The sequence below is a fragment of the Oncorhynchus clarkii genome, chromosome 18, assembly GCF_045791955.1.
Source record: "Oncorhynchus clarkii lewisi isolate Uvic-CL-2024 chromosome 18, UVic_Ocla_1.0, whole genome shotgun sequence".
Lineage (NCBI taxonomy): Eukaryota > Metazoa > Chordata > Actinopteri > Salmoniformes > Salmonidae > Oncorhynchus > Oncorhynchus clarkii.
Window position 1 is genome coordinate 42244300 of NC_092164.1, and position 69039 is coordinate 42313338.

The 69039-nt window shown below is 45.1% G+C and overlaps 4 protein-coding genes across 4 annotated transcripts; all 4 read right to left on the reverse strand.

Annotated features, from left to right (window-relative positions):
• Positions 1-13635: 13635 nt before the first annotated feature.
• LOC139372648 (uncharacterized) lies at positions 13636-18175 on the reverse strand. Its single transcript, XM_071112424.1, has 7 exons — positions 17301-18175; positions 16556-16713; positions 16233-16363; positions 16084-16145; positions 15830-15930; positions 15502-15677; positions 13636-15369 (listed from the first exon to the last, which is right to left on the reverse strand). Exons 1-7 carry the CDS (start codon positions 18095-18097, stop codon positions 15274-15276), a joined length of 1521 nt encoding a protein of 506 aa, XP_070968525.1. The 5' UTR covers positions 18098-18175; the 3' UTR covers positions 13636-15273.
• A 49-nt stretch (positions 18176-18224) lies between these two features.
• On the reverse strand, positions 18225-28819 carry LOC139372335 (mucin-2-like; the record flags this gene model as incomplete). Its single annotated transcript, XM_071112055.1, has 13 exons — positions 18225-18582; positions 18806-18867; positions 19130-20883; positions 21245-21482; positions 22194-22407; positions 22715-22734; positions 22958-25012; positions 25148-25821; positions 26246-26427; positions 26734-26925; positions 27066-27780; positions 27917-28098; positions 28239-28819. Coding segments are annotated over 13 exons (7227 nt in total), but the record flags the coding sequence as incomplete, so codon positions are not given.
• A 3355-nt stretch (positions 28820-32174) lies between these two features.
• On the reverse strand, positions 32175-41900 carry LOC139372336 (mucin-2-like; the record flags this gene model as incomplete). Its single annotated transcript, XM_071112056.1, has 19 exons — positions 32175-32412; positions 32460-33507; positions 33686-33824; positions 34445-34956; positions 35045-35226; positions 35567-35788; positions 35832-35959; positions 36012-36870; positions 36970-37144; positions 37185-37309; positions 37354-38202; positions 38302-38389; positions 38517-38746; positions 38957-39187; positions 39896-40315; positions 40526-40717; positions 40761-40867; positions 40977-41298; positions 41443-41900. Coding segments are annotated over 19 exons (6525 nt in total), but the record flags the coding sequence as incomplete, so codon positions are not given.
• A 270-nt stretch (positions 41901-42170) lies between these two features.
• On the reverse strand, positions 42171-45800 carry LOC139372338 (mucin-5AC-like; the record flags this gene model as incomplete). The annotated part of the gene is made up of 5 exons (XM_071112057.1): positions 44739-45800; positions 44373-44530; positions 43787-43978; positions 43488-43618; positions 42171-43036 (listed from the first exon to the last, which is right to left on the reverse strand). Coding segments are annotated over exons 1-5 (2409 nt in total), but the record flags the coding sequence as incomplete, so codon positions are not given.
• Positions 45801-69039: the final 23239 nt, after the last annotated feature.

Genomic DNA, 69039 nt, shown 5'->3' on the forward strand with positions numbered 1-69039 from the left:
GCTGTGTTGATCCAGCTAGAACCGTCACTGTACAACAGTCTCTGGGCTGCTTGAAGCCGGAAAGCCATTATCCTGGAAGAAATGTCCACCCTCGTGCAGTGGCAGGTACAGGGCTGCAGCTTTAATCCAGTGTCGTCCAGACCAGAAGAAATTGACAAGGGTCCTCTGAAGCTCTTGTAAAATCATTAGTCTGTGCCACAGGGTAGAGGCAGCAAGATTATTAGCTACCAGTACCCTTCCCTTAAAAGACAGCTGGGGTAGCACCCATTTCCACCTTGACAGTCTCGCACACACCTGTAACAACGTAACATTAACATACCAGTACGGTGATGACCTTTGTTTACAAGTGAATATCAACAGTAACAATATGGTGATCAGAGAAACACACAGGAGTAATATCACACCTTCCAACCCTACTACAGTAGTGCTCAGATACTGTACATACAACCTGTCTAACCTTGATGCACTGACACGACCTTCATTAACTTTTAGCCATGTGTGCTGCCTAACTTTTGCATTTCTTACTCTTCACACATCAGAAAGCTCAAACTCAGTTAATAGACCAGATAGGCAAGTGGCTGAACGCAGATGAGGTTCTTCAGCAGTGCAGTCAACAGTAAAATCTACTGTACAATTCCAGTCCCCCCCTAAAACCATACACCCCTCTTGGTCACACTGTTTTAAGGTTTCCTTTATTTGATCAAATACAGCAATACGCTCTGTACCCTCATTAGGAGCATAAACATTCAAAAAACCAAATTAAAAACCCTTAACATCCACCTTGACCAATAAAACCCGTCCCTTGACAATCTCTGTTGTAAATACCATAGTCACCCCTAACACGGAACCCAAACCGGCTGTGCGTGAGCGCCATCGTGCGCTATCGTGCATACATTTATTTTGTCCCCCTACACCAAACACGATCATGACACGCAGGTTAAAATATCAAAACAAACTCTGAACCAATGACATTAATTTGGGGACAGGTCGAAAAGCATTAAACATGTATGGCAATTTAGCTAGTTAGCTTGCTGTTGCTAGCTAATTTGTCCTGGGATATAAACATTGAGTTGTTATTTTACCTGAAATGCACAAGTTCCTCTACTCCTACAACTAATCCACACATAAAAAGGTCAACTGAATCGTTTTTAGTCATGTCTCCTCCTTCCAGGCTTTTTCATCTTTAAATTTATATGGTGATCACATCTACACTTTCATAGTATTACCACGACAACTGGCAAAAGAGTTCGTCTTTCAATCACCCACGTGGGTATAACCAATGAGGAGATGGCACGTGGGTACCTGCTTCTATAAACCAATGAGGAAATGGGAGAGGCAGGACTTTCAGCGCGATCTGCGTCAGAAATTGAAAGCAGTTCTATTTTAGCCCTTGGCAACGCAGGCGCTCGTTGGCGTGCACGAGCAGTGTGGGTGCAATAATTGAATAAAATGGATTTCTAAATTTATTTTGCGACGCTCGCGCACGTGAAGTGTCCAGTCTGGTCAGCATGTAAGCCTGAGGAAGACAAAATTGCCACCCCAGCACTGAAATTAGTACCATGACTGAGTATATGCTGCCCCTCCCACCACATACCCCAGTCAACCTCATTAGCCTCATCACTATGTGTCTCCTGCAGAAAAAACACATTAAGCCTTTTCTTACTTCTAATACCCAAGCCCTCTTATTCCTGTCCCTTCCTCCATTAATATTGAGAGAACCTACCCTTAGTACCTCCATATAGAAAAGAGAAAGGAAAAGCAGAAGAAACCAAAGAGAAAAAAGACACCCTATGAGGCATGATCATCATCATTATTTTAATGTTCTCTTAACCTGACCATGTTTCCCACTACCTTTTGCTGCTGTGACAGCAGTAAAACATTTCCTCAAGCAAAAACGCTTCTTCTCACTGAACTGGTCTAACCCCACCGTCTTCTGTAACATCACAGCTGACCTCACAAACTTATCAACAACAAAAAAATCTGCCAATTTGACAGATTTCCCAAAAGTCTGATCCAGGAAACAATTTAACTCCTCTCCTCTGTAAATTGAGCGGTCACCAGCTGCTATCTTATCAATAGAGATATCCATATCCTTCTCCTGATCCTCCTCAACGGAGGCCACAGAACCCTGACTCCCTTCTACCACATCCCTCTCAACATTCCCCACTTGCACCCCATCACTCGTACCAGGCATCTCCTCCACTACCTGGGAGACTAGCCCCACCTGAACCCCCTCCTGTACCCCATTACTCATAGTGGGCATCTCCTCCACTACCTGAGAGATTAGCTCCACATGAACCCCCTCCTGTACCCCAGCACTCGTACTGGGCACCTCCTCACCAGTCTGAGGAAATGGCTCTTCAGATCCAACCTTACCTTCTACAACAATATTTTTCTGCTGCTTAACATTTCCCTCTGGTACAAGTTGCAACTCCGTGCTCTCAACATGGACAACTTGTTCCTCAGCAACAGGTGCTTGTGGCTGCTCTACCGCTGTCGGCCCACCTCTCCCTACATCAGTGGGCCCAGGCATTACGAGGACCACCTGCGTCTCTCCCTCTGCCTTCACCCTTTTCGGGCAAGCATGTCGCTTATGGCCAACATCACCACACTCAAAACAGCGTTGACTATCATCAAATCAAATCAAATGTATTTATATAGCCCTTCGTACATCAGCTGATATCTCAAAGTGCTGTACAGAAACCCAGCCTAAAACCCCAAACAGCAAGCAATGCAGGTGTAGAAGCACGGTGGCTAGGAAAAACTCCCTAGAAAGGCCAAAACCTAGGAAGAAACCTAGAGAGGAACCAGGCTATGTGGGGTGGCCAGTCCTCTTCTGGCTGTGCCAGGTGGAGATTGTAACAGAACATGGCCAAGATGTTCAAATGTTCATAAATGACCAGCATGGTCAAATAATAATAATCACATGCAGAACAGTTGAAACTGGAGCAGCAGCACGGCCAGGTGGACTGGGGACAGCAAGGAGTCATCATGTCAGGTAGTCCTGAGGCATGGTCCTAGGGCTCAGGTCCTCCGAGAGAGAGAAAGAAAGAGAGAATTAGAGAGAACATACTTAAATTCACACAGGACACCGGATAGGAAATGAGAAGTACACCAGATATAACAAACTGACCCTAGCCCCCCGACACATAAACTACTGCAGCATAAATACTGGAGGCTGAGACAGGAGGGGTCAGGAGACACTGTGGCTCCATCCGAGGACACCCCCGGACAGGGCCAAACAGGAAGGATATAACCCCACCCACTTTGCCAAAGCACAGCCCCCACAACACTAGAGGGATATCTTCAACCACCAACTTACCATCCTGAGACAAGGCCGAGTATAGCCCACAAAGTTCTCCGCCACGGCACAACCCAAGGGGGGGGCGCCAACCCAGACAGGAAGATCACATCAGTGACTCAACCCACTCAAGTGACGCACCCCTCCTAGGGACGGTATGAAAGAGCCCTAGTAAGCCAGTGACTCAACCCCTGTAATAGGGTTAGAGGCAGAGAATCCCAGTGGAAAGAGGGGAACCGGCCAGGCAGAGATAGCAAGGATGGTTCGTTGCTCCAGAGCCTTTCCGTTCACCTTTACACTCCTGGGCCAGACTACACTCAATCATATGACCCACTGAAGAGATGAGTCTTCAGTAAAGACTTAAAGGTTGAGACCGAGTTTGCGTCTCTCACATGGGTAGGCAGACCATTCCATAAAAATGGAGAAAATAGGATAAAGCCCTGCCTCCAGCTGTTTGTCTAATCTAGAAGTGACAAAAGCATGGATTAATTTTTCTGCATCATTTTTGGACAGAAAGTTTCTGATTTTTGCAATGTTACGTAGTTGGAAAAAAGCTGTCCTTGAAACAGTCTTGATATGTTCTTCAAAAGAGAGATCAGGGTCCAGAGTAACGCCGAGGTCCTTCACAGTTTTATTTGAGACGACTGTACAACCATTAAGATTAATTGTCAGATTCAATCCATACTAGCATAAGCCATATACAGTCTGTTGTCATTCTTGACTTTAAATGATAACTCCAAAGTCTGCTCTGGTGAGTCCAAAAACATCAACACCTGACGCCGAAACGACTTAACCTGTTTCAAAGCCGGGTGTTTGCAACCCAACAGGACAATCTTAATTGAATTTGCAAACTTCCAAAACCGCAATAACTCCAATAGCTCATTGGGAATAAACGACAGTACATTCGAAATTGTTACCCTTGTTGACGGAGAACAAAGCGGCGTAACTTGAATAAACATTTCTTTAAGAAGTACGCCATGCTCAACCATTCGATCAACAAGGCGCTCTTCTTTTAGAAAAACCACCACCCCTTTATTCATGACGTATAAGCAAAATTCTCATTTCCTACCTTCTCTCCTATGGCGACCAGAAACTCCTCCACAGTGACAGTAGCTTCAGTAAAACACCTAAAACCGTGCCGAAGTGACAGGGACGGCGTCCCCATGTGGGTCGCCTTCCCCTCCAAAACCAGAGTAATTTTGACACAAAAAACAATATACTTAATTCTACCACAACAACTAAATAAAAATAATGATAAAAAAAAGATTGCACCAAGAAAAGGAAATGTAAAAGAAAAACCAAGATATCTAACTCTACACAACACTTGTACTCACTCACACAATTCCCAGCATGCACCAAACACAGCATGCAGAGAGAGAGAGAGAGAGAGAGGTATGTTGGTTGTTGCTCAGAGACAGGTTTTTGTTACGGATTTTGTAGCCGCTGACCTGAGGTATGTGTGTGCCAATAGGACGTAGTGTTTGTATTATTCTGTTTCATTTGTTCCCTGGGGGGAAGGGGAAGGCACCAAGGGAGTACTTAGACAAGAGGACTGTGAGCATACATAACCCATAGTATTTACTGTCTATGCACACTAGGTAAGACCTGGGCGGACCACACCCTGTATTTTGGTTAGCGCACCAGGTGGTGCTAAGTTAGGTAAGTAGTGGGTAGGCAGGTAAGGTAGGGAGGGTAGGTTAGGTAAGTAGTGGATAGGCAGGTAAGGTAGGAGAGGGTAGGTTAGGTAAGTAGTGGGTAGGCTAGTAAGGTAGGAGAGGGTAGGTTAGGTGAGTAGTGGGTAGGCTGGTAAGGTAGGAGAGGGTAAGTTAGGTAAGTAGTGGGTAGGCAGCTAAGGTAGGAGAGGGTAAGTAGTGGGTAGGCAGGTAAGGTAGGAGAGGGTAAGTTAGGTAAGTAGTGGGTAGGCAGGTAAGGTAGGAGAGGGTAAGTTAGGTAAGTAGTGGGTAGGCAGGTAAGGTAGGAGAGGGTAAGTTAGGTAAGTAGTGGGGAGGCAGGTAAGGTAGGAGAGGGTAAGTTAGGTAAGTAGTGGGTAGGCAGGTAAGGTAGGAGAGGGTAAGTTAGATAAGTAGTGGGAAGGCAGGTAAGGTAGGAGAGGGTAGGTTAGGTAAGTAGTGGGAAGGCAGGTAAGGTAGGAGAGGGTAAATTAGGTAAGTAGTGGGTAGGCAGGTAAGGTAGGAGAGGGTAAGTTAGGTAAGTAGTGGGAAGGCAGGTAAGGTAGGAGAGGGTAAGTTAGGTAAGTAGTGGGTAGGCAGGTAAGGTAGGAGAGGGTAGGTTAGGTAAGTAGTGGGTAGGCAGGTTAGATAGGAGAGGGTAGGTTAGATAGGTAGTGGGTAGGCAGGTTAGGTAGGAGAGGGTAGGTTAGGTAAATAGTGGGTAGGCAGGTTAGATAGGAGAGGGTAGGTTAGGTAAGTAGTGAGTAGGCAGGTTAGGTAGGAGAGGGGGCTTTGACATTTGCTTTCTTTGCTTTGGTTCCGTCCATCCCCTTTTCCCCAAATTTACTGTGTGTAGGAATAAATAAATTCCCAGTAAACGGGCAATTCTCTGCCTTTGTCATCCTTAATCGCACCTAAAATCACATACCTCTTTCACTCCACATGGAGTTGAGTTGTAGCAGGGTGTTGTGTTCCCTCTCCAAGAGGCGTAGGTAACACCTCAGCATTGTGGCACTTGCTTGTAGAAGCCTATGGCTGTGAAATGTCATAGACTTGTTTTGTTAATTTAGCTCTTATTTACGGAGCCCTTATCACAGTCAAGACATATATTGTATAGTTAAAACATGATGTAATGTAAGGGAATAAAATAGAACAGAACAGTGTGAATAACCTAGGCTAACTTTAAATGCCACTAAAGTATGGTCGTCAATAACTTTAGTTGCCACAGACACAGTCATAAATCCTGCCTGTTTCTCAATTTTGCTTCTTAAAATCTGATTATAAACCTAACCCTTATTAAAGTGGAACCGACAGCGTTTAACTACTTTGCAGATATGAAACAAACAGAAAAATCATAATATCAGTCAAAAAAATACAATTACCAGTTTATGCTACAAAACCAACTTCATAGGATGTTTAAAAAATAGGTGCCATTTGACTCAACATTCTAGGCAAAAATAGATGGGTGCAGTTCAATGAATGATTCATAAAATTCACCAATACATTTCTTGTTAGTCCCAAAAATATTGTTATCAGGTTGTTAAATCACAGCTGGTTTGGTACATTGTTTGCTGACTCCATTTGGGATGCACTGTTTCAGTGTCAATGACTAAATATTTTTTTACAAAAATGGATTAATGCACCTAAGGCTGGGAATGTCAAAACAATCAAAACTAGCAAGGGCAATTATCACAAGTCAGTCATAATGTGGCTAATAGACTAGCGTATCTAATTATGTAGCGAGCTAAAAACACGGATCCTAACGTTAGCTACATAAGTGCTAGGAGGATGTCATGTCATGTCATTGGAGGAGTGGGTGAGTGAGTGACTTCCCAATATCGTTTTTCGGTGGCTGTACACAGCTAGAGATGCAGGTGTCATTTGGTTAGCTAGAAAGAACTTGAATGACTGTGTAATACAGTTAGCATATCTCTTTCTTTCGCAAATTCACTCTGGCTATCTACTCCAATTTTAGAGCACTCTGTGTGCCAGAGTGCAGAATAATGGAGGAATTTACAAACGCACAACATCCGCTGAATATGACCGGTGTCAATAAACGTAGGCAAAAAAGGAATAGTTTGTCACGAACACTCTAGATAACATGTAAACAGCTCGGCTAGGGCGAGTAAAATGGTCAGTGAGGTGTTCTCTCATTTGTGTCTGGAAGTAGCTAGATAGCCAACTTTAGCCAGTTGGCTTTGGTGCTTAGTTTGGACAAGGCAAGCTGCAGAAGGATGAGTTGGCTACAATTTCCCATCATTTATTAGTGCAATTTTGACAGCCAACTAGCTGAAAAAGTTTAAGAAGGTTTATATAATGTTCCTAAGTTAGATTTTAGCTCATCTTGCTCTGGCTAGCATTAGTTGTTGATCTTGTTGTTGTTGATGTGCATAATTGAGGGAGAGAGAGCCTAGCTTTTCATGGTTGTCTGATCAATAGGACTGTAAAGTTCAAATGTAACAGGACTCCCATGGTATTGACATATTTGCAGGAATCCATTCTGGTGTATTTTGTGGCTTTTGGCAAATGCGTTCTAATGACCTGAAGTTGCGCTGTTGCAACTGCCTGTAAACACACAGTCCAGTTCAAAGTGAGTGATGGCAGGCCTGTGTGGCAAATGGATTGTTTGCATGAATGCTTACTGTACCTCTGATTGGCTATGGTGCACCGGTCTGCATAGACTCTGGTCCTGGAAAAGACAGATGTTTTTATTAGGTTTTATTTACTGCAGGGTCTATTGATTGTCCAAATGCATGGCTGCTTTCCCACTCTATATTGCAATAGATTTTTCCCAAATGCCTAGTATACAGAATTCCCAAAAACATGAACATTACCATATCTAAGTGCTTGCTTGTCAGCAATAGTAAAAAAAAAAGTGCAATTCTTCCTGGGGATGGGTATATTTTAAGTTTTAAGAACAAATTATTATGACGGCCTAGGAACAGTGGGGTTAATTGCCTCGTTCAGGGGCAGAATGACAGATTTTTACCTTGTCAGTTTAGGGATTCAAACTAGCAACCTTCAGGTTACTGGCACCACTAGCCTACCTGCCACCCCAAATATGAACAGATTTGAATAAGATTTCATTTTGCTAAAATGCTGTCAGTTCCACTTTTACCACAACCTTAACCACACTGTTAAGCTTAAGCCTAACCTTAAATTAAGACCAAAAATACAATTTTATGTTTACAATATAGCCAATATGTGGCTGTGGTAACTTCTGACATCTGCAAAGTAGCCTATGCGGAAAATTACTTAATCATTCCAAAACTACAGCTCATTGTTGGAACACATATTTCCATACTTCAGTCAACCAGTCCATTTATAATTTGTGATGAAACTGTCATTATTTTGCAAGGAATGTAGCTTGCTGGAATGCAATTGAGTGAGTGGGACACTGAGGGGAAAGGGAAATTAGGCAGCAGAATAGTGTGATTCTTGGCTTGGTGAATTGTTTGTTGTGTCCCGCAAATGCACATGTACAAATGGAACACTACAGTCAAAGCAAATTTAGACCAAATAGTTTTATAGTATTTTAAGAAAATATGATCTCTGGTTAAAGATGGAGTTTTAACTTCAGTTTGAGTACTCCAGTACTCGATTACTCATCTCTGTCCCACAGCACTTATTAAATCCAGCCTCACTCTTCTCAGTCCAACTATAACCAAAATCATAATTTACTATCTTGATTCAGGTACTGTGCCTAATTCCCTGTAAACTGCCTACATTACACCAACCGTGAAAAAACCTGGACTTGACCCCGACACCCAACGCAATTACAGACTAATTTCCAACCTGCTTTTTCTATCAAAGATCATTGAATGTGTGGTCCCAATACAGCTACAGAACTACCTTTCAACCAACAGTCTCCTTGATCCCTTCCAGTCTGGCTTCTGTGCATGGCACATCATAGAGACAGCACAGGTAAGAGTACGAAATGACTTGTTGATGGCAGCTTATGATTGAGACAATAGCTTCCTTTTACTTCTGGACATGACATCAGCCTTTGACACAGTGAATCAGCATCGGACTGAGCTTGTTGTCATTGCAGGCAATCTCAACGCTGTGCGTTACAGGGGAGACCTCCACCTCCCTCATGTGGTAACCTTCCTGCAGGCTCATCCTGACATGACCCTCCAGCATGACAATGCCACCAGCCATACTGCTCGTTATGTGAGTGATTTCCTGCAAGACAAGAATGTCAGTGTTCTGCCATGGCCAGCGAAGAGCCCGGATCTCAATCCCATTGAGCACGTCTGGGACCTGTTGGATCGGAGGGTAAGGGCTAGGGCCATTCCCCCCAGAAATGTCCGGGAACTTGGGGAAGACTGGGGTAACATCTCACAGCAAGAACTGGCAAATTTGGTGCAGTCCATGAGGAGGAGATGCACTGCAGTACTCAATGCAGCTGGTGGGCACACGAGATACTGGCTGTTACTTTTGATTTTGACCCCCCCCCTTTGTTCAGGGACATATTATTCAATTTCTGTTAGTCACATGTCTGTGGAAATTGTTCAGTTTGTCTCAGTTGTTGAATCTTGTTATGTTCATACAAATATTTAGACATGTTAAGTTTTCTGAAAATAAACGCAGTTGACAATGAGATTACATCTCTTTTATTGCTGAGTTTATATATGCCAACTTCTATAGAACTACTCACCAGCACCCACCCTACGATCATCAGGCTCAAACAGCCTGGTAATACCAGCCACAACCCTGCACAGCATGAGTGACAGGAACTCTTCACATGTGGCCCATCAGCTCTAGAACACTCTAGCTGTACATATCAAGGAGGCAGCTTACATTTCCCCATAAAAAAAACAACTAAAGTCACACCCATTTTGGCTAGCTTTTAATGTTTGATTGCTTATGTTGCTGTCTTAAGGGTCAAAAATGACTAGCCACTATGTTTAACAGCAGAGAAAACCCCCTAAATTATATTTTTTCAACTTGAAAGTTGATGACTTTTCCTAGAGTGACCGCACCATTTGAAAAAGGGAAACATCGCATTTGTTCTTATTTTCATGAAAGCTGTACACCACCAGGGTACAAAGATTGTCTATGGGTCATTTTTGACCTGGTAGTTATAAAATAATTTGCACACCACAAAAACCACAAAGACACACACACACACACAATGAGAAATTTAGATTATGTGTGCTACTGATTGACCTCAGCCAGCAGCTCCTGAAGAGGAAGATCACCATGGTTGGCACAGTTAGAAAGAACAAGTCTGAGCTCCCCCCTGCACTCCTCGCATCAAGGGGGAGAGAGACCTTCTCATCAAAGTTTGCCTTCACCCCTACTGCAACTCTAGTTTCTTACCTCCCAAAGAGGAACAATAATGTGTGAGCACACTGCACGAAACGGCTGAGATCGGTGATCATGAGGACAGGAAGCCAGCCATCATCCTGGACTACAACCACAACAAAGGAGGCATGGACAACCTAGACAAGGTGATTGGAACTTACAGCTGCAGAAGGATGACTGCCCGCTGGTCCCTGGTCATCTTCCATAACATAATTGATGTGTCCTTATAGAATGTCTTCGTGATATGGAACAAGATCAACCCTACCTGGATGCCCGATAAGCGGAACAAGAGGAGGGTGTTCCTGGAGCAGCTGGGAAAGGCACTTGTAACCCCACACATTCAAAGAAGGGAGCGCCTCCCCCGCACAGCAGCCTCTGCAGCACTTGTGAAAGCTGTTCAGGGGGCTGAATCTTGTCCTGATCCACCTGAAGTTGCAGCTGGGGCAGGCAAGAGGAGGAGATGCCTATTCTGACCCCCAAAGAAGGACTGTAAAACAAATACTATGTGCTCCACATGTAAGAAATACATCTGCAAAGTCCATGCACACACACTTGCATACTGTCCTACATGTGATAATTAGAATTGTTTGATTTATGTTCTTCAGGTTTTTGTTTTGTATCTATTATCTTATTTAATTCTTATTTATTGTTGTTGTGTATACACCTTGTGGGTGGGGGCAATGGATATACAAATGCGAGAAGATTCGTGTTTTGTAATTGAATTCCTCATTGTACAGTATATAAGAATATATTACTCTGGTGCCAAAAACGTTTGACTGTTATTGTTTCCACTTTCTTAGGCTATACAAGTGCTATCTCTTGCTAAATATGGCATGTTTACACCTATGCAGTACCTTTAGCAATAATAATAATAAACCTATAGTAAAGAAAATAATTATGACAGGTGTGTTGTAATAAAAATGAGTTGTGTCCACTGATTAAATGCAGTCTTTCTGCATTGTGAAGAGGGAAAACCCAGATATTCCCAAAGTTTGTGATGAGTGACAGGTTGTTTCTTCATGCAAAATAGATTTGGGGTTTAAAATTCAATTAAGCTGCTTTATTTTAGGGGTTTAGTGAAGGCAGGTCAATACTAAATGTATTGCACTCAGAGGTCAAGACAGCAGGTGTGGTAGAGAGGGAGTGCGGTAGAGAGAAAGTGCAGGTCCAGGACAAGGTAGCACATCCGGTGAACAGGTCAGGGTTCCATAGCTGCAGACAAAACAGTTGAATCTGGAGCAGCAGCACGACCAGGTGGACTGGGGACATCCAGAAGTGATCAGGCCAGTAGTCCTGAGGCATGGCCCTAGGGCTCAGGTCCTCTGGGAGGGGAGGGAGGGAGAGAGAATTAGAGGGAGCATATTTAAATTCATACAGCACACCAGATAATACAGGAGAATTACACCAGATTTAACAGACTAACACTAGCCCCCGACTATATATAGACACTGTGGCCCCGTCCGAACAAAGGGGCCAACTAGCCAGGATATAACCCCACCCACTTTGCCAAAGCACAGCCCCCACACCACTAGAGGGATATGAACAGACCACCAACTTACTACCCTGATACAATGCTGAGTATAGCCCACAAAGATCTCCTCCATCGCACTAGCCAGAGGGGGGCTGAAAACAGGACAGGAAGATCATGTCATGAACTCAACGTTCTCAAGTGATGCACCCCTCCTAGCAACAGCATGGAAGAGCACGAGTAAGCCAGTGACTCAGCCCCCATAATAGGGTCAGAGAATCCCAGTGGGGACAGGGGAGCCGGCCAGGCAGAGATAGCAACGGCGGTTCATCGCTCCATTCAATCATAGGACCTACTGAAGAGATGAGTCTTCAGCAAAGACTTTAAGATCGAGAATAAGTCTGAGTCTCTCACATAGATATGCATACCATTATATAAAAATTGAGCTCTATAGGAGAAGGCACTGCCTTCAGCTTTTTTCTTAGAAATTGTAGAGACAATAAGGAGGTCTGTGTCTTGTGACCATAGCATACGTGTAGGTATGTATGGCAGGACCAAATCGGAGAGATAGATATGAGCAAGTCCATTTAATGCTTTTGCAGGTTAGAAGTAAAACCTTGAACTCAGCCATAGCCTTAACAGGAAACCAGTAGCAACAAACAGCACAGCAGCATGGAGACAGCCGGACGCCACGGTGCGGTCATATAACAAAAATCCCCATCAATATGTGTCAGTTTAAGCTAGAGATATCTGTTTTTTTGCATTCCGACCTCATAGTGTGAAAATATACAGTGCCTTCAGAAAGTATTATTAACACCCCTTGACTTTCCCCACATTTTGTTGTGTTACGTGTTGGGATTAAAATTGATTTAATTGTAATTTTTTTGTCAACAATCTACCAAAATACTCTATATGGTCATAAATACTCTATATGGTCATACATAAGAAATGTATGAAAAGTAAAACAGTAATATACTGTAACTTGATTACATAAGTATTCAACCGTCTGAGTGAATACATTAGAATCGTCTTTGGCAGAGGCGATTAAAGCTGTGAGTCTTGGGTAAGTCTAGCAGCTTTCCACATCTGGATTGTGCAACATTTGGCCATGATTATTTGGAAAATTCTTCAAACTCTGTCAAATTGGTTGTTGATCCTTTTCATGTCTTGCAATAGATTGTCAAACGGATTTAAGTCAGAACTGTAACTGGGCAACTGAGGAACATTCACTGTCTTCTTGGTTTAGTTTATACGGATCCCCATTAGCTACTGCACAAGCAGAAGCTACACTCCCTGGGGTCTACATAAACATACAAATACATGACAAAGTACAGAACAGTAAGACAAGAATAGCATAAGATATTACATTAAATAACAAATGAAATCTTTAAAAAAGTTCTATATAGAAAAGACACCAAAAGACAGTGTAGATTTGGCCTTGTAGTTTAGGTTATTGTGTCTGGTGGACAGCAGACTGAATCAGGTTTTCCTCTAGGATTTTATCTGTGCTTTATCTGTGCTCCATTCAGTTTATTTTTTGTCCTGAAAAACTCTCCAGTCCTTAACTGTTACAAGCATACCGAGAAGGTGATGCAGACACCACTATGCTTGAAAATATGGAGAGAGGTACTGTAACGGTTTTCTTCATCTGAAGGAGAGGCGGACCAAAATGCAGCGTGGTGGTTATTCATGTTTTAATTTATAAAGACACTATACATGAATAAACTAAGAAAACAATAAACGTGAGAAAACCTAAAACAGTCCTATCTGGTGCAAACACAGAGACAGGAACAATCACCCACAAACACACAGTGAAACCCAGGCTTCTCAATCAGAGACAACTAATGACACCTGCCTCTGATTGAGAACCATACTAGGCCGAAACATAGAAATACCCCAAAACATAGAAAAACAAACATAGACTGCCCACCCAACTCACGCCCTGACCATACTAAATAAATACAAAACAAAGGAAATAAAGGTCAGAACGTGACAGGTACTCAGTAATGTGTTGTATTTGATTTGCCCCGAACATAACACCTTGTATTCAGGACAAGAAGTGAATTCATTTGCCACCATTTTGCAAACAGGATGTATGTTTTTGGAATATTTGGATTCTATACAGGCTTCCTTCTTTTCACTCTGTCAGTTCGGTCAGTATTTTGGAGTAACTACAATGTTGTTGGTCCATCCTAAATGGTCTCCTATCACAGCCATTAAACTCTAACTGTTTTAAAGTCATCACTGGCCCCATGGTGAAACTCCTGAGCAGATTCCTTCCATTCCGGCAACTGAGTTAGGAAGGACGGCAGTATCTTTGTAGTGACTGGTCGAATTGATACACCATCCAATGTGTAGTTAATAACTTAATTAAGCACGCTCAAAGGGAGATTCAGCCTGCTTTTTTTTACCCATCTACCAATAGGTGCCCTACTTTGGAAAGCGTCCCTGGTCTGTGTGGTTGAATCTGTGTTTGAAATTCACTGCTCGACTGAGGGACCTTTCATATAATTGTATGTGTGGGGTACAGAGATGAGATAATCATTCCAAAATCATGTTAAATACTATTTATGCACACAGTGACTCCATTCAACTTGTTCTGTGACTTGGTAAGCACATCTTTACTCCTGAACTTATTGCCATAACAAAATGGTTGAATACTTATTGACTCAAGACATTAGTAAACATTTCTAAAAACATAATTTAACTATGAAATTATGGGCTATTGTGTGTAGGCCAGTGTCACACAATCTCAATCTAATCCATTTTAAATTCAGGCTGTAACACAACAAAATATGGAAAAAGTCAAGCGATGTGAACACGTTCTGAAGGCACTGTACACAAAACACAGGTAAATCTAGTTTTTGACTGCACTTGGCCTTTAAGGTTTGCATTGAAAAAAAAAAAACATAATTCAGGTGCCAGGTCAGACAATTTGGACAATTTTTGATGTGTAGCTGTTTTGTCTATAATCACCCTGCAGTCAAACCTATTCATAAAATGTTAACGTAAAACTGGTTTGTAAAGACTTTTTATTACATTTGTCAAACTTTCAAACTGTAAGTTGAAGAAACAAGTACTGTATTGCAGTTTAAAATAAAATAGTTCATAGTTAATCAAGAGAGTTAATAACAAAACTCAAATAAATATTGTAATCTAGCTTATTACACATTAAATAAATAAGTGATAAATGTTTTAGTAAGTGGATAGCACAGCTTGAAACCACAAATGACATAGCTAATAAATATATAAACATTCCATGTTCAGCTCAGCTGTAACTTTGATTAACAATCATATATCTATAATATAACACGTAGTACATTGCACAAAAAACATGTGGCCTATTAAGCCCATTATCAATTTTCTTTTTATGATAAAAATATATGCAACTCCCCACTTGATCTTTTCAGATGCAATTGTATGTAGTATCAAGGAATTTTCCATGCATTAAAGTCCCGTGATTAGCAGATATAGATGATTGGTTCTTGTGATGACAGTTGCCCACAGATGTTAGCGTTGTCACCTCAGAAGAAACCGTTTCTGGTGGTGTACTGTACATTGTAAGATCTACGTCTGTGCCAGCGTCTCCTTACAGCTGCACAACAGCCACATAGCATGCACTGCAAAACAAAGATGGTGAAGTATGATTCACATGCTAAATCAATATCATTGCAGACATCGAACAGCTTATTTGATCATATACTTTGTAGAGTATTTTCACAGTACACAAGTGAACATAAGCCTATACGTACACATAGCAGGATCCACAGGGGTACCAGAATGATAGCGATGCCACAGGGGATGATAATGGCCAGAGCCCAGCCAGGAAAACCTTCATTACTTGTGGTATTGAAAGTAGTGGTCAGCAAAAGGGTTGGAAGTGGTGAGGTGCTGGTAGTTGTTGGGGCAACCGTGGTTGTTAGGAGACCTAGAATACACATTTAAATACATTTTAGGGGGATTATAAACTAGAACATAGATATGAAAGTGGTTTCGAGATTGAGTATTACACATACTGTACACAGTGTTTTATAACTTGCCATAATAAAAAAAAATGAAATGGCAACAAAAGCAGCATACCTGAGACTTTTAAGACTTCCTCTAGAAAAGCACTAGGGAGCTTGATGTCTTCCTCTTTGTATACATACATGATGTCTGCCCTGATTTGAGTGCCAACAATACTGTGGACGTAAACATTGGTTTTGTGTGAGAGTTGAACATCTTCCCTCCATCCTGTTTAGCTGTACAAACAGCAGCTGTATGAAATCTGCAGACATTCTAAAGAGTGCAGTTGAGAAAGATGGGTTGGTTCACAGACATGGCATTGTACTTACGTGAAGTTGGCATTGGGAAAGACAAATTGTTTGCCATCTGGTTTACTAAGAATTTCATGGAGCTAAAAGGGGACAAAACAACAAGTTGTCAATTACTATCATGACCTGAACATGACCATGGATGTATCTTATGTATAGAAGTATCTTACTAGGCTGTTAATTGAATCCTGTATCTTGTTGTAGGTCTCGCTGGTGAATGCGAGTCTATCTCTTTGAGACTCCATGGTTACATTGGTTATTTTGAAACCAAGATCGACGGCAAATGAAGTATGTGTAAGTTCTGTGAGCACACAAAAAAAAGTGTTATGATAGACAACAGACCAAATGAACTGCTACAATATAGGAGGTCCAACATTAAAAAACATTCAATAAGTATTTAGATAGCGGGAGCAGTTGAATGTTTACCTATGAAAAAATATATAGAGAGAGTGGAAATAAATGTCATGATAGAAGTCTAATATGTTGAACTCACTGATATAAGTTGCATTCTGGAAGGTGGTTTGAGTGCTTCTCTGAATGTTGAATTGACGAGACAGTTGCTTGTTGATGACACCAAGGACATCATCCTCAGTGGGGACTAGTGTGTTGAGCTGGAACACCAGTCTAACAAAAACCACCACTGTGCCAAATCTAAGAGAAAATGGTAATAAATGAACATGTAATTTCCTAAAGAAAATATGTGTGCTTGCTAGCTTGTCTTATAATTTTTTATGGCTGTGAAATAAGATATATTAGTGGTAGTGACTGCAGTAGTAATGGTAGGTAGATGGGAAAACGTTGGTTTTTGGTTTGGTTTGGTGTCTCTAGCTTGAACGGATCAAGAGTTACCATTATTGTTGGTAGGTTATTACATGCTAGTTTCTACTTGTTTAAATGTGTATAGTTTATAACGTTTTGAATTGTTGTAGTACAAAAAGTATAAATGCTATAAAATATATATTTAAGTTGATTCCGTGTTTAACTTAAAGCATTTAAGTGCTAAAGTGGGCTAAATGAAATGTAAAAAAAAATATGGTGGTTTTATCTTCAGCAAGCATATTAATGGGATTGAAATAGCGCCTATACACAAACTGAGGTACACAAAGAGCTTTTCTAAAGAATGGCTGACATTTTGAATGCTTTTGCTTCAAAGTTGGTTCTTCGCTTCAAAGTTTCCTTGATTGACAAAGTGTTTATTCAATTGAATAAAATAATTATACAAAACATGTCTTGCTTACCTGGTTGTTGATGTCCCTGAAGCCATAGAAGTTGTTGATGTCCCTGAAACCATAGAAGTTGAAGTAAAAGTTGGAAGTACAATTGTGGTTGTACTTGTAGGTGCTGCAGTTGTAGTCATTGTTGGAGCAACAGTTGTGGTCGTTGTTGTAGGACCTGCAGGTTGAATTGCCATGCTAGAAGCTACAGTGGTGGTGGTGGCTGTAAGAGCTGGAGTTGCCATTGTTGGAGCTAAATTTGTAGTTTTCATTATGGCAGCTGAAGTTGTGGTTGTCATAGTAGAAGATACAGTTGTGGTGGTTATAGAAGCTTCAGTTATGGTTGTGGAAGTAGGAGCTTCTATGGTGCTGTTGATAGTAGGAGCAGTGGTAGTTCTTGTAAAAGCTGCAGTTGTGGTTGTCGTAGGAGCTGCAGTTGTCGTAGAAGCTGCAGTTGTCGTAGGTGCTGCAGTTGTCGTAGTACGTGCTGCACTTGTGGTTGTCGTAGTAGGTGTAATTGTAGTTTCTGTAGCAAGTGCTCTAGTTGTAGTTGTTGTAATATCTACAAATGTTGTAGTAAGAGCTGCAGTGGTTGTTGTAGGCGCTGCTGATGTAGTTGTAGTAGGAGCTACAGTTGTAGTAGGAGCAGTAGCAGGTACCTCAGTTGTAATGTTCAGAAGAGATACAGTTGTTGTCATACGAGCTGCAGTTGTCCTAGTAGCTGCAGTTGTCGTACGAGATGCAGTTGTCGTAGGAGCTACAGTTGGTGTTGCAGGTGTTGCTGTTGAAGTGATCGTAGGAGCTTCAGTTGTAGCTGTCATAGTAGGTGTGGTTGTTGTCGGAGCTTCAGTTGTAGTAGTTGCTGCAGTTTTAGTGGTTGTAGAAGCTACAGATATTATTGTTGTAGGAGCTACAGTTGTTGCTGTAGCTACAGTTGCGGTTGTCATATTAGGTGCTGAAGTTGTCATTGTCATAGGAGTTGCAGTTGTCGTTGTTGTCGTAGGAGCTAAGGTGGTGTTCGTCGTAGAAGCTGAAGTTCTGGTTGTCGTAGGAGCTGCATTGGTCAGAGGAGCTGCAGTTATCATAGAAGTTGCAGTAGTGGTTGTCGTAGTAGGTGCAATTGTAGTTTCTGTAGCAGGTGCTCCAGTTGTATTTGTAGGTGTTGCTGTTGTGGCTGTAGTAGGCGCTACAGTTGTAGTGGTAAAAAGAGATACAGTTATTGTCGTATGAGCTGTAGTTGTATGAGCTGCAGTTGTCATAGGAGCTGCAGTTGTCGTAGGAGCGGCAATTGTCGTTGCAGGTGTTGCTGTTGTGGAGGTCGTAGGAGCATTAGTTGTAGCTGTCGTAGTAGGTTTGGTTGTGTTTGCAGCTTCAGTTGTAGTAGTTGCTGCAGTTGTAGCAGTTTTAGGATCTACAGTTGTTGCAGGTTCAGCTGGGGTAGTGCTCATAAGCGCAACTAATGTTGTAGTAGGATCTGCAGTTGTGGTTGTAGCAGTAGGTGAAGTTGTGGTTGTCGTAGTAGTTGTTGCAATCGTAGTGGTTGTAGGAGCTGCAGTTGTAGAAGGTGATGCAGCAGACGTTGTCGTAAGAGCTGCAGAAGTAGTTGTTGTGGGAGCTACAGTTTTCGTAATAGGTGCTGCAGTGGTCGTAATAGGTGCTGCAGTTGTCGTAATAGAAGCTGCAGTTGTCGTTGGTGCTGCAGTTGTCGTTGGTGCTGCAGTTGTCGTGGGTGCTGCAGTTGTCGTAGGTGCTGCAGTTGTCGTAGGAACTGCAGTTGTCGTAGGAGCTGCAGTTGTCGCAGGAGCTGCAGTTGTCGCAGGAGCTGCAGTTGTCGTAGGAGCTGCAGAAGTAGTTGTTGTGGGAGCTACAGTTGTCGTAGTAGGCGCTGCAGTAGTCGTAGTAGGTGCTGCAGTTGTCGTAGTAGGTGCTCCAGTTGTCGTAGGTACTGCAGTTGTTGTAGATGCTGCAGTTGTCGTAGTAGCTGCAGTTGTCGTAGGAACTGCAGTTGTCGCAGGAGCTGCAGTTGTCGTAGGAGCTGCAGAAGTAGTTGTTGTGGGAGCTACAGTTGTCGTAGTAGACGCTGCAGTGGTCGTAGTAGGTGCTGCAGTTGTCGCAGGAGCTGTAGTTGTTGTTGTAGTGGTCGTAGGAGCTTCAGTTGTAGCTGGTGTAGTAGGTGTGGTTGTTGTCGGACCGTCAGTTGTAGCTGTAGAGGAAGGTGTGGTTGTTGTCGTAGCTTCAGTTGTAGTAGTTGCTGCAGTTGTAGCTGTTTTAGGAGCTACAGTTGTTGTAGTAGGACCTACAGTTGTTGCAGGTTCAGCTGCTGCACTGCTTGAAACTACAACTAATGTTGTAGTAGGATCTGCAGTTGTGGTTGTAGCAGTAGGTGCAGTTGTGGTTGTCGTAGTAGTTGCAGCAGTCATAGTGGTTGTAGGAGCTGCAGTTGTAGAAGGTGTTGCAGTTGAGGTTGTCGTATGAGCTGCAGAAGTAGTTGTTGTGGGAGCTACAGTTGTCGTAGTAGGCGCTGCAGTGGTCGTAGTAGGTGCTGCAGTTGTCGTAGTAGGTGCTCCAGTTGTCGTAGTAGGTGCTCCAGTTGTCGTAGGTGCTGCAGTTGTCGTAGGTGCTGCAGTTGTCGTAGGTGCTGCAGTTGTCGTAGGAACTGCAGTTGACGTAGGAACTGCAGTTGTCGTAGGAGCTATAGTTGTCGTAGGAGCTGCAGAAGTAGTTGTTGTGGGAGCTACAGTTGTCGTAGTAGGCGCTGCAGTGGTCGTAGTAGGTGCTGCAGTTGTCGTAGTAGGTGCTCCAGTTGTCGCAGGAGCTGCAGTTGTCGTTGTAGTGGTCGTAGGAGCTTCAGTTGTAGCTGTCGTAGTAGGTGTGGTTGTTGTCGGACCGTCAGTTGTAGCTGTAGTGGAAGGTGTGGTTGTTGTCGTAGCTTCAGTTGTAGTAGTTGCTGCAGTTGTAGCTGTTTTAGGACCTACAGTTGTTGCAGGTTCAGCTGCTGCAGTGCTTGAAACTACAACTGATTTTGTAGTAGGATCTGCAGTTGTGGTTGTCGTAGTAGGTGCAGTTGTGGTTGTCGTAGTAGTTGCAGCAGTCATAGTGGTTGTAGGAGCTGCAGTTGTAGAAGGTGTTGCAGTTGAGGTTGTCGTATGAGCTGCAGAAGTAGTTGTTGTGGGACCTACAGTTGTCGTAGTAGGCGCTGCAGTGGTCGTAGTAGGTGCTGCAGTTGTCGTAGTAGGTGCTCCAGTTGTCGTAGGTGCTGTAGTTGTCGTAGGTGCTGCAGTTGTCGTAGTAGCTGCAGTTGTCGTAGGAACTGCAGTTGTCGCAGGGGCTGCAGTTGTCGTAGGAGCTGCAGAAGTAGTTGTTGTGGGAGCTACAGTTGTCGTAGTAGGCGCTGCAGTGGTCGTAGTAGGTGCTGCAGTTGTCGTAGTAGGTGCTCCAGTTGTCGCAGGAGCTGCAGTTGTCATTGTAGTGGTCGTAGGAGCTTCAGTTGTAGCTGTCGTAGTAGGTGTGGTTGTTGTCGGACCGTCAGTTGTAGCTGTAGTGGAAGGTGTGGTTCTTGTCGTAGCTTCAGTTGTAGTAGTTGCTGCAGTTGTAGCTGTTTTAGGAGCTACAGTTGTTGTAGTAGGACCTACAGTTGTTGCAGGTTCAGCTGCTGCAGTGCTTGAAACTACAACTAATGTTGTAGTAGGATCTGCAGTTGTGGTTGTAGCAGTAGGTGCAGTTGTGGTTGTCGTAATAGTTGCTGAAGTCATAGTGGTTGTAGGAGCTGCAGTTGTAGAAGGTGTTGCAGTTGAGGTTGTCGTAGGAGCTGCAGAAGTAGTTGTTGTGGGAGCTAAAGTTGTCGTAGTAGGCGCTGCAGTGGTCGTAGTAGGTGCTGCAGTTGTCGTAGTAGGTGCTCCAGTTGTCGTAGGTGCTGCAGTTGTCATAGGTGCTGCAGTTGTCGTAGTAGCTGCAGTTGTTGTAGGAACTGCAGTTGTCGCAGGAGCTGCAGTTGTCGTAGGAGCTGCAGAAGTAGTTGTAGTGGGAGCTACAGTTGTCGTAGGAGGCGCTGCAGTGGTCGTAGTAGGTGCTGCAGTTGTCGTAGTAGGTGCTCCAGTTGTCGTAGGTGATGCAGTTGTCGTGTGTGCTGCAGTTGTCGTAGTAGCTGCAGTTGTTGTAGGAACTGCAATTGTCGCAGGAGCTGCAGTTGTCGTAGGAGCTGTAGAACTAGTTGTTGTGGGAGCTACAGTTGTCGTAGTAGGCACTGCAGTGGTCGTAGTAGGTGCTGCAGTTGTCGTAGTAGGTGCTCCAGTTGTCGCAGGAGCTGCAGTTGTCGTAGGTGCTGCAGTTGTCGTAGTAGCTGCAGTTGTCGTAGGAACTGCAGTTGTCGCAGGAGCTGCAGTTGTCGTAGGAGCTGCAGAAATAGTTGTTGTGGGAGCTACAGTTGTCGTAGTAGGCGCTGCAGTGGTCGTAGTAGGTGCTGCAGTTGTCGTAGTAGGTGCTCCAGTTGTCGCAGGAGCTGCAGTTGTCGTAGGTGCTGCAGTTGTCGTAGTAGCTGCAGTTGTCGTAGTAGCTGCAGTTGTCGTTGTAGTGGTCGTAGGAGCTTCAGTTGTAGCTGTCGTTGTAGGTGTGGTTGTTGTCGGACCGTCAGTTGTAGCTGTAGTGGAAGGTGTGTTTTTTGTCGTAGCTTCAGTTGTAGTAGTTGCTGCAGTTGTAGCTGTTGTAGGAGCTGCAGTTGTAGAAGGTGTTGCAGTTGAGGTTGTCGTAGGAGCTGCAGAAGTAGTTGTTGTGGGAGCTACAGTTGTCGTAGTAGGCGCTGCAGTGGTCGTAGTAGGTACTGCAGTTGTCGTAGGTGCTCCAGTTGTCGTAGGTGCTGCAGTTATCGTAGGTGCTGCAGTTGTCGTAGGAGCTGCAGTTGTCGTAGGAACTGCAGTTGACGTAGGAACTGCAGTTGACGTAGGAACTGCAGTTGACGTAGGAACTGCAGTTGTCGCAGGTGCTGCAGTTGTCGTAGGAGCTGCAGAAGTAGTTGTTGTGGGAGCTACAGTTGTCGTAGTAGGCGCTGCAGTGGTCGTAGTAGGTGCTGCAGTTGTTGTAGTAGGTGCTCCAGTTGTCGCAGGAGCTGCAGTTGTCGTTGTAGTGGTCGTAGGAGCTTCAGTTGTAGCTGTCGTAGTAGGTGTGGTTGTTGTCGGACCGTCAGTTGTAGCTGTAGTGGAAGGTGTGGTTCTTGTCATAGCTTCAGTTGTAGTAGTTGCTGCAGTTGTAGCTGTTTTAGGAGCTACAGTTGTTGTAGTAGGACCTACAGTTGTTGCAGGTTCAGCTGCTGCAGTGCTTGAAACTACAACTAATGTTGTAGTAGGATCTGCAGTTGTGGTTGTAGCAGTAGGTGCAGTTGTGGTTGTCGTAATAGTTGCTGAAGTCATAGTGGTTGTAGGAGCTGCAGTTGTAGAAGGTGTTGCAGTTGAGGTTGTCGTAGGAGCTGCAGAAGTAGTTGTTGTGGGAGCTAAAGTTGTCGTAGTAGGCGCTGCAGTGGTCGTAGTAGGTGCTGCAGTTGTCGTAGTAGGTGCTCCAGTTGTCGTAGGTGCTGCAGTTGTCATAGGTGCTGCAGTTGTCGTAGTAGCTGCAGTTGTTGTAGGAACTGCAGTTGTCGCAGGAGCTGCAGTTGTCGTAGGAGCTGCAGAAGTAGTTGTTGTGGGAGCTACAGTTGTCGTAGTAGGCTCTGCAGTGGTCGTAGTAGGTGCTGCAGTTGTCGTAGTAAGTGCTCCAGTTGTCGTAGGTGATGCAGTTGTCGTGTGTACTGCAGTTGTCGCAGGAGCTGCAGTTGTCGTAGGAGCTGTAGAACTAGTTGTTGTGGGAGCTACAGTTGTCGTAGTAGGCACTGCAGTGGTCGTAGTAGGTGCTGCAGTTGTCGTAGTAGGTGCTCCAGTTGTCGCAGGAGCTGCAGTTGTCGTAGGTGCTGCAGTTGTCGTAGTAGCTGCAGTTGTCGCAGGAGCTGCAGTTGTCGCAGGAGCTGCAGTTGTCGTAGGAGCTGCAGAAATAGTTGTTGTGGGAGCTACAGTTGTCGTAGTAGGCGCTGCAGTGGTCGTAGTAGGTGCTGCAGTTGTCGTAGTAGGTGCTCCAGTTGTCGCAGGAGCTGCAGTTGTCGTAGGTGCTGCAGTTGTCGTAGTAGCTGCAGTTGTCGTTGTAGTGGTCGTAGGAGCTTCAGTTGTAGCTGTCGTTGTAGGTGTGGTTGTTGTCGCACCGTCAGTTGTAGCTGTAGTGGAAGGTGTGTTTTTTGTCGTAGCTTCAGTTGTAGTAGTTGCTGCAGTTGTAGCTGTTGTAGGAGCTACAGTTGTTGTAGTAGGACCTACAGTTGTTGCAGGTTCAGCTGCTGCAGTGCTTGAAACTACAACTAATGTTGTAGTAGGTTCTGCAGTTGTGGTTGTAGCAGTAGGTGCAGTTGTGGTTGTCGTAGCAGTTGCTGCAGTCATAGTGGTTGTAGGAGCTGCAGTTGTAGAAGGTGTTGCAGTTGAGGTTGTCGTAGGAGCTGCAGAAGTAGTTGTTGTGGGAGCTACAGTTGTCGTAGTAGGCGCTGCAGTGGTCGTAGTAGGTACTGCAGTTGTCGTAGGTGCTCCAGTTGTCGTAGGTGCTGCAGTTATCGTAGGTGCTGCAGTTATCGTAGGTGCTGCAGTTGTCGTAGGAGCTACAGTTGTCGTAGGAACTGCAGTTGACGTAGGAACTGCAGTTGTCGCAGGAGCTGCAGTTGTTGTAGGAGCTGCAGAAGTAGTTGTTGTGGGAGCTGCAGTTGTCGTAGTAGGCGCTGCAGTGGTCGTAGTAGGTGCTGCAGTTGTCGTAGTAGGTGCTCCAGTTGTCGCAGGAGCTGCAGTTGTCGTTGTAGTGGTCGTAGGAGCTTCAGTTGTAGCTGTCGTAGTAGGTGTGGTTGTTGTCGGACCGTCAGTTGTAGCTGTAGTGGAAGGTGTGGTTGTTGTCGGGGCTTCAGTTGTTGTAGTTGCTGCAGTTGTAGCTGTTGTAGGAGCTACAGTTGTTGTAGTAGGACCTACAGTTGTTGCAGGTTCAGCTGCTGCAGTGCTTGAAACTACAACTAATGTTGTAGTAGGATCTGCAGTTGTGGTTGTAGCAGTAGGTGCAGTTGTGGTTGTCGTAGTAGTTGCTGCAGTCATAGTGGTTGTAGGAGCTGCAGTTGTAGAAGGTGTTGCAGTTGAGGTTGTCGTAGGAGCTGCAGTTGTAGTTGTTGTGGGAGCTACAGTTGTCGTAGTAGGCGCTGCAGTGGTCGTAGTAGGTGCTGCAGTTGTCGTAGTAGGTGCTCCAGTTGTCGCAGGAGCTGCAGTTGTCGTAGGTGCTGCAGTTGTCGTAGTAGCTGCAGTTGTCGTTGTAGTGGTCCTAGGAGCTTCAGTTGTAGCTGTCGTTGTAGGTGTGGTTGTTGTCGGACCGTCAGTTGTAGCTGTAGTGGAAGGTGTGGTTTTTGTCGTAGCTTCAGTTGTAGTAGTTGCTGCAGTTGTAGCTGTTGTAGGAGCTACAGTTGTTGTAGTAGGACCTACAGTTGTTGCAGGTTCAGCTGCTGCAGTGCTTGAAACTACAACTAATGTTGTAGTAGGTTCTGCAGTTGTGGTTGTAGCAGTAGGTGCAGTTGTGGTTGTCGTAGCAGTTGCTGCAGTCATAGTGGTTGTAGGAGCTGCAGTTGTAGAAGGTGTTGCAGTTGAGGTTGTCGTAGGAGCTGCAGAAGTAGTTGTTGTGGGAGCTACAGTTGTCGTAGTAGGCTCTGCAGTGGTCGTAGTAGGTACTGCAGTTGTCGTAGGTGCTCCAGTTGTCGTAGGTGCTGCAGTTATCGTAGGTGCTGCAGTTGTCGTAGGAGCTGCAGTTGTCGTAGGAACTGCAGTTGACGTAGGAACTGCAGTTGTCGCAGGAGCTGCAGTTGTCGTAGGAGCTGCAGAAGTAGTTGTTGTGGGAGCTACAGTTGTCGTAGTAGGCGCTGCAGTGGTCGTAGTAGGTGCTGCAGTTGTCGTAGTAGGTGCTCCAGTTGTCGCAGGAGCTGCAGTTGTCGTTGTAGTGGTCGTAGGAGCTTCAGTTGTAGCTGTCGTAGTAGGTGTGGTTGTTGTCGGACCGTCAGTTGTAGCTGTAGTGGAAGGTGTGGTTGTTGTCGTAGCTTCAGTTGTAGTAGTTGCTGCAGTTGTAGCTGTTGTAGGAGCTACAGTTGTTGTAGTAGGACCTACAGTTGTTGCAGGTTCAGCTGCTGCAGTGCTTGAAACTACAACTAATGTTGTAGTAGGATCTGCAGTTGTGGTTGTAGCAGTAGGTCCAGTTGTGGTTGTCGTAGTAGTTGCTGCAGTCATAGTGGTTGTAGGAGCTGCAGTTGTAGAAGGTGTTGCAGTTGAGGTTGTCGTAGGTCCTGCAGAAGTAGTTGTTGTGGGAGCTACAGTTGTCGTAGTAGGCGCTGCAGTGGTCGTAGTAGGTGCTGCAGTTGTCGTAGTAGGTGCTCCAGTTGTCGTAGGTGCTGCAGTTGTCGTAGTAGGTGCTGCAGTTGTCGTAGGAACTGCAGTTGACGTAGGAACTGCAGTTGTCGCAGGAGCTGCAGTTGTCGCAGGAGCTGCAGTTGTCGTAGGAGCTGCAGAACTAGTTGTTGTGGGAGCTACAGTTGTCGTAGTAGGTGCTGCAGTGGTCGTAGTAGGTGCTGCAGTTGTCGTAGTAGGTGCTCCAGTTGTCGTAGTAGGTGCTCCAGTTGTCGTAGTAGGTGCTCCAGTTGTCGTAGTAGGTGCTCCAGTTGTCGCAGGAGCTGCAGTTGTCGTTGTAGTGGTCGTAGGAGCTTCAGTTGTAGCTGTCGTAGTATTTGTGGTTGTTGTCGGACCGTCAGTTGTAGCTGTAGTGGAAGGTGTGGTTGTTGTCGTAGCTTCTGTTGTAGTAGTTGCTGCAGTTGTAGCTGTTGTAGGAGCTACAGTTGTTGTAGTAGGACCTACAGTTGTTGCAGGTTCAGCTGCTGCAGTGCTTGAAACTACAACTAATGTTGTAGTAGGATCTGCAGTTGTGGTTGTAGCAGTAGGTGCAGTTGTGGTTGTCGTAGTAGTTGCTGCAGTCATAGTGGTTGTAGGAGCTGCAGTTGTAGAAGGTGTTGCAGTTGAGGTTGTCGTAGGAGCTGCAGAAGTAGTTGTTGTGGGAGCTACAGTTGTCGTAGTAGGCGCTGCAGTGGTCGTAGTAGGTGCTGCAGTTGTCGTAGTAGGTGCTCCAGTTGTCGCAGGAGCTGCAGTTGTCGTAGGTGCTGCAGTTGTCGAAGTAGCTGCAGTTGTCGTTGTAGTGGTCGTAGGAGCTTCAGTTGTAGCTGTCGTTGTAGGTGTGGTTGTTGTCGGACCGTCAGTTGTAGCTGTAGTGGAAGGTGTGGTTTTTGTCGTAGCTTCAGTTGTAGTAGTTGCTGCAGTTGTAGCTGTTGTAGGAGCTACAGTTGTTGTAGTAGGACCTACAGTTGTTGCAGGTTCAGCTGCTGCAGTGCTTGAAACTACAACTAATGTTGTAGTAGGTTCTGCAGTTGTGGTTGTAGCAGTAGGTGCAGTTGTGGTTGTCGTAGCAGTTGCTGCAGTCATAGTGGTTGTAGGAGCTGCAGTTGTAGAAGGTGTTGCAGTTGAGGTTGTCGTAGGAGCTGCAGAAGTAGTTGTTGTGGGAGCTACAGTTGTCGTAGTAGGCGCTGCAGTGGTCGTAGTAGGTACTGCAGTTGTCGTAGGTGCTCCAGTTGTCGTAGGTGCTGCAGTTATCGTAGGTGCTGCAGTTGTCGTAGGAGCTGCAGTTGTCGTAGGAGCTGCAGTTGACGTAGGAACTGCAGTTGACGTAGGAACTGCAGTTGTCGTAGTAGGTGCTGCAGTGGTCTTAGTAGGTGCTGCAGTTGTCGTAGTAGGTGCTCCAGTTGTCGTAGTAGGTGCTCCAGTTGTCGTAGTAGGTGCTCCAGTTGTCGCAGGAGCTGCAGTTGTCGTTGTAGTGGTCGTAGGAGCTTCAGTTGTAGCTGTCGTAGTATTTGTGGTTGTTGTCGGACCGTCAGTTGTAGCTGTAGTGGAAGGTGTGGTTGTTGTCGTAGCTTCTGTTGTAGTAGTTGCTGCAGTTGTAGCTGTTGTAGGAGCTACAGTTGTTGTAGTAGGACCTACAGTTGTTGCAGGTTCAGCTGCTGCAGTGCTTGAAACTACAACTAATGTTGTAGTAGGATCTGCAGTTGTGGTTGTAGCAGTAGGTGCAGTTGTGGTTGTCGTAGTAGTTGCTGCAGTCATAGTGGTTGTAGGAGCTGCAGTTGTAGAAGGTGTTGCAGTTGAGGTTGTCGTAGGAGCTGCAGAAGTAGTTGTTGTGGGAGCTACAGTTGTCGTAGTAGGCGCTGCAGTGGTCGTAGTAGGTGCTGCAGTTGTCGTAGTAGGTGCTCCAGTTGTCGCAGGAGCTGCAGTTGTCGTAGTAGGTGCTGCAGTTGTCGAAGTAGCTGCAGTTGTCGTTGTAGTGGTCGTAGGAGCTTCAGTTGTAGCTGTCGTTGTAGGTGTGGTTGTTGTCGGACCGTCAGTTGTAGCTGTAGTGGAAGGTGTGGTTTTTGTCGTAGCTTCAGTTGTAGTAGTTGCTGCAGTTGTAGCTGTTGTAGGAGCTACAGTTGTTGTAGTAGGACCTACAGTTGTTGCAGGTTCAGCTGCTGCAGTGCTTGAAACTACAACTAATGTTGTAGTAGGTTCTGCAGTTGTGGTTGTAGCAGTAGGTGCAGTTGTGGTTGTCGTAGCAGTTGCTGCAGTCATAGTGGTTGTAGGAGCTGCAGTTGTAGAAGGTGTTGCAGTTGAGGTTGTCGTAGGAGCTGCAGAAGTAGTTGTTGTGGGAGCTACAGTTGTCGTAGTAGGCGCTGCAGTGGTCGTAGTAGGTACTGCAGTTGTCGTAGGTGCTCCAGTTGTCGTAGGTGCTGCAGTTATCGTAGGTGCTGCAGTTGTCGTAGGAGCTGCAGTTGTCGTAGGAGCTGCAGTTGACGTAGGAACTGCAGTTGACGTAGGAACTGCAGTTGTCGCAGGAGCTGCAGTTGTCGTAGGAGCTGCAGAAGTAGTTGTTGTGGGAGCTACAGTTGTCGTAGTAGGCGCTGCAGTGGTCGTAGTAGGTGCTGCAGTTGTCGTAGTAGGTGCTCCAGTTGTCGCAGGAGCTGCAGTTGTCGTTGTAGTGGTCGTAGGAGCTTCAGTTGTAGCTGTCGTAGTAGGTGTGGTTGTTGTCGGACCGTCAGTTGTAGCTGTAGTGGAAGGTGTGGTTGTTGTCGTAGCTTCAGTTGTAGTAGTTGCTGCAGTTGTAGCTGTTGTAGGAGCTGCAGTTGTTGTAGTAGGACCTACAGTTGTTGCAGGTTCAGCTGCTGCAGTGCTTGAAACTACAACTAATGTTGTAGTAGGATCTGCAGTTGTGGTTGTAGCAGTAGGTGCAGTTGTGGTTGTCGTAGTAGTTGCTGCAGTCATAGTGGTTGTAGGAGCTGCAGTTGTAGAAGGTGTTGCAGTTGAGGTTGTCGTAGGAGCTGCAGAAGTAGTTGTTGTGGGAGCTACAGTTGTCGTAGTAGGCGCTGCAGTGGTCGTAGTAGGTGCTGCAGTTGTCGTAGTAGGTGCTCCAGTTGTCGTAGGTGCTGCAGTTGTCGTAGTAGGTGCTCCAGTTGTCGTAGTAGGTGCTCCAGTTGTCGCAGGAGCTGCAGTTGTCGTAGGTGCTGCAGTTGTCGTAGGTGCTGCAGTTGTCGTAGTAGCTGCAGTTGTCGTAGGAACTGCAGTTGTCGTTGTAGTGGTCATAGGAGCTTCAGTTGTAGCTGTCGTTGTAGGTGTGGTTGTTGTCGGACCGTCAGTTGTAGCTGTCGTGGAAGGTGTGGTTGTTGTCGGGGCTTCAGTTGTAGTAGTTGCTGCAGTTGTAGCTGTTGTAGGAGCTACAGTTGTTGTAGTAGGACCTACAGTTGTTGCAGGTTCAGCTGCTGCAGTGCTTGAAACTACAACTAATGTTGTAGTAGGATCTGCAGTTGTGGTTGTAGCAGTAGGTGCAGTTGTGGTTGTCGTAGTAGTTGCTGCAGTCATAGTGGTTGTAGGAGCTGCAGTTGTAGAAGGTGTTGCAGTTGAGGTTGTCGTAGGAGCTGCAGAAGTAGTTGTTGTGGGAGCTACAGTTGTCGTAGTAGGCGCTGCAGTGGTCGTAGTAGGTGCTGCAGTTGTCGTAGTAGGTGCTCCAGTTGTCGTAGGTGCTGCAGTTGTCGTAGGTGCTGCAGTTGTCGTAGTAGGTGCTGCAGTTGTCGTAGGAACTGCAGTTGACGTAGGAACTGCAGTTGACGTAGGAACTGCAGTTGTCGCAGGAGCTGCAGTTGTCGCAGGAGCTGCAGTTGTCGTAGGAGCTGCAGAACTAGTTGTTGTGGGAGCTACAGTTGTCGTAGTAGGTGCTGCAGTGGTCGTAGTAGGTGCTGCAGTTGTCGTAGTAGGTCCTGCAGTTGTCGCAGGAGCTGCAGTTGTCGTTGTAGTGGTCGTAGGAGCTTCAGTTGTAGCTGTCGTAGTAGGTGTGGTTGTTGTCGGACCGTCAGTTGTGGCTGTAGTGGAAGGTGTGGTTGTTGTCGTAGCTTCAGTTGTAGTAGTTGCTGCAGTTGTAGCTGTTTTAGGAGCTACAGTTGTTGTAGTAGGACCTACAGTTGTTGCAGGTTCAGCTGCTGCAGTGCTTGAAACTCCAACTAATGTTGTAGTAGGATCTGCAGTTGTGGTTGTAGCAGAAGGTGCAGTTGTGGTTGTCGTAGTAGTTGCTGCAGTCATAGTGGTTGTAGGAGCTGCAGTTGTAGAAGGTGTTGCAGTTGAGGTTGTCGTAGGAGCTGCAGAAGTAGTTGTTGTGGGAGCTACAGTTGTCGTAGTAGGCGCTGCAGTGGTCGTAGTAGGTGCTGCAGTTGTCGTAGGTGCTGCAGTTGTCGTAGTAGCTGCAGTTGTCGTAGTAGCTGCAGTTGTTGTAGGAACTGCAGTTGTCACAGGAGCTGCAGTTGTCGTAGGAGCTGCAGAACTAGTTGTTGTGGGAGCTACAGTTGTCGTAGTAGGCGCTGCAGTGGTCGTAGTAGGTGCTGCAGTTGTCGTAGTAGGTGCTCCAGTTGTCGCAGGAGCTGCAGTTGTCGTAGGTGCTGCAGTTGTCGTAGGTGCTGCAGTTGTCGTAGGAACTGCAGTTGTCGCAGGAGCTGCAGTTGTCGTAGGTGCTGCAGTTGTCGTAGGAACTGCAGTTGTCGCAGGAGCTGCAGTTGTCGCAGGAGCTGCAGTTGTCGTAGGAGCTGCAGTTGTCGTAGGAACTGCAGTTGACGTAGGAACTGCAGTTGTCACAGGAGCTGCAGTTGTCGTAGGAGCTGCAGAAGTAGTTGTTTTGGGAGCTACAGTTGTCGTAGTAGGCGCTGCAGTGGCCGTAGTAGGTGCTGCAGTTGTCGTAGTAGGTGCTCCAGTTGTCGCAGGAGCTGCAGTTGTCGTTGTAGTGGTCGTAGGAGCTTCAGTTGTAGCTGTAGTGGAAAGTGTGGTTGTTGTCGTAGCTTCAGTTGTAGTAGTTGCTGCAGTTGTAGCTGTTTTAGGAGTTGCAGTTGTTGTTGTAGGACCTACAGTTGTTGCAGTTTCAGCTGTTGCAGTGCTTGAAACTACAACTAATGTTGTAGTAGGATCTGCAGTTGTGGTTGTAGCAGTAGGTGCAGTTGTGGTTGTCGTAGTAGTTGCTGCAGTCATAGTGGTTGTAGGAGCTGCAGTTGTAGAAGGTGTTGCAGTTGAGGTTGTCGTAGGAGCTGCAGAAGTAGTTGTTGTGTGAGCTACAGTTGTCGTAGTAGGCGCTGCAGTGGTCGTAGTAGGTTCTGCAGTTGTCGTAGGTGCTGCAGTTGTCGTAGTAGCTGCAGTTGTTGTAGGAACTGCAGTTGTCACAGGAGCTGCAGTTGTCGTAGGTGCTGCAGTTGTCGTAGGAGCTGCAGAAATAGTTGTTGTGGGAGCTACAGTTGTCGTAGTAGGCGCTGCAGTGGTCGTAGTAGGTGCTGCAGTTGTCGTAGTAGGTGCTCCAGTTGTCGCAGGAGCTGCAGTTGTCGTAGGTGCTGCAGTTGTTGTAGTAGCTGCAGTTGTCGTAGGAACTGCAGTTGTCGTTGTAGTGGTCGTTGGAGCTTCAGTTGTAGCTGTCGTTGTAGGTGTGGTTGTTGTCGTACCGTCAGTTGTAGCTGTCGTGGAAGGTGTGGTTGTTGTCGGGGCTTCAGTTGTAGTAGTTGCTGCAGTTGTAGCTGTTGTAGGAGCTACAGTTGTTGTAGGAACTGCAGTTGTCGCAGGAGCTGCATTTGTCGTAGGAGCTGCAGAAGTAGTTGTAGTGGGAGCTACAGTTGTCGTAGTAGGCGCTGCAGTGGTCGTAGTAGGTGCTGCAGTTGTCGTAGTAGGTGCTTCAGTTGTCGTAGGTGATGCAGTTGTCGTGTGTGCTGCAGTTGTCGTAGTAGCTGCAGTTGTTGTAGGAACTGCAGTTGTCGCAGGAGCTGCAGTTGTCGTAGGAGCTGTAGAACTAGTTGTTGTGGGAGCTACAGTTGTCGTAGTAGGCACTGCAGTGGTCGTAGTAGGTGCTGCAGTTGTCGTAGTAGGTGCTCCAGTTGTCGCAGGAGCTGCAGTTGTCGTAGGTGCTGCAGTTGTCGTAGTAGCTGCAGTTGTCGTAGGAACTGCAGTTGTCGCAGGAGCTGCAGTTGTCGTAGGAGCTGCAGAAATAGTTGTTGTGGGAGCTACAGTTGTCGTAGTAGGCGCTGCAGTGGTCGTAGTAGGTGCTGCAGTTGTCGTAGTAGGTGCTCCAGTTGTCGCAGGAGCTGCAGTTGTCGTAGTAGCTGCAGTTGTCGTAGTAGCTGCAGTTGTCGTTGTAGTGGTCGTAGGAGCTTCAGTTGTAGCTGTCGTTGTAGGTGTGGTTGTTGTCGGACCGTCAGTTGTAGCTGTAGTGGAAGGTGTGTTTTTTGTCGTAGCTTCAGATGTAGTAGTTGCTGCAGTTGTAGCTGTTGTAGGAGCTGCAGTTGTAGAAGGTGTTGCAGTTGAGGTTGTCGTAGGAGCTGCAGAAGTAGTTGTTGTGGGAGCTACAGTTGTCGTAGTAGGCGCTGCAGTGGTCGTAGTAGGTACTGCAGTTGTCGTAGGTGCTCCAGTTGTCGTAGGTGCAGCAGTTATCGTAGGTGCTGCAGTTGTCGTAGGAGCTGCAGTTGTCGTAGGAGCTGCAGTTGTCGTAGGAACTGCAGTTGACGTAGGAACTGCAGTTGACGTAGGAACTGCAGTTGTCGCAGGAGCTGCAGTTGTCGTAGGAGCTGCAGAAGTAGTTGTTGTGGGAGCTACAGTTGTCGTAGTAGGCGCTGCAGTGGTCGTAGTAGGTGCTGCAGTTGTCGTAGTAGGTGCTCCAGTTGTCGCAGGAGCTGCAGTTGTCGTTGTAGTGGTCGTAGGAGCTTCAGTTGTAGCTGTCGTAGTAGGTGTGGTTGTTGTCGGACCGTCAGTTGTAGCTGTAGTGGAAGGTGTGGTTGTTGTCGGGGCTTCAGTTGTAGTAGTTGCTGCAGTTGTAGCTGTTGTCGGAGCTACAGTTGTTGTAGTAGGACCTACAGTTGTTGCAGGTTCAGCTGCTGCAGTGCTTGAAACTACAACTAATGTTGTAGTAGGATCTGCAGTTGTGGTTGTAGCAGTAGGTGCAGTTGTGGTTGTCGTAGTAGTTGCTGCAGTCATAGTGGTTGTAGGAGCTGCAGTTGTAGAAGGTGTTGCAGTTGAGGTTGTCGTAGGAGCTGCAGAAGTAGTTGTTGCGGGAGCTACAGTTGTCGTAGTAGGCGCTGCAGTGGTCGTAGTAGGTGCTGCAGTTGTCGTAGTAGGTGCTCCAGTTGTCGCAGGAGCTGCAGTTGTCGTAGGTGCTGCAGTTGTCGTAGTAGCTGCAGTTGTCGTTGTAGTGGTCGTAGGAGCTTCAGTTGTAGCTGTCGTAGTAGGTGTGGTTGTTGTCGGACCGTCAGTTGTAGCTGTAGTGGAAGGTGTGGTTCTTGTCGTAGCTTCAGTTGTAGTAGTTGCTGCAGTTGTAGCTGTTTTAGGAGCTACAGTTGTTGTAGTAGGACCTACAGTTGTTGCAGGTTCAGCTGCTGCAGTGCTTGAAACTACAACTAATGTTGTAGTAGGATCTGCAGTTGTGGTTGTAGCAGTAGGAGCAGTTGTGGTTGTCGTAATAGTTGCTGAAGTCATAGTGGTTGTAGGAGCTGCAGTTGTAGAAGGTGTTGCAGTTGAGGTTGTCGTAGGAGCTGCAGAAGTAGTTGTTGTGGGAGCTAAAGTTGTCGTAGTAGGCGCTGCAGTGGTCGTAGTAGGTGCTGCAGTTGTCGTAGTAGGTGCTCCAGTTGTCGTAGGTGCTGCAGTTGTCATAGGTGCTGCAGTTGTCGTAGTAGCTGCAGTTGTTGTAGGAACTGCAGTTGTCGCAGGAGCTGCAGTTGTCGTAGGAGCTGCAGAAGTAGTTGTTGTGGGAGCTACAGTTGTCGTAGTAGGCGCTGCAGTGGTCGTAGTAGGTGCTGCAGTTGTCGTAGTAGGTGCTCCAGTTGTCGTAGGTGATGCAGTTGTCGTGTGTGCTGCAGTTGTCGCAGGAGCTGCAGTTGTCGTAGGAGCTGTAGAACTAGTTGTTGTGGGAGCTACAGTTGTCGTAGTAGGCACTGCAGTGGTCGTAGTAGGTGCTGCAGTTGTCGTAGTAGGTGCTCCAGTTGTCGCAGGAGCTGCAGTTGTCGTAGGTGCTGCAGTTGTCGTAGTAGCTGCAGTTGTCGTAGGAACTGCAGTTGTCGCAGGAGCTGCAGTTGTCGTAGGAGCTGCAGAAATAGTTGTTGTGGGAGCTACAGTTGTCGTAGTAGGCGCTGCAGTGGTCGTAGTAGGTGCTGCAGTTGTCGTAGTAGGTGCTCCAGTTGTCGCAGGAGCTGCAGTTGTCGTAGGTGCTGCAGTTGTCGTAGTAGCTGCAGTTGTCGTTGTAGTGGTCGTAGGGGCTTCAGTTGTAGCTGTCGTTGTAGGTGTGGTTGTTGTCGCACCGTCAGTTGTAGCTGTAGTGGAAGGTGTGTTTTTTGTCGTAGCTTCAGTTGTAGTAGTTGCTGCAGTTGTAGCTGTTGTAGGAGCTACAGTTGTTGTAGTAGGACCTACAGTTGTTGCAGGTTCAGCTGCTGCAGTGCTTAAAACTACAACTAATTTTGTAGTAGGTTCTGCAGTTGTGGTTGTAGCAGTAGGTGCAGTTGTGGTTGTCGTAGCAGTTGCTGCAGTCATAGTGGTTGTAGGAGCTGCAGTTGTAGAAGGTGTTGCAGTTGAGGTTGTCGTAGGAGCTGCAGAAGTAGTTGTTGTGGGAGCTACAGTTGTCGTAGTAGGCGCTGCAGTGGTCGTAGTAGGTACTGCAGTTGTCGTAGGTGCTCCAGTTGTCGTAGGTGCTGCAGTTATCGTAGGTGCTGCAGTTGTCGTAGGAGCTACAGTTGTCGTAGGAACTGCAGTTGACGTAGGAACTGCAGTTGTCGCAGGAGCTGCAGTTGTTGTAGGAGCTGCAGAAGTAGTTGTTGTGGGAGCTACAGTTGTCGTAGTAGGCGCTGCAGTGGTCGTAGTAGGTGCTGCAGTTGTCGTAGTAGGTGCTCCAGTTGTCGCAGGAGCTGCAGTTGTCGTTGTAGTGGTCGTAGGAGCTTCAGTTGTAGCTGTCGTAGTAGGTGTGGTTGTTGTCGGACCGTCAGATGTAGCTGTAGTGGAAGGTGTGGTTGTTGTCGGGGCTTCAGTTGTAGTAGTTGCTGCAGTTGTAGCTGTTGTAGGAGCTACAGTTGTTGTAGTAGGACCTACAGTTGTTGCAGGTTCAGCTGCTGCAGTGCTTGAAACTACAACTAATGTTGTAGTAGGATCTGCAGTTGTGGTTGTAGCAGTAGGTGCAGTTGTGGTTGTCGTAGTAGTTGCTGCAGTCATAGTGGTTGTAGGAGCTGCAGTTGTAGAAGGTGTTGCAGTTGAGGTTGTCGTAGGAGCTGCAGAAGTAGTTGTTGTGGGAGCTACAGTTGTCGTAGTAGGCGCTGCAGTGGTCGTAGTAGGTGCTGCAGTTGTCGTAGTAGGTGCTCCAGTTGTCGCAGGAGCTGCAGTTGTCGTAGGTGCTGCAGTTGTCGTAGTAGCTGCAGTTGTCGTTGTAGTGGTCGTAGGAGCTTCAGTTGTAGCTGTCGTTGTAGGTGTGGTTGTTGTCGGACCGTCAGTTGTAGCTGTAGTGGAAGGTGTGGTTTTTGTCGTAGCTTCAGTTGTAGTAGTTGCTGCAGTTGTAGATGTTGTAGGAGCTACAGTTGTTGTAGTAGGACCTACAGTTGTTGCAGGTTCAGCTGCTGCAGTGCTTGAAACTACAACTAATGTTGTAGTAGGATCTACAGTAGGTGCAGTTGTGGTTGTCGTAATGTTGTGGTTGTAGGAGCTAGGTAGAAGGTCTGCAGTTGTGGTTGTAGCAGTAGGGTGCAGTTGTGGTTGTCGTAGGAGCAGTTGCTGCAGTCATAGTGGTTGTAGGAGCTGCAGTTGTAGAAGGTGTTGCAGTTGAGGTTGTCGTAGGAGCTGCAGAAGTAGTTGTTGTGGGAGCTACAGTTGTCGTAGTAGGCGCTGCAGTGGTCGTAGTAGGTGCTGCAGTTGTCGTAGTAGGTGCTCCAGTTGTCGTAGGTGCTGCAGTTGTCGTAGGTGCTGCAGTTGTCGTAGTAGGTGCTGCAGTTGTCGTAGGAACTGCAGTTGACGTAGGAACTGCAGTTGTCGCAGGAGCTGCAGTTGTCGCAGGAGCTGCAGTTGTCGTAGGAGCTGCAGAACTAGTTGTTGTGGGAGCTACAGTTGTCGTAGTAGGTGCTGCAGTGGTCGTAGTAGGTGCTGCAGTTGTCGTAGTAGGTGCTCCAGTTGTCGCAGGAGCTGCAGTTGTCGTTGTAGTGGTCGTAGGAGCTTCAGTTGTAGCTGTCGTAGTATTTGTGGTTGTTGTCGGACCGTCAGTTGTAGCTGTAGTGGAAGGTGTGGTTGTTGTCGTAGCTTCAGTTGTAGTAGTTGCTGCAGTTGTAGCTGTTGTAGGAGCTACAGTTGTTGTAGTAGGACCTACAGTTGTTGCAGGTTCAGCTGCTGCAGTGCTTGAAACTACAACTAATGTTGTAGTAGGATCTGCAGTTGTGGTTGTAGCAGTAGGTGCAGTTGTGGTTGTCGTAGTAGTTGCTGCAGTCATAGTGGTTGTAGGAGCTGCAGTTGTAGAAGGTGTTGCAGTTGAGGTTGTCGTAGGAGCTGCAGAAGTAGTTGTTGTGGGAGCTACAGTTGTCGTAGTAGGCGCTGCAGTGGTCCTAGTAGGTGCTGCAGTTGTCGTAGTAGGTGCTCCAGTTGTCGTAGGTGCTGCAGTTGTCGTAGTAGCTGCAGTTGTCGTAGTAGGTGCTGCAGTTGTTGTAGGAACTGCAGTTGTCGCAGGAGCTGCAGTTGTCGTAGGAGCTGCAGAACTAGTTGTTGTGGGAGCTACAGTTGTCGTAGTAGGTGCTGCAGTGGTCGTAGTAGGTGCTGCAGTTGTCGTAGTAGGTGCTCCAGTTGTCGCAGGAGCTGCAGTTGTCGTTGTAGTGGTCGTAGGAGCTTCAGTTGTAGCTGTCGTAGTAGGTGTGGTTGTTGTCGGACCGTCAGTTGTAGCTGTAGTGGAAGGTGTGGTTGTTGTCGTAGCTTCAGTTGTAGTAGTTGCTGCAGTTGTAGCTGTTGTAGGAGCTACAGATGTTGTAGTAGGACCTACAGTTGTTGCAGGTTCAGCTGCTGCAGTGCTTGAAACTACAACTAATGTTGTAGTAGGTTCTGCAGTTGTGGTTGTAGCAGTAGGTGCAGTTGTGGTTGTCGTAGTAGTTGCTGCAGTCATAGTGGTTGTAGGAGCTGCAGTTGTAGAAGGTGTTGCAGTTGAGGTTGTCGTAGGAGCTGCAGAAGTAGTTGTTGTGGGAGCTACAGTTGTCGTAGTAGGCGCTGCAGTGGTCGTAGTAGGTACTGCAGTTGTCGTAGGTGCTCCAGTTGTCGTAGGTGCTGCAGTTATCGTAGGTGCTGCAGTTGTCGTAGTAGCTGCAGTTGTCGTAGGAACTGCAGTTGACGTAGGAACTGCAGTTGTCACAGGAGCTGCAGTTGTCGTAGGAGCTGCAGAAGTAGTTGTTTTGGGAGCTACAGTTGTCGTAGTAGGCGCTGCAGTGGTCGTAGTAGGTGCTGCAGTTGTCGTAGTAGGTGCTCCAGTTGTCGCAGGAGCTGCAGTTGTCGTTGTAGTGGTCGTAGGAGCTTCAGTTGTAGCTGTCGTAGTAGGTGTGGTTGTTGTCGGACCGTCAGTTGTAGCTGTAGTGGAAGGTGTGGTTGTTGTCGTAGCTTCAGTTGTAGTAGTTGCTGCAGTTGTAGCTGTTTTAGGAGTTGCAGTTGTTGTTGTAGGACCTACAGTTGTTGCAGTTTCAGCTGTTGCAGTGCTTGAAACTACAACTAATGTTGTAGTAGGATCTGCAGTTGTGGTTGTAGCAGTAGGTGCAGTTGTGGTTGTCGTAGTAGTTGCTGCAGTCATAGTGGTTGTAGGAGCTGCAGTTGTAGAAGGTGTTGCAGTTGAGGTTGTCGTAGGAGCTGCAGAAGTAGTTGTTGTGGGAGCTACAGTTGTCGTAGTAGGCGCTGCAGTGGTCGTAGTAGGTGCTGCAGTTGTCGTAGTAGGTGCTCCAGTTGTCGTAGGTGCTGCAGTTGTCGTAGTAGCTGCAGTTGTCGTAGTAGGTGCTGCAGTTGTTGTAGGAACTGCAGTTGTCGCAGGAGCTGCAGTTGTCGTAGGAGCTGCAGAACTAGTTGTTGTGGGAGCTACAGTTGTCGTAGTAGGTGCTGCAGTGGTCGTAGTAGGTGCTGCAGTTGTCGTAGTAGGTGCTCCAGTTGTCGCAGGAGCTGCAGTTGTCGTTGTAGTGGTCGTAGGAGCTTCAGTTGTAGCTGTCGTAGTAGGTGTGGTTGTTGTCGGACCGTCAGTTGTAGCTGTAGTGGAAGGTGTGGTTGTTGTCGTAGCTTCAGTTGTAGTAGTTGCTGCAGTTGTAGCTGTTGTAGGAGCTACAGTTGTTGTAGTAGGACCTACAGTTGTTGCAGGTTCAGCTGCTGCAGTGCTTGAAACTACAACTAATGTTGTAGTAGGTTCTGCAGTTGTGGTTGTAGCAGTAGGTGCAGTTGTGGTTGTCGTAGTAGTTGCTGCAGTCATAGTGGTTGTAGGAGCTGCAGTTGTAGAAGGTGTTGCAGTTGAGGTTGTCGTAGGAGCTGCAGAAGTAGTTGTTGTGGGAGCTACAGTTGTCGTAGTAGGCGCTGCAGTGGTCGTAGTAGGTACTGCAGTTGTCGTAGGTGCTCCAGTTGTCGTAGGTGCTGCAGTTATCGTAGGTGCTGCAGTTGTCGTAGTAGCTGCAGTTGTCGTAGGAACTGCAGTTGACGTAGGAACTGCAGTTGTCACAGGAGCTGCAGTTGTCGTAGGAGCTGCAGAAGTAGTTGTTTTGGGAGCTACAGTTGTCGTAGTAGGCGCTGCAGTGGTCGTAGTAGGTGCTGCAGTTGTCGTAGTAGGTGCTCCAGTTGTCGCAGGAGCTGCAGTTGTCGTTGTAGTGGTCGTAGGAGCTTCAGTTGTAGCTGTCGTAGTAGGTGTGGTTGTTGTCGGACCGTCAGTTGTAGCTGTAGTGGAAGGTGTGGTTGTTGTCGTAGCTTCAGTTGTAGTAGTTGCTGCAGTTGTAGCTGTTTTAGGAGTTGCAGTTGTTGTTGTAGGACCTACAGTTGTTGCAGTTTCAGCTGTTGCAGTGCTTGAAACTACAACTAATGTTGTAGTAGGATCTGCAGTTGTGGTTGTAGCAGTAGGTGCAGTTGTGGTTGTCGTAGTAGTTGCTGCAGTCATAGTGGTTGTAGGAGCTGCAGTTGTAGAAGGTGTTGCAGTTGAGGTTGTCGTAGGAGCTGCAGAAGTAGTTGTTGTGTGAGCTACAGTTGTCGTAGTAGGCGCTGCAGTGGTCGTAGTAGGTTCTGCAGTTGTCGTAGGTGCTGCAGTTGTCGTAGTAGCTGCAGTTGTTGTAGGAACTGCAGTTGTCACAGGAGCTGCAGTTGTCGTAGGAGCTGCAGAACTAGTTGTTGTGGGAGCTACAGTTGTCGTAGTAGGCGCTGCAGTGGTCGTAGTAGGTGCTGCAGTTGTCGTAGTAGGTGCTCCAGTTGTCGCAGGAGCTGCAGTTGTCGTAGGTAATGCAGTTGTCGTAGGTGCTGCAGTTGTCGTAGAAACTGCAGTTGTAGCAGGAGCTGCAGTTGTCGTAGGTGCTGCAGTTGTTGTAGTAGCTGCAGTTGTTGTAGGAACTGCAGTTGTCTCAGGAGCTGCAGTTGTCGTAGGAGCTGCAGAAATAGTTGTTGTGGGAGCTACAGTTGTCGTAGTAGGCGCTGCAGTGGTCGTAGTAGGTGCTGCAGTTGTCGTAGTAGGTGCTCCAGTTGTCGCAGGAGCTGCAGTTGTCGTAGGTGCTGCAGTTGTTGTAGTAGCTGCAGTTGTCGTAGGAACTGCAGTTGTCGTTGTAGTGGTCGTTGGAGCTTCAGTTGTAGCTGTCGTTGTAGGTGTGGTTGTTGTCGTACCGTCAGTTGTAGCTGTCGTGGAAGGTGTGGTTGTTGTCGGGGCTTCAGTTGTAGTAGTTGCTGCAGTTGTAGCTGTTGTAGGAGCTACAGTTGTTGTAGTAGGGCCTACAGTTGTTGCAGGTTCAGCTGCTGCAGTGCTTGAAACTACAACTAATGTTGTAGTAGGATCTGCAGTTGTGGTTGTCGTAGTAGTTGCTGCAGTCATAGTGGTTGTAGGATCTGCAGTTGTAGACGGTGTTGCAGTTGAGGTTGTCGTAGGAGCTGCAGAAGTAGTTGTTGTGGGAGCTACAGTTGTCGTAGTAGGCGTTGCAGTGGTCGTAGTAGGTGCTGCAATTGTCGTAGGTGCTGCAGTTGTCGTAGGTGCTGCGGTTGTCGTAGTAGATGCAGTTGTCGTAGGAACTGCAGTTGACGTAGGAACTGCAGTTGTCACAGGAGCTGTAGTTGTCGTAGGAGCTGCAGAAGTAGTTGTTGTGGGAGCTACAGTTGTCGTAGCAGGTGCTGCAGTGGTCGTAGTAGGTGCTGCAGTTGTCGTAGTAGGTGCTCCAGTTGTCGCCGGAGCTGCAGTTGTCATTGTAGTGGTCGTAGGAGCTTCAGTTTTAGCTGTCGTAGTAGGTGTGGTTGTTGTCGGACCTTCAGTTGTAGCTGTAGTGGAAGGTGTGGTTGTTGTCGTAGCTTCAGTTGTAGTAGTTGCTGCAGTTGTAGCTGTTGTAGGAGCTACAGTTGTTGTGGTAGGACCTACAGTTGTTGCAGGTTCAGCTGCTGCAGTGCTTGAAACTACAACTAATGTTGTAGTAGGTTCTGCAGTTGTGGTTGTAGCAGTAGGTGCAGTTGTGGTTGTCGTAGTAGTTGCTGCAGTCATAGTGGTTGTAGGAGCTGCAGTTGTAGAAGGTGTTGCAGTTGAGGTTGTCGTAGGAGCTGCAGCAGTAGTTGTTGTGGAAGCTACAGTTGTCGTAGTAGGCGCTGCAGTGGTCGTAGTAGGTGCTGCAGTTGTCGTAGTAGGTGCTCCAGTTGTTGTAGGTGCTGCAGTTGTCGTAGGTGCTGCAGTTGTCGTAGTAGCTGCAGTTGTTGTCGGAACTGCAGTTGTCGCAGGAGCTGCAGTTGTCGTACGAGCTGCAGAAGTAGTTGTTGTGGGAGCTACAGTTGTCGTAGTAGGCGCTGCAGTGGTCGTAGTAGGTGCTGCAGTTGTCGTAGTAGGTGCTCCAGTTGTCGCCGGAGCTGCAGTTGTCGTAGGTGCTGCAGTTGTAGTAGTAGCTGCAGTTGTCGTAGTAGCTGCAGTTGTCGTAGGAACTGCAGTTGTCGTTGTAGTGGTCGTAGGAGCTTCAGTTGTAGAAGGTGTTGCAGTTGAGGTTGTCGTAGGAGCTGCAGAAGTAGTTGTTGTGGGAGCTACAGTTGTCGTAGTAGGCGCTGCAGTGGTCGTAGTAGGTGCTGCAGTTGTCGTAGTAGGTGCTCCAGTTGTCGTAGGTGCTGCAGTTGTCGTAGGGGCTGCAGTTGTCGTAGGAGCTGCAGTTGTCGTAGGAGCTGCAGTTGTCGTTGCAGGTGTCGTAGGAGCTTCAGTTGTAGCTGTCGTAGTAGGTGTGGTTGGTGTCGGAGATTCAGTTGTAGCTGTTTTAGGTGCTACAGTTGATGTAGTAGGACCTACAGTTGTTGCAGGTTCAGCTGCTGTAGTGCTTGAAACTACAACTAATGTTGTAGTAGGATCTGCAGTTGTGGTTGTCGTAGTAGTTGCTGCAGTCATAGTGGTTGTAGGAGCTGCAGTTGTAGACGGTGTTGCAGTTGAGGTTGTCGTAGGAGCTGCAGAAGTAGTTGTTGTGGGAGCTACAGTTGTCGTAGTAGGCGCTGCAGTGGTCGTAGTAGGTGCTGCAGTTGTCGTAGTAGGTGCTCCAGTTGTCGTAGTAGGTGCTCCCGTTGTCGTAGGTGCTGCAGTTGTCGTAGGTGCTGCAGTTGTCGTAGTAGGTGCTGCAGTTGTTGTAGGAACTGCAGTTGTCGCAGGAGCTGTAGTTGTCGTAGGAGCTGCAGAACTAGTTGTTGTGGGAGCTACAGTTGTCGTAGTAGGCGCTGCAGTGGTCGTAGTAGGTGCTGCAGTTGTCGTAGTAGGTGCTCCAGTTGTCGCAGGAGCTGCAGTTGTCGTAGGTGCTGCAGTTGTCGTAGTAGCTGCAGTTGTCGTAGGAACTGCAGTTGTCGCAGGAGCTGCAGTTGTCGTAGGAGCTGCAGAACTAGTTGTCGCAGGAGCTGCAGTTGTCGTAGGTGCTGCAGTTGTTGTAGTAGCTGCAGTTGTCGTAGGAACTGCAGTTGTCGCAGGAGCTGCAGTTGTCGTAGGAGCTGCAGAAATAGTTGTTGTGGGAGCTACAGTTGTCGTAGTAGGCGCTGCAGTGGTCGTACTAGGTGCTGCAGTTGTCGTAGTAGCTGCAGTTGTCGTAGGTGCTGCAGTTGTCGTAGTAGCTGCAGTTGTCGTAGGAACTGCAGTTGTCGCAGGAGCTGCAGTTGTCGTAGGAGCTGCAGAAATAGTTGTTGTGGGAGCTACAGTTGTCGTAGTAGGCGCTGCAGTGGTCATAGTAGGTGCTACAGTTGTCGTAGTAGGTGCTCCAGTTGTCGCAGGAGCTGCAGTTGTCGTAGGTGCTGCAGTTGTTGTAGTAGCTGCAGTTGTCGTAGGAACTGCAGTTGTCGTTGTAGTGGTCGTAGGAGCTTCAGTTGTAGCTGTCGTTGTAGGTGTGGTTTTTGTCGGACCGTCAGTTGTAGCTGTCGTGGAAGGTGTGGTTGTTGTCGGGGCTTCAGTTGTAGTAGTTGCTGCAGTTGTAGCTGTTGTAGGAGCTACAGTTGTTGTAGTAGGACCTACAGTTGTTGCAGGTTCAGCTGCTGCAGTGCTTGAAACTACAACTAATGTTGTAGTAGGATCTGCAGTTGTGGTTGTAGCAGTAGGTGCAGTTGTGGTTGTCGTAGTAGTTGCTGCAGTCATAGTGGTTGTAGGAGCTGCAGTTGTAGAAGGTGTTGCAGTTGAGGTTGTCGTAGGAGCTGCAGAAGTAGTTGTTGTGGGAGCTACAGTTGTCGTAGTAGGCGCTGCAGTGGTCGTAGTAGGTGCTGCAGTGGTCGTAGTAGGTGCTCCAGTGGTCGTAGGTGCTGCAGTTGTCGTAGGTGCTGCAGTTGTCGTAGGTGCTGCAGTTGTCGTAGGTGCTGCAGTTGTCGTAGGTGCTGCAGTTGTCGTAGGTGCTGCAGTTGTCGTAGTAGGAACTGCAGTTGTCGCGGGAGCTGTAGTTGTCGCAGGAGCTGTAGTTGTCGCAGGAGCTGTAGTTGTCGCAGGAGCTGTAGTTGTCGCAGGAGCTGTAGTTGTCGTAGGAGCTGCAGAACTAGTTGTTGTGGGAGCTACAGTTGTCGTAGTAGGTGCTGCAGTGGTCGTAGTAGGTGCTGCAGTTGTCGTAGTAGGTGCTCCAGTTGTCGCAGGAGCTGCAGTTGTCGTAGGTGCTTTAGTTGTCGTAGTAGCTGCAGTTGTCGTAGGAACTGCAGTTGTCGCAGGAGCTGCAGTTGTCGTAGGAGCTGCAGAACTAGCTGTTGTGGGAGCTACAGTTGTCGTAGTAGGCGCTGCAGTGGTCGTAGTAGGTGCTGCAGTTGTCGTAGTAGCTGCAGTTGTCGTAGGTGCTGCAGTTGTCGTAGTAGCTGCAGTTGTCGTAGGAACTGCAGTTGTCGCAGGAGCTGCAGTTGTCGTAGGAGCTGCAGAAAAAGTTGTTGTGGGAGCTACAGTTGTCGTAGTAGGCGCTGCAGTGGTCGTAGTAGGTGCTGCAGTTGTCGTAGTAGGTGCTCCAGTTGTCGCAGGAGTTGCAGTTGTCGTAGGTGCTGCAGTTGTTGTAGTAGCTGCAGTTGTCGTAGGAACTGCAGTTGTCGTTATTGTGGTCGTATGAGCTTCAGTTGTAGCTGTCGTTGTAGGTGTGGTTGTTGTCGGGGCTTCAGTTGTAGTAGTTGCTGCAGTTGTAGCTGTTGTAGGAGCTACAGTTGTTGTAGTAGGACCTACAGTTGTTGCAGGTTCAGCTGCTGCAGTGCTTGAAACTACAACTAATGTTGTAGTAGGATCTGCAGTTGTGGTTGTAGCAGTAGGTGCAGTTGTGGTTGTCGTAGTAGTTGCTGCAGTCATAGTGGTTGTAGGAGCTGCAGTTGTAGAAGGTGTTGCAGTTGAGGTTGTCGTAGGAGCTGCAGAAGTAGTTGTTGTGGGAGCTACAGTTGTCGTAGTAGGCGCTGCAGTGGTCGTAGTAGGTGCTGCAGTTGTCGTAGTAGGTGCTCCAGTTGTCGTAGGTGCTGCAGTTGTCGTAGGTGCTGCAGTTGTCGTAGGTGCTGCAGTTGTCTTAGTAGGTGCTGCAGTTGTTGTAGGAACTGCAGTTTTCGCAGGAGCTGTAGTTGTCGTAGGAGCTGCAGAACTAGTTGTTGTGGGAGCTACAGTTGTCGTAGTAGGCGCTGCAGTGGTCGTAGTAGGTGCTGCAGTTGTCGTAGTAGGTGCTCCAGTTGTCGCAGGAGCTGCAGTTGTCGTAGGTGCTGCAGTTGTCGTAGTAGCTGCAGTTGTCGTAGGAACTGCTGTTGTCGCAGGAGCTGCAGTTGTCGTAGGAGCTGCAGAACTAGTTGTTGTGGGAGCTACAGTTGTCGTAGTAGGCGCTGCAGTGGTCGTAGTAGGTGCTGCAGTTGTTGTAGTAGCTGCAGTTGTCGTAGGAACTGCAGTTGTCGTTGTAGTGGTCGTATGAGCTTCAGTTGTAGCTGTCGTTGTAGGTGTGGTTGTTGTCGGACCGTCAGTTGTAGCTGTCGTGGAAGGTGTGGTTGTTGTCGGGGCTTCAGTTGTAGTAGTTGCTGCAGTTGTAGCTGTTGTAGGAGCTACAGTTGTTGTAGTAGGACCTACAGTTGTTGCAGGTTCAGCTGCTGCAGTGCTTGAAACTACAACTAATGTTGTAGTAGGATCTGCAGTTGTGGTTGTAGCAGTAGGTGCAGTTGTGGTTGTCGTAGTAGTTGCTGCAGTCATAGTGGTTGTAGGAGCTGCAGTTGTAGAAGGTGTTGCAGTTGAGGTTGTCGTAGGAGCTGCAGAAGTAGTTGTTGTGGGAGCTACAGTTGTCGTAGTAGGCGCTGCAGTGGTCGTAGTAGGTGCTGCAGTTGTCGTAGTAGGTGCTCCAGTTGTCGTAGGTGCTGCAGTTGTCGTAGGTGCTGCAGTTGTCGTAGTAGGTGCTGTAGTTGTCGTAGGAGCTGCAGAACTAGTTGTTGTGGGAGCTACAGTTGTCGTAGTAGGCGCTGCAGTGGTCGTAGTAGGTGCTGCAGTTGTCGTAGTAGGTGCTCCAGTTGTCGCAGGAGCTGCAGTTGTCGTAGGTGCTGCAGTTGTCGTAGTAGCTGCAGTTGTCGTAGGAACTGCTGTTGTCGCAGGAGCTGCAGTTGTCGTAGGAGCTGCAGAACTAGTTGTTGTGGGAGCTACAGTTGTCGTAGTAGGCGCTGCAGTGGTCGTAGTAGGTGCTGCAGTTGTTGTAGTAGCTGCAGTTGTCGTAGGAACTGCAGTTGACGTAGGAACTGCAGTTGTCGCAGGAGCTGCAGTTGTCATAGGAGCTGCAGAAGTAGTTGTTGTGGGAGCTACAGTTGTCGTAGTAGGCGCTGCAGTGGTCGTAGTAGGTGCTGCAGTTGTCGTAGTAGGTGTGGTTGTTGTCGGACCGTCAGTTGTAGCTGTAGTGGAAGGTGTGGTTGTTGTCGTAGCTTCAGTTGTAGTAGTTGCTGCAGTTGTAGCTGTTGTAGGAGCTACAGTTGTTGTAGTAGGACCTACAGTTGTTGCAGGTTCAGCTGCTGCAGTGCTTGAAACTACAACTAATGTTGTAGTAGGATCTGCAGTTGTGGTTGTAGCAGTAGGTGCAGTTGTGGTTGTCGTAGTAGTTGCTGCAGTCATAGTGGTTGTAGGAGCTGCAGTTGTAGAAGGTGTTGCTGTTGAGGTTGTCGTAGGAGCTGCAGAAGTAGTTGTTGTGGGGGCTACAGTTGTCGTAGTAGGTGCTGCAGTGGTCGTAGTAGGTGCTGCAGTTGTCGTAGGTGCTGCAGTTGTCATAGGTGCTGCAGTTGTCGTAGGTGCTTCAGTTGTCGTAGTAGCTGCAGTTGTCGTTGCAGGTGTCGTAGGAGCTTCAGTTGTAGCTGTAGTAGTAGGTGTGGTTGGTGTCGGATCTTCAGTTGTAGCTGTTTTAGGTGCTACAGTTGTTGTAGTAGGACCTACAGTTGTTGCAGGTTCAGCTGCTGTAGTGCTTGAAACTACAACTAATGTTGTAGTCGGATCTGCAGTTGTGGTTGTAGTAGTAAGTGCAGTTGTGGTTGTCGTAGTAGTTGCTGCAGTCATAGTGGTCGTAGGAGCTGCATTTGCTGTAGTAGGTGCTGCAGGTGTGGTTGTAGCAGGTGCAATTGTAGTTGTCGTAGTAGGTGTGGTTGTTGTCGGAGCTTCAGTTGTAGCTGTCGTGGAAGGTGTGGTTGTTGTCGTAGCTTCAGTTGTAGCTGTCGTAGTAGGTGTGGTTGTTGTCAGAGCTTCAGTTGTAGCTGTCGTGGAAGGTGTGGTTGTTGTCGTAGCTTCAGTTGTAGTAGTTGCTGCAGTTGTAGCTGTTTTAGGAGCTACAGTTGTTGTAGTAGGACCTACAGTTGTTGCAGGTTCAGCTGCTGTAGTGCTTGAAACTACAACTAATGTTGTAGTAGGATCTGCAGTTGTGGTTGTAGCAGTAAGTGCAGTTGCGGTTGTGGTAGTAGTTGCTGCAGTCATAGTGGTCGTAGGTGCTGCATTTGCTGTAGTAGGTGCTGCAGTTGACGTAGTAGGTGCTGCAGTTGTCGTAGGAGCTGCAGTTGTCGCAGGAGCTGCAGTTGTTGTTGTAGTGGTCGTAGGAGCTTCAGTTGTAGCTGTCGTTGTAGGTGTGGTTGTTGTCGGACCGTCAGTTGTAGCTGTAGTGGAAGGTGTGGTTGTTGTTGTAGCTTCAGTTGTAGTAGTTGCTGCAGTTGTAGCTGTTGTAGGAGCTACAGTTGTTGTAGTAGGACCTACAGTTGTTGCAGGTTCAGCTGCTGCAGTGCTTGAAACTACAACTAATGTTGTAGTAGGATCTGCAGTTGTGGTTGTAGCAGTAGGTGCAGTTGTGGTTGTCGTAGTAGTTGCTGCAGTCATAGTGGTTGTAGGAGCTGCAGTTGTAGAAGGTGTTGCAGTTGAGGTTGTCGTAGGAGCTGCAGAAGTAGTTGTTGTGGGAGCTACAGTTGTCGTAGTAGGCGCTGCAGTGGTCGTAGTAGGTGCTGCAGTTGTCGTAGTAGGTGCTCCAGTTGTCGTAGGTGCTGCAGTTGTCGTAGGTGCTGCAGTTGTCGTAGTAGGTGCTGCAGTTGTTGTAGGAACTGCAGTTGTCGCAGGAGCTGTAGTTGTCGTAGGAGCTGCAGAACTAGTTGTTGTGGGAGCTACAGTTGTCGTAGTAGGCGCTGCAGTGGTCGTAGTAGGTGCTGCAGTTGTAGCTGTTTTAGGTGCTACAGTTGATGTAGTAGGACCTACAGTTGTTGCAGGTTCAGCTGCTGTAGTGCTTGAAACTACAACTAATGTTGTAGTAGGATCTGCAGTTGTGGTTGTAGCAGTAAGTGCAGTTGCGGTTGTCGTAGTAGTTGCTGCAGTCATAGTGGTCGTAGGTGCTGCATTTGCTGTAGTAGGTGCTGCAGTTGACGTAGTAGGTGCTGCAGTTGTCGTAGGAGCTGCAGTTGTCGCAGGAGCTGCAGTTGTCGTTGTAGTGGTCGTAGGAGCTTCAGTTGTAGCTGTCGTTGTAGGTGTGGTTGTTGTCGGACCGTCAGTTGTAGCTGTAGTGGAAGGTGTGGTTGTTGTCGTAGCTTCAGTTGTAGTAGTTGCTGCAGTTGCAGCTGTTGTAGGAGCTACAGTTGTTGTAGTAGGACCTACAGTTGTTGCAGGTTCAGCTGCTGCAGTGCTTGAAACTACAACTAATGTTGTAGTAGGATCTGCAGTTGTGGTTGTAGCAGTAGGTGCAGTTGTGGTTGTCGTAGTAGTTGCTGCAGTCATAGTGGTTGTAGGAGCTGCAGTTGTAGAAGGTGTTGCAGTTGAGGTTGTCGTAGGAGCTGCAGAAGTAGTTGTTGTGGGAGCTACAGTTGTCGTAGTAGGCGCTGCAGTGGTCGTAGTAGGTGCTGCAGTTGTCGTAGTAGGTGCTCCAGTTGTCGTAGGTGCTGCAGTTGTCGTAGGTGCTGCAGTTGTCGTAGTAGGTGCTGCAGTTGTTGTAGGAACTGCAGTTGTCGCAGGAGCTGTAGTTGTCGTAGGAGCTGCAGAACTAGTTGTTGTGGGAGCTACAGTTGTCGTAGTAGGCGCTGCAGTGGTCGTAGTAGGTGCTGCAGTTGTCGTAGTAGGTGCTCCAGTTGTCGCAGGAGCTGCAGTTGTCGTTGTATTGGTCGTAGGAGCTTCAGTTGTAGCTGTCGTAGTAGGTGTGGTTGTTGTCGGACCGTCAGTTGTTGCTGTCGTGGAAGGTGTGGTTGTTGTCGTAGCTTCAGTTGTAGTAGTTGCTGCAGTTGCAGCTGTTGTAGGAGCTACAGTTGTTGTAGTAGGACCTACAGTTGTTGCAGGTTCAGCTGCTGTAGTGCTTGAAACTACAACTAATGTTGTAGTAGGATCTGCAGTTGTGGTTGTAGCAGTAAGTGCAGTTGTGGTTGTCATAGTAGTTGCTGCAGTCATAGTGGTCGTAGGAGCTGCATTTGCTGTAGTAGGTGCTGCAGGTGTGGTTGTAGTAGGTGCAATTGTAGTTTCTGTAGCAGGTGCTCCAGTTGTAGTTGTTGTAGTATCTACAGCTGTTGTAGTAAGAGCTGCAGTGGTTGTCGAAGGTGTTGCTGTTGTGGCTGTAGTAGGGGCTACAGTTGTAGAAGGAGCTGTAGTAGGTTCTGCAGTTGTAGTGGTAAAAAGAGATACAGTTGTCATAGGAGCTGCAGTTGTCATTGCAGGTGTTGCTGTTGTGGTGGTCATAAGAGCTTCAGTTGTAGCTGTCGTAGTAGGTGTGGTTGTTGTCGTAGCTTCAGTTATAGCTGTCGTTGTAGGTGTGGTTGTTGTCTGAGCTTCAGTTGTAGCAGTTGTTGTAGCTGTTTTAGGAGCTACAGTTGTTGTAGTAGGACCTACAGTTGTTGTAGGTTCAGCTGCTGTTGTGCTTGTAAGAGCAACTGTTGTATTAGGATCTGAAGTTGTGCTTGTAGCAGTAGGACCAGTTGCGGTGGTCGTGGTAGTTGCTGCAGTCATAGTGGTCGTAGGAGCTACAGTTGTAGAAGGTGCTGCTGTTGTGGTTGTAGAAGTAGCTGCAGTTGTTGTAGGAAGTACATTTGTTGTTGTGAGAGTTACAGTTGCTGTCGTTGGATTTACAGTTGTTGGCTTAGGGATTTCAGTTGTAGTTGTTGTAGTAGGAGCTGCACTTGTGGTCGAATCTCCATGTGTAATCCAGCAAAACAACACTGCAATTTTTAAGATTAATGGTTTAAGGTGTTTTGTGGTGCATAATATCAATGTTTCCTAGATTACCCTTCATCAGCATGGTGCAGGTTTTATATCTTCATATTCAATAAATAATTATAATTTGTAGCCACACAAAATTAAAGTATGAAATAAATCCCTTGATTGTATAGTACCATATTGATATTAGTACACTTGAGTTGTATTGTATGTTTGTTTTCAAGATGGCACATTTTTCATTACAGTAGTGCGGTAATATAATTCAAGTAATATACAGCAGTGTGATAATGTTTACCGCTTACAATTTAGTCATTTTCCTTTTTTATATTTTGGAAATGTATTTAATCGAGGTGAGACATTTGACAGTAGACTAGGCAAAATGTAAAATTGCCCCCATGAAATGTCAAAATAAATATATTTGGAAATAATCCTATACATTGTACAGGAACATAATATGCAACGAATATGTATATCATTGCTCATTATTATAATTACATGATCTAAATGAATATGGTCTCGTCTTGCCTTTGGTTGTTAATATTTTGATTCAGGATTAATACACGGGTAGGCATGAAGTTAGCAATTTGTAAAAACTGAGTTAGAAACAAGAACACAGAATGAAATTGAGTGTACTACATACCCATGGTGATAAAAGTAGCTTTCAGTTTATGTGTCTTCATTTTGATACAGTTGTTTTCTGAATAGGAAGAAAAATATAAATGTTTTTGACAGGTCATATGAACCACTCTTAATGTGCAACGGTGGATTCCATTCAATGTAATGTCTAACTTGATAAGGAAATATATGCACTTGAACACATTTAAGTGTGCCTGACCAAGAGGTGTGAATAATTCTGCATTCAAGACATCTCAGTGAATAAAAGTTTTCGATACTTTTTCATGGATTAACTTGTGTAGAATAGAATAAAAAAATAAGGCAACAAAATACGGAGGCTTTGCAATTGTGTGTAAACATGGATTTATACACCCTAGTGAAATTATGCAGTAAATCCAGATTAGCATTGCATTTTTTCCATGAGAAATCATCCATTTACTGCATCACTTCAATCATGTTACTTCATAAAAGAGGATAAGTCATTTCAAGTGTTCGAACAGTCTGCCAGCGACCAGCAGTTCACTCTGAATCCTACGTATACATATTCTGTGAAAGCAATAGGTGTAGTTCATCAAAAAGTTATGTCTTTTTTTAAAAATATAATACCTAATACATCAAATAATATAGTAAAACCCACATTAGTGTTGCATTTTTACAAGAGAAATCTGCCTTTTACTGCCTAAAAAGCATATGCTATAATACAGCTGACAAATCCAATTTCCATATTTTTTCAAAGGGAAAGATGATAAATTGAAGATGGGAGTCATGTTTATGTCATTCATTCATTCATTATGACAGCACAAGACATGGCTACATGTTATTGTATTCTTATAAAGAAGACAGGAGGATAAATAATTATATGTAATATTCTCTCACATATAGCAATACTGTAAGGCTAATTCGTTATTTTGAAAGGATTGCACATCCATCCATCATGCGGATGAATGGACATCACTTACAGTGCCTTCAGAAAGTAGTCACACCTCTTTACTTTTTCCACATTTTGTTGTGTTACAGCCTGAATTTAAAATGGATTTTGTCACTGGCCTACACATAATACCCCATAATGCCAAATTGGAATTCTATTTTTAGGATTTTTTTACAAATTCATTAAAAATGAAAAGCTGTAAATTGCTTGAGTAAATAAGTATTCAACCTCTTTGTTATGCCAATCCTGAAATATGCTTTACAAGTCAAATAAGTTGCACGGACTCACTATGTGTGCAATAATAGTTTTTAACATGATTTTTGAATGCCTACTTCCTCTGTGTACCCCACACATACAATTATCTGTAAGGTCCCTCAGTCAAGCAGTGAATTTCAAATACAGATTAAACCACAAAGACTGGGAAGGTTTTCCTATGCCTTGCAAAGAAGGGCACTTATTGGTAAAAAACAAAAAAGCAGACATTGAATATCCTTTTTATCATGTTGACGTTTTAATTATACTTTGGATGGTGTATCAAAACACCCAGTCACTCAGTTGACGGAGAGAAGGGAAACCGCTCAGGGATATCACCATGAGGACAATGGAGACTTTAAAACAGCTAGAGAGTTTGTTGGCTGTGATAGGGAAAAACTGAGGCAGGATCAACAACATTGCAGATACTCCACAATACTAACCTAATTGACAGAGTGAAAAGAAGAAAGTCTGTATAGAATACAAATATTCCAAAGCAGGTATCCTGTATGCAACAAGGCACTAAAGTAATAATACAAAAAGAAAATGTGGCAAAGCAATTCACTTTTTGTCCTGAATACTAATTGCTATGTGGGGGGCAAATCCAAAACAACACACTACTGAGTACCACTCTCCATATTTTCAAGCATAATGGTGGCTGCATCATGTTATGGGTATGCTTGTAATTGTTAAGGAATGGGGAGTTATTCAAGATTTTTTTAAATCGGACTGGAACTAAGCACAGGCAAAATCCTAGAGGGGGACCTGGTTCAGTCGACTTTCCACCAGATACTGGGAGATGAATTCACCTTTCATCAACACAATAATCTAAAACACAAGGCCAAATCTACAGTGGAGTTGCTTACCAAAGAGACAGTTAATGTTCCTGAGCCGCCAAGTTACAGTTTTGACTTAAATATACTTGGAAATGTATGGCAAGGCCTAAAAATGGTTGTCTAGCAATAATCAATAACTAATTGGACAGAGCTCGAATAATTTTCAAAAGAATAATGGGCAAATGTTGCACAATCCAGGTGTGGAAAGCTCTTACAGACTTACCCAGAAAGACTCAAAGCTGTAATCGCTGCCAAAGGTGCTTCTACAAAGTATTTACTCAGGGGTGTGAATGCTAATGTAAATGAGGCTATAACACAGCAAAGTGTGGAATAAGTCAAGGGGTATGAATACTTTTTGAATGCACTGTAAATCCTGTAACCATTACTTCATAAAAGAGAAAGTAATTACAAGTTTTCAAATCGTCTGCCAACAATTCACTCTGAATCCTATACATATTCAGTGGCAGAATAGAAGTTGTAGTTTAGCAAAAGTGTAAAGGTGTTCACATATAACACATACATATTAACCATAATCTTCATAGTTTCAATGTTTTTGCTTACATGATCAATGTTGGATTTTGATTTATAAGAACATTTTACCTTGTAATATTTGTTTGTATTTCTATGTTTTTTACTGTGAGCAAATATATGTTTGTTTTAAATCAAAGCTTGTCCATGTATATATTTCATTATACAGTAAATGTTATTACTTACCTACAGCAAACACTTCAATGCAAGCCTCCGTTTTCTGTAATTTCTCCAAATATCAATTCAGGAAGGTTTTGGTTAATAACAATAAACAATCACAATATCTAGCTTATATCTACTTTAAAATCTCATTATCTGTCTAGTTATGTTAGCCATTTCAAGCCTACAAGTGAACTGTTCATATGCATACTGTCATGCCAATGCATTTCTAGTAGCTATTTATATTACTATAGGGCTGGTTTGACGCCACAAGTTGTTTGTCTTTCAGGTGATGTAATATTTTCGCAGGCACAAAAGACAATAAGATAAAGATGATGAAAAAAGGGAGGGACAATGGATGGGACAATGGACGGGCAGAGGAATGCATGTGAGTTGTATTTAGGTTAATAATGCTTTCATTTTTTTCCCAGTGACTGACGTGGTATGGAAAACTGGTTATGTGTTCTGACAAAATGTTTGGGGAGAGACAAAAGATTGTCTGAAATAAGGGAGGGGAAAAAGAAGGCCAGGTCTATCTGTTTGAGAGTAAAATAGCAGTATTGTTACCCCCAATTACTTATTGTATTGAAAATTAGTCCGGTGACAATATACATTTTCTATAGCCAGAAACTTGCTTTATTGCAATTAATCGACTTAACTTTTGAGCCATTCGTTTTATTTAGTCACAGGCCTACAGTAAGCAATCAGCTTTTTTCTATTTAACAGTCCACCACTCACACACCTGCTACTTCACATATCGTTTTACGTAACATATCTGTTTCTTTTGAAGGTAGATTCAGTTTATGAAACTCTAACAAAAAAAATGTTGAGAATCAATGTGATCAGCTGGTAACTATGATTGAGGGTCACAATGACCCCACATCGTGAGCCCAAAAATGGAGTAAATCATATTGGATTCCTGATTTCTGTTTTTATGGGGAGTTGGGCTTCATGAATGAATTAATACAAATAATATATTTGTATGGCAATTTTTTCCAGATGCTCAAATAATTTAACAATGATTACCTACACTGAAGAATGTTGACATCTAACCGTTCGTGTGTGCCTGCTGAAAAGCAAGGGGGAAAATGCATAAAAATAAAAAAAAAAGGAATTTCTGAACTTCAATTTTTTTGGTGTGCGACATACCCTTTATTTTTTGGACTTCACAGTTAATATATTTGGAGAAATTAATATAAATCTGTATCTTGTGGCTGAATTATTTATTTATTTAAAGACAGTATTTCAGCAGTTTACCACTCAGAACTTGTCAACAGTCTCATAAGCAGGACAATTGTCAAGTTCTGACCTTAGTTCCTTTGTTTTGTCTGTGTTTTAGTATGGTCAGGGCATGAGTTGGGGTGGGCAGTTTGTTTGTTTTTCTATGTGGGTTTTTGAGTTCGGCCTAGTATGGTTCTCAATCAGAGGCAGCTGTCAATTGTTGTCCCTGATTTAGAATCATACTTAAGTAGCCTGGGTTTCACTTTTGGTTTGTGGGTGTTTGTTTCCGTGTGAGTGTTTTGGGCCACACGGTACTGTTTCGTTTTGTTCACATCATTTATTGTTTTGTTCGAGTGTTCAGTTTGTTTATTAAAAAAGACATGAACACTTACCACGCTGCACCTTGGTCCTCACCTTCTTCCACCGATGACAACCCTTACAACAATGATCAATTTCTTTGCTGTAAATCAAAGGAAATGGAGAGTTGGACTGAGGAGGAGAAACAGGAAGGTGCTGAGGTTCTGTCCTCTGATGCTAACGCTGCTGCTCTTTGGACCAACTTTAGGCTCAGGAGTTGGTTTCTCTTGAACAGAAAGTTCCACTTGACGAAGAATGTCCTCTGTTGGTATGTTAATGTTAAACATTAACTCAACATGTCTAATTGTTACTGTCTCACGACTTCTTGAGTAATAAGGACTGTTGCCCTGGATAAATTTGTGTGCTTTTCAGTTATACTTGCTAGGTGTAAACACAACAGAGGTTTTAGAGAGTAGGTTTATCTTCAAAGATGTGATTTTCACAGAGACAGTGCTGGGACAGTGCGGCTCAACAATGTGAAAAGCCCCTTATAGATTGTACAACTTTAGCCTGGCCAAAATTGGTTTCAGAATCTAATACAAATACAGGATATTCCCTAAAACTTAACCAGTCAGGTGCATTTATAACCTTTATTTAAACTTTTGTACTATCAAAATTGTGCAGATGCATGCCTTTACACCTCTGTGAAGTGGATTATTTTCATAAAACGTCCATCCTGTTTATACGACGGATACTTGCCGTAAACTTAACTAACACATGTACTGGTAGAAGTGTATTCAGTTTAGAGAAAATCTATTGTCATCTTGCAGAGAGCAAAATCCCCAGTCAGAGCATGTTGGCAAGTAGTCTCGGTTGTCAGTGTTTTGACCAGTATTTTTTGGCACACATCCCAACTAACAATTTGCATTGACCCAATCATAACAACTTATATTTATCAGATGTGAATTGTACAACTTACTCTTGCACTTAACATTCTTTGAACTGTGATTTCATGTTTCTGATGATTTATTGTTGTCTTGGGTGTTGCTGTCCACCAATAACTCCACTGTTCTCTGACAAGTCACACCCTAAACGATCATGGTTGTTTAAATACGGGTCTGGTTTGTCATTCGATGACACATCAGAAGATGGCATGTTTTTTTTAGGAGTTGTATTACTCTCTGACGTCTCCGTGACGTCTCGTATGACGTTTAAAGGTGTTTGAGTTTCTTTTAGAATCTGTTCTATTGAACACACCTCTACATTCATAACAAGCAACATCCTCCTTGTTTTATGTTTGAATGCCATGGTACGACATGGTAAATGGTATTAGTGCTTAGTTTATATTGTCATTTAGTAGATGCTTTTATCGAAAGCAACATACAGTAGAGCATGCATACATTTTTGTGTGGCTGATTCCTGAGGGAACCAAACACACAACCCTGGCATTGCAAGCGCTGCACTCTACATAATGGCACATAATGGCCCTTTGAAAACTTTTAATGCTGGTTTTCATCAATTCAGACATGTAAGATTTTATTTTCAAAGTATTTGGACCGAGTCTATACGGTGAGCTCAAAAGTATTGGGACAGTGAAAATGTTGTTGTTTTGGCTCTGTGCTCCAGCACTTTGGATTTCAAATGATACAATGACTATCAGGTTAGTGCAGATTGTCACCTTTACTTTGAGGGTATTATCATCCATATCATTTGAACCGTTTAGAAATTACAGCATTTTTGTACAGCCCCCCCCCCCCCCCCCCCCTTTGGTTAGAATTGTAATAATTTTAGAAAAGTTAAATGTATATGTATATTATACATTTGATACATTACTACATTTATAGCATGGTTACAGAGGAGTGCTCATCTTATGACTCCTTCTGATCGTGGACTTCAGGAAAAGGCAGAGGGAGTACCCCCCTATCCATATCAATGGGACCGCAGTCGAGAAGGTGGAAAACTTCAATTTTCTCGGCATACACATTTTTATTTGATTTATTCCACCTTTCTTTAACCAGGTAGGCAAGTTGAGAACAAGTTCTCATTTACAACTGCGACATGGCCGAGATAAAGCAAAGCAGTTCGACACATACAATAACACAGAGTTACACATGGAATAAACAAACAAACAGTCAATAATACAGTAGAAAAAAACAAAAGTCTATATACAGTGACTGCAAATGAGGTAAGATAAGAGAGGTAAGGCAATAAATAGGCCATGGTAGGGAAGTATATAGCAATTAAACACTGGAATGGTAGATGTGCAGAAGATTCATGTGCAAGTAGAGATACTGGGGTGCAAAGAAGCAAGACAAATAAATAAATACAGTATGGTGATGAGGTAGTTGTATGGGCTGTTTACAGACGGGCTATGTACAGGTGCAGTGAACTGTGAGCTGCTCTGACAGCTGGTGCTTAAAGCTAGTGAGGGAGATATGAGTTTCCAGCTTCAGTGATTTTTGCAGTTCGTTCCAGTCATTGGTAGCTGAGAACTGAAAGGAGAGGCGGCCAAAGGAGGAATTAGCTTTGGGGGTGACCAGTGAGATATACCTGCTGGAGCTCGTGCTACGGGTGGGTGATGCTATGGTGACCAGTGAGCTGAGATAAGGCGGGGTTTTACCTAGTAGAGACTTGTAGATGATCGGGAGCCAGTGGGTTTGGCGACGAGTATGAAGCGTGGGCCAGCCAACGAGAGCATACAGGTCGCAGTGGTGGGTAGTATATGGGGCTTTGTTGACAAAACGGATGGCACTGTGATAGACTGCATCCAATTTGTTGAGTAGAGTGTTGGAGGCAATTTTATAGATGACATCGCCGAAGTCGAGGATCGGTAGGATGGTCAATTTTACGAGGGTATGTTTGGCAGTGTCACACCCTAAAAGGTCAGAGCGTGACTAGGGGGTGTTCTAGTCTTGAATTTCTATGTTGGTGTGAGTATGGTTCCCAATTGGAGGCTGCTGATGATCATATTTAGTGTGGTCCTTTTCCCACCTGCATTTGTGGGATATTGTTTCGTTATGGTTTAGTGCTATGTGTGCTACGCACTTCACGTTCGTTTATTCTTTGTTGTTTTTTGAAGGTTCACTTTAATAAATATGTGGATCTCTATTCACGCTGCACCTTGGTCCGCTCATTATGTATACGACGAACGTCATGAGTGAAGGATGAGCATGAGTGAAGGATGCTTTGTTGCGAAATAGGAAGCCAATTCTAGATTTAATTTTGGATTGGAGATGCTAATGTGAGTCTGGAAGGAGAGTTTACAGTCTAGCCAGACACTTAGGTATTTGTAGTTGTCCACATATTCAGAACAAATCAGAACCGTCCAGAGTAGTGATGCTGGACGGGCGGACAGGTGCAGGCAGTGATCGGTTGAAAAGCATGCATTTAGTTTTTCTTGCATTTAAGAGCAGTTGGAGGCCTAGGCCGAGGATAGTTTGGAAAGAGGAATGTGGGCGGCTTTTGAAAACTGATCGACCACACTGCAGTGTTGCCCTCAGACAGGTGGAGACCCGTGAATAAATCCAGGGATATATGGGATGGTGACGGACAGGCAGTTGTTGAAGACCAGCATGAACTTGCTGAGGAGTCTGGTTCTGTGCACAGACTGTGCAGGCGGCGACAAATGCAACAACATCCGGAACCATAGTAGGCCACCAAAAGTGTTGTCGCACGAAGGCCAGGGTCTGACGAGAGCCCGGGTGACAGGCAAGCCTGGAGGAATAGGCCCACTCCAGGACCGCGGAGCGGACAGCGTCAGGCACACATCCGAGACAGGGCAACCCGGCTTGATGTTCTCGGACCCTGGCCGGTAGAATAAGTAAAAGTTGAACCGGGTAAACAGCATGGCCCATCTCGCGTAACTGAAGTTGAGGCTCTTGGCAGTAAAGGAGATACTCCAGGTTTTTGTGGTCGGTCCACACAACGAACAGATGTTCCACCCTGTCTAGCTAGTGCCTCTATTCCTCCAATGCCAACTTTACTGCGAGAAGCTCCCGATTCCCCACATCGTAATTCCTCTCCCCTGGCATTGAGGCAGTGGGAGAAGAAGGTGCTGGGATGTAGCTTAAACCTGTTATGGCTGCAATCCCAATATCGGAATCGATATGACAACTACCAGTGAAAATAGAAGGCGCCAAATTCAAACCACAGAAATCTGTGAAATTACAATTCCTAAAACATACATGTGTCTTATATCATTTTAATGCTATTATCGTTGTTAATCCCACCAAAGTGTCCGATTTCAAATAGGCTTTTCAGCGAAAGCACTACAAACGATTATGTTAGGTCTCCACCAAACCACAATAAACACAGCCATTTTCCAGCAAAATATAGCATAAAGATAAAATGAATCACTAACCTTGAATTATCTTCATCAGATGACACTCATAGGATTTCATGTTACACAAAACATGCATGTTTTGTTTGATAAAGTTGATATTTATATCCAAACATCTGAGTTTACATTGGCACGTTAAGTTCAGTAGTTCCAAAACATCCGGTGATTTTGCAGAGAGCCTCATCAATTTACAGAAAGTCATCATAAATGTTGATGAAAATACAAGTTATACACATGGAATTATAGATATACCTCTCCTTAATGCAACCGTAGTGTCAGATTTTAAAAGAACTTTACGGAAAAAGTAACGCATGCAATAACCTGAGACGGCGCTCAAAAGCAAAAACACCACAGCCGCAAAGATGGCGTCAACATAAACAAGAAATTACATGATACATGTTCCCTTACCTTTGATGATCTACATCAGAAAGCACTCCAGGAATCCCAGGTCCACAATAAATGTTTGTTTTGTTCGAAAATGTCTGTTATTTATGTCCAAATACCTTCTTTTGTTAGCGTGTTTGGTATACATATCCAAACGCTATTTCTGGTCAGCATTATATCGGACAAAAACTTCAAAAAGTTATATTACCGGTCGAAGAAACATTTCAAACTAAGCACAGAATCAATCGTTAGGATGCTTTTAACATATAGCTTCAATAAAGTTCCAACCAGAGTATTTCTTCTTGTCTTCGTGAGCAATGGAACGCAAGTGACTACCATGAGGAAAAAGCGCAATCACAAAATGGTTGCTTGATGGACCTCTGATATATTCTACTCTCATTCACTCCCACAACAACATAGAGGCCTCATTATAATTTCTATTGATGGTTGACATCTAGTGGAACCCCTAGGCAGTGCAACATCATTCATATATCAAGGGGATTTCATTGGTGAACAAGCTCAGATTTCTGACTTCCTGTTTTGATTTCAACTCAGGATTTTGCCTGCCAATAGGAGTTCTGTTATACTCACAGACATCATTCAAACAGTTTTAGAAACTTTAGAGTGTTTTCTATCCAATACTGATAATAAAATGTATATATTAGAAACTGAGACTGAGGAGCAGGCCATTTACTTTAGGCACCTTTTTCATCCAAGCTCCTCAATACTGCCCCCCAGCCATAAAACGTTAAGGTCCAGGGCAGAACATTGGGACAGAACAGCCCCCACTCCGACATCCGAAGCATTGGCCTCCACAATGAACTGACGGGAAGGGTCAGGATGAACCAGGATAGGAGCAGCGGTGAAGCTGTGTTGTAGGTTCCGGAACGCCCGGTCAGCAGCAGAGGACCGCGTGAACAGAACCTTGGTAGTGGTGAGAGCAGACAGAGGGGAGGCCAGGCTGCTGTAACCCCTGATAAAGCGGAAATAAAATCCCAGGAAGCATTGTAGCTGCATCCTGGACGTAGGCTGAAGCCAATCCACCCCCTCTCTCAACTGCTCGGGATCCATCTGGACATTCCCAGCAGAGATGATGTAGCCCAGAAAGAGAATGGTGGAGCGATGGAACTCACTTTTCCTCCTTAACAAACAACTGGTTCTCCAGAAGGTGCTGGAGAAGCTGTCGGATGTGGAGCATGTGTTCTTCGGCGGAGAGGGAGAAGACGAGGATGTCATCAATGTAGACGAAGAAGAACCAGTTTAACATGTCGCAGAACATCATTCACCACTTTACCGGGCAAAGGGCACAAAATGACCAAAAGTCCCACAATATAGACATCTCCTTGTGTTGATCCTGTGTTGCCGTTCCGCTGGCGATAGCCTAGCTCTACCCAGTTGCATAGGCTCGGGAAACAGTGCCTCGGCCGTCTTCGGTGACTCTCGAGGAAGGTCAGGAAACCTCGGATGCTCTCGGCAACGGGACCGTCAGGGATGTTGGGTTCACCTTGGGGTCATGATAGGGGCTGTACCAAATGTTTGATGTATTATAATAATTGATTATGCTTATGTTGTATTAATAGAAGGGGAAGGGTTATAAGACCCCTCCCCCTTACATTTATAGGGTCCTAGAGTACAGATTAACAATATATAAACATGCATTATAAGGTTTAAAGTTGTTCCACAGTACTTTTCTAGTCTCTGCTTCTTATAAAAAACGGTCTGAGAGATGTGTGAGTTATGGCAGTCAAAACAGATCGTCTGTGAAAATGCGCCTCAAATATAAAAATAAATAAATATGCATAGACACAGAACCCTGCAGGGGAGTGAAAGAGATAAAAGACTAGGCAGACATACCACTATAAATCAACTAGGGCAGTGGACATTTACTTCTGAGCCTTTAGATAACACTGGAACTAGTGTCTGTATAGCTGTGAATGCATGGGTTTGGTCTCATGAGTAGAAGGTAATGACGTAGGCAGTGACATCACTAGGGGTTGACTGCAAGCATAATAAAACAACTTGGACCCTTTCATATTTTGCAGAACTTACTCGGAAACATGCGTGCTATGTTCCCGTTGTCAACTTATGTCTGCAATTGCATTAATAAAGGTTTAATTGATTTACATAAAGATATTGTCTAATTGCTGATTTCACCAATGAGCCTATGATTGACAAGGAACAAGGAACGAACCCCAACATTTGGTGAGCTTGCCAGGAGTGAGTGTCCACCGCGGTTGGAGGAGATTTCACACCATGGTGCCAGAGCTCCAAATTAAACAAGGTAAGCAGACACCTGTATAATCTAAGTCTGTAATTCATTGGCATTCACTGGTGTGGTTTCCCTCTAACAAGTAAGTGGCACCTCACTCACTCTAAAATATATACATACGCTTTGAATATGACATAGTCGTATTGTAGACTGGAGAAAATACATAACGTGCTATTGGTGAAATGCATGATGTCAATATAGGATGAAAAGTGAATGATTGTTTTTTTTACATTTTATTTGTATAGGTAATTCAGCGACAATTACCCAAAAACTAGTTGGCAAAGGTGATTCAGCGTTAATCATCTAATTTTATTTGTTGATGTAATTAATAAAGCTTTGATTGATTTACATAAAGATATTGTCTGATTGCTTATTTCACCAATGAGCCTATGATTGACAAGGAACAAGGAATGAACCCCAACAGGCACTTCCGGGATGACTCGGAGGCGAGGTGGAATCCCTGGACTTGCGAGCGAAATTTAATTTCCTCTCCATCTGTCGTTCCCGCAATCGCCCATCGATGCAGATGGTATGTAAGATCAACATACTGACTCAACTCCAGCCACTTTAATAATGGAAATTGATGTAAAAACTGTATCACCAGCCACTTTAAACAATGCCACTTAATATAATGTTTACATACCCTACATTACCCATCTCATATGTATATGTATATACTGTACTCTATATCATCTACTGGATCTTTATGTAATACATGTATCACTAGCCACTTTAAACTATGCCACTTTGTTTACATACCCTACATTACTCATCTCATCTCATCTCATCTCATCTCATGTATATACTGTACTCGATACCATCTACTGCGTCTTGCCTGTGCCATTCTGTACCATCACTCATTCATATATCTTTATGTACATATTCTTTATCCCTTTACACTTGTGTGTATATGGTAGTAGTTTTGGAATTGTTAGGTTAGATTACTCGTTGGTTATTACTGCATTGTCGGAAATAGAAGCACAAGCATTTCGCTACACTCGCATTAACATCTGCTAACCATGTGTATGTGACAAATACAATTTAATTTGACACTTGAAGTGACCCTTGTTCTGAACAGGGCTACTTCTTCATTACACAAAGGAAAAACCTCAACCAATTTCTAAAGACTGTTGGCATCCAGTGGAAGAAGTAGGAACTGCAAGAAGGTCCCGTAGAAATCTGGATTCCCAATGAAAAACATTGAAAAGAGAGTGACCTCAAACAAACAAAAAATCTGAATGGTTTGTCCTCGGAGTTTCGCCTGCTAAATAAGTTATGTTAAACTCACAGACATGATTCAAACAGTTGTAGAAGCTTCAGAGTGTTTTCCATCCAAATATAGTAATAATATGCATATCTTATCTTCTGGGGATGAGTAGCAGGCAGTTGAATTTGGGCATGCGTTTCATCCGGACGTGAAAATACTGCCCCCTGTCACCAATAAGTTAAAGCATTCTGGGGAGGTAAACGGGGCTCCCGGGAAGGTGGAGTGGGCGGTGGGCGGCGCTGCTAACCACTGAGTTACTGAGCGGCGGTGTGGTTACCACTACGGCAGGCTGCCCCCCAGAAAACCAGTGTAATTGCTCCAGCAGCACGTCCAAAGTCCGGTCATGGCGCTCAGCCAACGTTTGGACCCCCTCCATAAGACCACGAAGCAATTCTTTGTGCCTAACAATGGAGGCTCCTTGGGAGGAGATGGCGTTGCGCATTTGGCCCGGGTCAGCTGGGCCAGTCATGGCCCGTTTGTACTATCAGGTATGAAGGTAAGACCCAGATGCGGACAACGTCAAATTAACAATGGTTTAATAATAATAATAATAATAATAATAATAATAATAATAATAATAATACAACATGGCCAGGCAATAGACAGGTCAAGGCAGGCAGGGGTCAGTAAACCAGAGGTGGGGCAACGGTACTGGACGGCAGGCAGACTCAGGGTCTGGGTAGGCAGAGGTCAACAATCCAGAGGCGCGGCAAAGGTCGGCAGGCAGGGTCAGGGGTAGGCAGAGAGGTTAGGCAGGAGTCAGGACAGGCAAGGATCTAAACCAGGAGGGTGAGGAAAAAGAGAGACTGGGAAAATCAGGAGCTGAGGCAAAAACACTGGTTGACTTGACAAACAAGACAAACTGGCAACAGACAAACAGAGAACACATGTATAAATACACAGGGGATAATGAGGAAGATGGGCGACACCTGGAGGGGTTGGAGACAATCGCAAAGACAGGTGAAACAGATCGGGGTGTGACAACACTGGGTGCAATATGGATCAAGATACATACCTCCATCAAAGTTTAACAACTATTTGGTTGGATGCTGCGTGACCATGTGTGACCATGTGACCAAGTTTGAGGTCACTTAGAAATGTCCTTGTTTTTGAAATAACAGCACATTAAAATAACATCAAATTGATCAGAAATACAGTGGAGACATGTTAATGTTGTATATAACTATTGTAGCTGGAAAAGGCAGTTTTTTATGGAATATCTAGGCATACAAAGGCTCATTATCAGCAACCATCACTCCTGTGTTCCAATGGCACGTTGTGTTAGCCTTTTAAATGATAAACTTGGATTTGCCAATTGATCATTAGATCATTAGAAAACCCTCATGTTAGCACAGCTGAAAACTGTTGTTCTGATTAAAACAGCAATAAAACTGGCCTTCTTTACCCTAGTTGAGTATCTGGAGCATCAGTATTTGTGGGTTCGATTACAGGCTCAAAATGGCTTGAAACAAAGAACTTTCTTCTGAAACTCATCAGTCTATTCTTGTTCTGAGAAATGAAGGCGATTCCATGTGAAAAATTGCCAAGAAACTGAAGATCTCATACAACGCTGTGTACTACTCCCTACACAGAACAAACTGAGTGGGAGGCCCAGGTGCACAAATGAGCGAGAGGACAAGTACATTAGTGTCTCTAGTTTGAGAAACAGATGCCTCACAAGTCCTCAACTGTCAGCTTCACTAAATAGTACCCGCAAACAAATCAGAAACTTCTAAAGCCGTGACATAATTTTCAGAAAATTTCCAAGCTGTTTAAATGCACAATCAACTTAGTGTATGTAAACTTCTGACCCACTGGAATTGTGATACAGTGAATTATAAGTGAAATAATCTGTCTGTAAACAATTGTTGGAAAAACGGTAAAACTGTAGCTGGTTAACAGGAAATTTGTGGAGTGGTTGAAAAACAAGTTTCCGACTTCAACTGTATTTATACAGTACTAGTCAAACGTTTGGAGACACCTACTCATTCAAGGGTGTTTCTTTATTTGTACTATTTTCTACACTGTATAATAATAGTGAAGTCATCAAAACTTAGAAATAACATATATGGAATCATATAGTAACCAAAAAAGTGTTAAATAAGTCAAAATATGTTTTATATTTGAGATTCCTTAAAGTAACCACCCTTTGCCTTGATGACAGTTTCGCACATTCTTGGCATTCTCTCAGCCAGCGTCATGAGGAAGTCACCTGGAATGCATTTCAATTAACAGGTGTGCCTTTTTAAAAGTTCATTTGTGGAATTGCATTCCTTCCTAATGCGTTTCAGCCAGTCAGTTAAGTTGTGACAAGGAAGGAGTGGTATACAGAATATAGCCCTATTTGGTAAAAGACCAAGTCCATATTATGGCAAGAACAGCTCAACTAAGCAAAGAGAAATGACAGTCCATCTTTATTTAAAAACATGAAGGTCAGTCAATGAGGAAAATATCAAGAACTTTTACATTTTCTTCAACTGCAGTCTCAAAACCATCTAGCACTATAATGAAACTGGCTCTCATGAGGACCACCACATGAAAGGAAGACCCAGAGTTACCTCTGCTGCAGAGGATGTTCATTAGAGTTACCAGCCTCAGAAATTGCAGCCCAAATAAATGCTTCACAGCGTTCAAGTAACAGATACATCACAACTTCAACTGTTCAGAGGAGACTGCGTTTATCAAAACTTCACGGTCGAAACCACTACTAAAGGACACCAATAAGAAGAAGAGTCTAGCTTGGGCCATGAAAGACGAGCAATGGACATTAGACCGGTGAAAATCTGTCCTTTGGTCTGATGTGTCCAAATTTGAGATATTTGGTTTCAACTGCCGGGTCTTTGTGAGACGCAGAATAGATGAACAGATTATCTCCAGTGTGGGGGTGCTTTGGTGGTGACAGGGTCTGCGATTTATTTATAATTCAAGGCACACTTAACCCGCATTGCTACCACATCATTCTGCAGGGGTGTTGTGTTCATGGGAAACACTGTTTCGTCACTGCACTTTCTCCATCAATAGTTCCAACATGCCCATCATCTCATCTGGCTGCTGCTGTGCATGTTGAACCAAGGCGGGAGTTACGGAAGTATATGGAATGTGATACTGTTGACTTTGAGTAGGAGCAGGAGCAAAAGAGGAGTGGGAGGCATGACGTTTTTCATTGTTAAATTGGTTGTGTGACACTGGGACATTGTCGTGCAGAGCAGTGACATGGCTCTTTGTTTGTTTGACGCTGCTTTGTTTCATTAAGGCTCTCTGCTCCCTCTGGTGCTTGTTTATCCTCACCTGAACGTCTCTGGAGCACCACTCATGAAGTGCTTTGCAGCTGAACCTTAGGATCGTAAACCCTCATCAGCTAAATCCGCTGCTTCGTTGAGCCTGATCCAGTAGACTACCGGATCCTCCCTTAGTTTGGGCTTCGTTGAGTAGAAATCTTCAATTGGGTGACATCATGAAGTGTCAATAAAATAAGAGGATATTATAGATTAGATTTGAGTTCTGTTTCACATCCAATGACTCGTCACTCCTCAAGCCTATCTTCACTACATCCCTAGCTTTTCCCATCAACCTGCTAATGATCTCTTCTGCTTGATCAGGCACCTCACATCTTTGGTTTTTCAAATAGTCTGTTGTCAGATCAACCCACTCTTGTACTGTGTACTTGTCAGAGCTGTCACCTCTGAACACTCTGGGTTCTCTCTCGGACTTGACGTGGAATGTCACATGTGGAACTGGTGGAACTTCATGTCTTACTGAATCGGTTGCTGACGTTTCTCTTCGTGGTGTACTGTGGAACTCAGCACTCGCATCTATGGCTCCTGCTGACGTCAATCTGGCTACTATGGAGTCACCTATCTGCACTCTAAACTGGCCTACCATGTCAATAAGGTGTAGTATGGCATCTGTATCGCTACTGGGTGTGGACGTGTGTAAACCTCCTCTCAAAAACAGAGCCATAGGAAAAAAAAACATGGCTCTGACCTCACCCCGCACTCCTAACACTATCAGCTAGTGACTGATATAGCCCCACGCCACGATTTTATCACTCACATACATTTTATCACCAATTTTTAAGACTACTCAATTATCTATGGCCTGTTAACTCTCTAATTTTTAGACTTAAATAGACTACATCCTAATATCTCTCTCCGATTATTTGATTTCAGAACCATGGACATCTACCGAAAGAAAACATCACTGACTGCAATGCACCACCACAGCAGAGGAAAGATTTGTAAATTTGTAAATAAACTAAATTCGTTAAGGCTTGGTCATTGAAAGAAAGCTTATTTTACACTTGTCCAGTGAAACGAGGCCCGCCATGCATTTATGAAAGCACTTGTTTCCAAAACTCAAATTAACTCCCTCTTTTTTACAGTTCGACAAGAATATTAAATTATGTTAAATAAAAGTTTTATTAGTAAAAACTTTGTTTTCTACTGTAGGCAGCTGGCTGCATAGTGATTGCAATATTGCAACTCTCCGATGCAGAGGTTAAAGTAAAATGCTTTTTTGCCGTGTAAGGGATCTTCTACATGTGAACTACAATTTTCTATGGGCTTAATCATCCAATTACATATAGAATTGGAGCCTATTTCTTTCTATTCAAAAACGTGGTAAGCCTACCTGTTTGACAAACACAATTATGCTATCTATAGATGTCGGTATAACAAAATCCTCCAATACTGTCGCATGCACTCTTTCAATACCTCCGTGTCTGGGAAGGGCTTGTGTTTGGGCTCAAATTGAGTGAGGGTATCCCTATACTGAGACGGTTGAAACTAATGTGCGCTAAAGTGCGCTAATGTGACTAGAATGACAGGGTTAATAGGATACCTATATACCTATATTTTGAAATAAATACATAAAAAGTATGCAGATTATATAAAGCGTTGTACAACAATGATTAACTCCATGATGCCGTGTGTTAGGAACAAACTTTAAAATTCCCGTGAAAGACATATGGGGATGATTCCTCTCTCTGACATTCTGAAGCTGAGCTGCAGCCTATAATATTCAAGGAGAATTGCTATTGCTATTGCTTTTCACTTTCTGAAAAGAGAAGATGTTTGTTTAATCCCAGGCAGCTTTTAGGGAAGCACCTCTGTTGTGTGGGTTATGCAATGGAGGAGTAGCCAGCAGTTGAAGCTGACCACTAATGCTTCCTGTCCATGTATTTTTTTTGGATTTTCAGGCTAAGTAGTCAGCAGTTGATTACCCTTACATATTGGTAAAGGGTAACTCTATAGTAGTGGACCTCAAGTAATAGTCCTAGCTACAGCATGTTGCACACTAGGTGATTCACATGATTTCATTATGTCTCATTGCTTTGTCTCGTGCCATCTTTGACCATTCATATTCAATCAGCAGGACCCTTCTTCATCACAACACAACTATTTTAATCGCCTTACTAAATGATATTCTATTCACAGCATATGCTCGCAGCCCTCAGACAAGGCAGTTTCCCTCCACATTACCATTTTCTCAAGCTGTCTTCTTACTGATTTTACATGGCTTTCTTCTAATGGCGTGTGCAAAACTCCTATCACTTTTATTCCTTCATATGACATAGGTTTTTCTGATCTGGTCTTTTCACTTAATCACTATAGCCTCACTCTTAAGCGTGCTAAATCGTGGCATTCTAAATAATGTTACTTATACACAATACTCTATGCCAGGTATTCCCAAACGCAATGCCATCGGGGGTACGCCAAATAAAAATGTGATTCACATAAATATATATATTATTATAATTCCCTTTCCTTCACATTTTCAAACAGTCCATTTATATTTTCCAACTGGGCTATACATTTGGGTGAGTTTTTTTTTCTCATCTGAGTAGTGTCACGACTCCTACCGAAGGTGGCTCCCCTTCCTGTTCAGGTGGCAATCAGTGGTCATCGTCACCGGCCTACTAGCTGCCACTGATTCTTTCCTCCCCCTCCTTGTCTGTTTATTGGTTACACCTGTTATGTATTGTGGTGATTAGTTGGGCTTTATTAGCCAGCTGGCCCACCTGTTCTTTGTGCAGGATTGTTTGTGTGACATTTGTGCAGGTTTGAGACGAGCGTGTTTTTTCCTGTTCATGGGTTTTTCTGGACTGTTTTAGTCCACATGTTTGAGGCATTTGTTTTTGTGAGCGCCCAGTGTTTCGTGGGGTGGCCTATGTTCGCCGTGTGTGCATTAAAGAGCACTACCTTGAACTCCTCTGTTTCCCGCGCCTGACTTCGCACCCACTACACCCAGATCGTTACAAGTAGCCTTGTTTCACTGCCAAAAATCTAGTGTTCAGTGAAATAACAACACAATGTCAAATACAGGGAGCCTAGATAAATAATTAACATCCAATCACATTAACTGTTACTCTCTCGTGGGAATTACACCGTATGTAGCCAAACGTAGCTGCTGCTCATGTTGGTATCTGTACTGATGGTGCAAAAGCCATGATAGGGATGCATAGTGGAGTGGTAACGCACATGCAAGCAGTTGCTCCCGACGCCACTTGGGTACACTGCATTATCCACCGAGAGGCTCTTGCTGCCAAGGGAATGCCTGGTAGCTTGAAAGATGTTTTGGACACTACAGTAAAAATGGTTAACTTTGTTAAAGCAAGGCCACTGAACTCTCGTGTATTTTCTGCAATATGCAATGATATGGGCATGTAACACTTTTACAACCTACAGAAGTGCGCTGGTTATCAAGGGGCAAAGTATTGACACATTTTTTTTTTATTGAGAGACGAGCTTAAAGTTTT

Bases quoted from the DNA above. Each gene is read 5' to 3' on its own strand.
- LOC139372648 (XM_071112424.1), bottom strand. From the start codon at position 18,097: ATGACAGCTACAACTGAAGCTCCTACGATCACTTCAACAGCAACACCT. The intron at 16,364-16,555 runs GTGAGTTCAACA...GTGTGCTCACAG, and splicing joins CCAGAATGCAACTTATATCA to AACTTACACATACTTCATTT. The intron at 16,146-16,232 runs GTAAGATACTTC...GTCCCCTTTTAG, and splicing joins AGGATTCAATTAACAGCCTA to CTCCATGAAATTCTTAGTAA.